The 69,917-nt window shown below is 49.2% G+C and overlaps 1 protein-coding gene and 1 long non-coding RNA gene across 18 annotated transcripts; one reads left to right on the plus strand and one right to left on the minus strand.

The window, feature by feature from the left end:
* Nucleotides 1-1,672: 1,672 nt before the first annotated feature.
* Nucleotides 1,673-21,853, minus strand: LOC120364956 (uncharacterized). Of its 6 annotated transcripts, none has more exons than XR_012518558.1 (3): nucleotides 21,140-21,853; nucleotides 3,838-17,721; nucleotides 1,673-2,142 (listed from the first exon to the last, which is right to left on the minus strand). It is a non-coding gene; the product is annotated as an uncharacterized LOC120364956 (long non-coding RNA). The 6 variants fall into 6 exon arrangements; XR_012518560.1 differs by having other exon boundaries at nucleotides 3,838-5,136; nucleotides 8,163-21,853; XR_012518557.1 differs by having other exon boundaries at nucleotides 3,838-5,857; nucleotides 8,163-21,853.
* Nucleotides 21,814-53,105, plus strand: DDX11 (DEAD/H-box helicase 11). Of its 12 annotated transcripts, none has more exons than XM_074403133.1 (27): nucleotides 22,191-22,286; nucleotides 24,111-24,170; nucleotides 26,686-26,833; nucleotides 31,980-32,228; nucleotides 32,748-32,834; nucleotides 33,130-33,287; nucleotides 36,079-36,124; nucleotides 37,241-37,348; nucleotides 37,604-37,691; nucleotides 38,398-38,603; nucleotides 40,224-40,376; nucleotides 41,713-41,759; nucleotides 42,094-42,173; nucleotides 43,147-43,191; nucleotides 43,312-43,379; nucleotides 44,222-44,260; nucleotides 44,520-44,628; nucleotides 44,742-44,864; nucleotides 45,367-45,479; nucleotides 48,670-48,742; nucleotides 49,042-49,145; nucleotides 49,812-49,961; nucleotides 50,218-50,286; nucleotides 50,402-50,502; nucleotides 50,912-50,996; nucleotides 51,295-51,373; nucleotides 51,666-53,105. In XM_074403133.1, the coding sequence occupies exons 2-27, from the start codon at nucleotides 24,142-24,144 to the stop codon at nucleotides 52,673-52,675; spliced, it is 3,567 nt and encodes a 1,188-aa protein (XP_074259234.1). In that variant the 5' UTR covers nucleotides 22,191-22,286; nucleotides 24,111-24,141; the 3' UTR covers nucleotides 52,676-53,105. The 12 variants fall into 12 exon arrangements, with proteins under 12 accessions (XP_074259236.1, XP_074259234.1, XP_074259237.1 ...); XM_074403134.1 differs by lacking the exon at nucleotides 22,191-22,286 and adding an exon at nucleotides 22,295-22,409; XM_074403141.1 differs by lacking the exon at nucleotides 22,191-22,286 and having other exon boundaries at nucleotides 22,685-24,170; nucleotides 51,666-51,820; nucleotides 51,897-52,011.
* The last annotated feature ends 16,812 nt before the right edge of the window (nucleotides 53,106-69,917 follow it).

Here is a 69,917-nt window from a genome sequence, read left to right on the forward strand (position 1 = left end):
GCCCTAAAACCTTTTGTGTTTCACCAAATTATCTTTCCCTCCTTACAACCCCTGGCAACCATCATTGATCTTTTTACTGTCTCCACAGTTTTGCCTTTTCTAGATATTGTATGGTTTGAATACTTGAATACAGCCAGAACTGAAAGAAGTCACTGATATTTAGTGGAAAAGAGGAATAAAATAATATTTGACAGATAAACAGAGGCTATTTCATTTAAAACCTTGTACACTGTGGTAAAGCCTTCATTGCTATCTGATGTGCAATGGAAAGCTACTAAAGAAGAGATCTAAGCAAATGGAAAGAAAGTTTTAAAGCTCTGTTTTAGAACATTGATTTTGGAAGTATAAAAGATAGGTATTACTGATTAATGTAAAGTCTGTGAGCCAGGGAGAAATAAGCATAATACACAATTCTGGGACCTGCACCGTAGGATTCTGGTAGATGTGACTGCCAATAATGAAATGACTGAGTGGCCAGGTACGGAGTGAGATTGACCGTGACAGGGAGCAGCTAGGAATGACAAATGACATTTGAAATGTTTACGTTTGTTATGTTTGAGATATTTATGAAATAGAGCATTGGTTTTCTATTGCTGCAATAACAAATTATCTCATACTTTGTGGCTCACAACAGCATACATTCATTCTTTTATTTTAACAATTACATATAAGTAAACACTTTAGGTACATGTAGAAAAATAATTTTCTGAAATATATCTGTTTAATAACATACTAATGAATATTTGATCTTATAATTAAATCAAGGTTATAATATGTTATTGCCAAGAAAACTTTACAAATATATCTTCAGAAATGATACTCTAAATGATTCGCTTGGGGAGGAGATCAGGGGTGTATTTGTTTCACACTAAGCTTATCTGGAAAGAGAAAATACAGTTTTAAAATGGAAGTTAAGAATACATAGGTTCTTATTGGAAAAAAAAACAACCATGAATTCTGGTCAGGTTTTACTCAACAATAGTTGCCAAGGAAAATAAACATGTTTACGTTTATATAACTTGAGTTCTTATTTTTTCACAGTTCCCAGAGATATTATTCAGAAACATGTACCAGAACTAAAGTATCAACACATTAGAATACTCCTTATCTAACGAAGTATTTTCTTTAGTCATTCAGTGATTGATGGGATCGGCTTTCTCTGCTTGGGTTGTCCTGAAGGTAGAATGTGAGGTAAGGGCTTGGATGCAGATAATTCATTTCATTTCAGAGGGGAGCCCGGGAAACATGAGTGAGAGAGCGGGGAGACTGAGACAAAAATGGAAAAGAGCTAATTTCTGGATTTGTTGAGGAGGCTGCTTCCTGAAAAACTGGGAGATGGATTTCAAGGGGACTTCATGAGAAGCATTTGGAATGCCTCCCACTATTCTTCTTTTTTTTTTTTAAATTTCCCTTTTGATTTATTATTTGACTTATTGTTCAGGAGTGTGTTATTTAATTTCCACATATTTGTAGAATTTCATTTTTCTTTCTTTTTTTATTGCATTTTAGGTTTTGGGGTACATGTCATGAACATGCAAGATTGTTGCATAGGTACACACATGGCAGTGTGCTTTGCTGCCTTCCGTCCCCTCACCTGTATCTGTCATTTCTCCCCATGCTATCTCTTCCCACCTCCCCACCCCCCCGCCCCTCCCCCATTTCCCCCCAACGGACCCCAGTGTGTAGTGCTCCCCTCCCTGTGTCCATGTGTTCTCATTGTTCAACACCCGCCTATGAGTGAGAATATACGGTGTTTGATTTTCTGCTCTTGTGTCAGTTTGCTGAGAATGATGGTTTCCAGGTTCATCCAAGTCCCTACAAAGGACGTGAACTCATCGTTTTTGATGGCTGCGTAATATTCCATGGTGTATATGTACCACATTTTCCCTATCCAGTCTATCATCGCTTCGGCCTCCCACTATTCTTGACTTAAAGGCAGAGGTAGGAGCATTTATCTACTGGCTCTGGTCTCAGCCGGTTGAAGATTTTGGGAAGTGCAGGCTTAACGCTTCTGGGAACAAACTTGACATATAGCCCAGTTACAAAGTATCTTCTTTTACATCTCATTTTTCTTATCCTAGAATGAGGTTTCAAAAGACATCTGACCACAGGGTGTGCTATATTCTGCAAGTGCAAATTCATCTGAAAGATAGTAATGGTTATTAGGAAGTTTTACAACATTGGTCAAGAAGAAAATATCTTTATTTCTTATCTGTTTATTCCCCTAAATCTACGCTACTATAATAGTTTCTTTACTTAACAACTTCCAAATATACTGTATTTTTATTCTTCTGAATTACATCACATTGCATCCATACCTATATGATTATTAAGAGTTTCAGGTATGATGTTTTGTATATGACACATATTAAAACTTAACAGAGGTTAGGGCTTTCTCTTCTAGAATAAAGTGTCTATATAGCTGGAGGAATAGTGAAGACTTAGTTCAATCATCCAGGTTTTTGTAAAGAAGTAAAGATGTACTTAACAAACATGAAGGTACTCAAAGTTTGTAAATCACTGTTGATTTACACTAAACACTTAATAGTTTGTATCATTATTGATCCACTCCCTTTTTTTTGGCTGAATATTTATCAGGATAGTATGTATAAAACAGGTTATTTTTTTCTCTAAAAGTCTGTGAGTCATTTATTGGCTGAGATAATCTGACTTGAAAATAATTATCTTGTCCTTTTAATTTTTTGGTAAACTTATTAGACCTATATTTTAATGTATTCATAGACATAATTTTTATCTAAGAAAAGTACAGAGTTCAGATAAGCTTCAATTTCGCAACAGAAGACTTCATTTAGAGATCTTATTCTTCTACTTGTTCGGTGTTATCAGTAAGAATTTACCTTCCTGAGTCTTGGTTGAAACAATAACAAACACAGTAAGAACCTGGTTGTAAACAACAACAACAACAACAGCAACAACAACAACCAGAAACCCAAAGTTACCGGACTGAGTAGCTCTGATTATAAATTTTTTATTTAAAAATTTCACTGTGCTGAGCAATATATAGATAGGTGATAGCTAACTAGATAAATACATGCCCAGACTAGCCTGTTGAAGGATGAGAGGCAAGGATAAGTTGATTCAGCTGGCAGTCAGCCAGCCTCCAATCAAGAGCCAGTCCAAAGCTAGACATAGGAATGAGGCCTCCTAAATCACCCAGCTGGCAACTCACCAGGTGAATTACAGGTGCAATTCAAAGAGGGAAGAGCTGAATCAGCCTGATCAGTCAGCCTAACCCAAACGGTTTGGCTGACCCATAGAACTGTGAGGAATAATAAATGGTTGTGGCTTTAAAAAATATATTTCATAAGAATATTTTCACTAACACATCTCTGTCATCTCTAATAGTATATGTCTCTTTCTCTATTCAAATAAACATGTAATTTCTATATCCTGTAATTCACACTAATACATAAACTGTATGCAAACCTTCATAGCCATTAACTTTATTTTGCCTAAATCTATACTCAGCCAGATAGCCTACTTCACATTTATTTTCCAATAATTTTAATGAATATTTTAGTGAAAAGACTGCTTGAGAAAAATCATGCCAGTAATGTCCACATAGCTAGAAAAAACCCTCAAATTTTGCTCTTGAAATTCTGATGCTTTTTGTATTAGGTAGCATGAAAAGTTGCAAAACATCAAATAAGAGAAAAAGATTTTAAAAATAGGAACTATAACACCAATAGAGAAAATGAAGATTGGTTTAACTATGTAGGTTGGTGCAGAAGTAATTGTGGTTTTTTACTTGAATGTAATGGCAAAACCCGCAATTACTTAATGATAAAAATCACAATTGCTAAATACAATTCTTACCAGTTTCATAACAATCATAGAGCTGAACAGACACCGGCTTGATATTGGAAATGAGTGCATCCTGTTTGACAGAGAATGAGAATTGAATTTCTTTTTTAGTAACCTGAGAATAAATTAACATTGTTATGCATGTTTAGATGTATTCCCTCAATTTCTCTCCATTTCAAATATTCAGAATTATTTTAGCAACACTATTTTGATACTTACGCCCTTAGGAAAACTTTTTTAAACACCAGAAACAAAGACAAAAGTAAAACCACATTGTGCATCAAGCATATACATCAACACACAAACCAAGTTATGACAGTAAACTTACATTCTACGGGTAGAAAAAGACATGGGTGGTTTTGATTTTTTTTTTTTTTTTTTGAGACGGAGTTTTGCTCTTGTCACCCAGGCTGGAGTGCAATGGCGCGATCTCGGCTCACCACAGCCTCCGCCTCCTGGGTTCAGGCAATTCTCCTGCCTCAGCCTCCTGAGTAGCTGGGATTACAGGCACATGCCACCATGCCTAGCTAATTTTTTGTATTTTTAGTAGAGATGGGGTTTCACCATGTTGACCAGGATGGTCTCGATCTCTCGACCTCGTGATCCACCCGCCTCGGCCTCCCAAAGTGCTGGGATTACAAGCCTGAGCCACTGCGCCCGGCCGGTGGTTTTGATTTCTACTCGCTGTACTTTGCCATCTTCCTCAAGCTAAAAGAAAGAAGAGTGTGCTGAAAATTCAGGGAATTTCGAATACAAACATCTAGTTATCCAAAGATAAAATATTTGATTTCAACTTGGTAGTTTTCCTGTATCTTTATAAAACTTGCAATGTTTTTATAAACCTTCAACAACAAACATTAATTTTGGAGATTTATTCATTCAACATGTGTGAGGCATCTGTCTGTATATTAGTTTCTAATTTTAAATAAATAGAATAACAGAATGAATATAATAATAACTAAACATTAACTCATCTACCTGTTTTTTAATGATTCACTGTTTTGACAGTATAAGAATATAAATTATTTTGAGAACCTCATCATTTTACTTTCAGATACACATAAGATTCGAATTTACTCCTTAAGAATAGAAATTTACTCCTTAAGAATAGTATTCCTTTTTAAAAAAATAAACTTGTGGCCAATGTCTAGCATAGAACAGGCCCCAACACATTTAATCTATTCTGAAGTTATTTCAGCTGACAACATTTAAATCTTTACCTTCTTAACTGACGGTCTGTCGGGTACAAATCCTGAAAGCATCTTCACATCAATGATTGCCATGTTGGAAGAGTTGTGCTTTCCATAATAACTTTATTTTTTAAAAAGCACAAAATTTAAAATTCAGATAAACTTTGATCATTACTTAGAAAACAAATTAAAAATAAAACAAATTTTCATGCAAAAAAGTTTATTTTATCATACCCTTTATAGAGGTTATTGTTCTGAGATCGAAATAACCCAATTATAAACTGAAGTGAGTGGAGCTCAGAAATGACACAACATACATCTTAATGCGTTCCTAAGTGGACCCAGAGAATTCAACCTGGGTCTGATAGCCTTATTTTAGAATTTGATGTTTCAAAATTTAAGAGATTTCAAAACGTTGATTTGCAAACTAGAAACTAAGAAAATGTACCTCTTGAGGAGGAATTTATAGAACTTTTTTCCTTTGCAACTTCCTTCTCTTCCATATTTTTACAAAGCCAGATTTTTGCACCTACTATAATCTTATAAAATTTAGGTAATTTAAACAAGATAAAATATATTTTCTAAGAGGATCAAGGCAGGACAATCTTTCACATACAATAATTGGGATGTGGTTTCACTCTGAGGCAGAGAAAGACACTAGGCTACCTGAATTAGAGGAAGGGGGATATCTATGATCACCAAAAAAAGAGTAGTTACCTGGCTGAAACAGCAAGGTCAAATTTTGCATCAAATAATCCTCTGCAGAAAACATTGGCTGTATATACAGAAAGGGAAAATCCAGATGCCTTCTTAGGGAGCAGGATGTTGTATCTCAGAGTAGACTTGAATAAATATAGAATATGTTATTTATTAACTAAAGGATTCATTTTAAAATTATTACCTCCACATTAACATTTCAACTTGAAAGTTAATTTTTACCTCTCTGCTTCTTTTTTTCTATACAATTAGTAACACTAGCAACTTTAGTTGACATATTGAACATATACTCTGTAATTACTTTTAAATGCTTTTTAAATAATGTTTCCAACAACCCCTTGAGGTAGATACTATTTTTAACATCCATTTTATAGATGAGGGGAATGAGGGACAGAGAGATGAGTAACTTGTCCAAATTTATACAGCTATTGAGTAGTAGAGTTAGAATATATCTATGCTATGTTTGGATAATAATTTCAATAATCTGATTTCAGCCTTAAGCAACTGATAAAATTACTATAATGTCAGAACTTCAGGAATTAAGGCAAATATCATGAATACAATGAATAAGCTAAAAGAGAAATTATAGAATCTAAATCTAAAATAATATGACTTGATAATAGACTTGGTTAAAGACTTAACTTGACCTAATAATCCCACTTCAAGAAATATTTCCAGAAGATATACCTGTTCAAGTAGGAAGTAATATATGCACATTATTAATTTCAATTCTATATATACTAGTCAAAGAAGGGAACTACTGTAACTGTCCAGAAACATTTAATATATTGAGTATACTCTGGTATATTGGACTACACAGTATGGAAATGCCAGCTAATAAAGGTAGAAGGTGTGATAGAATTAGAAAATCACCACTTTGTAGTCCTTAATGAAATAGTTGATCAGGTAAAGGTCATCAATGCATGTTAAGACTTTTAGGTAAAAATTGATGATGAACTCAACATTCGCATGGTCCCAATGTAATATTTTAAATGTTAATTGCTGGTGCAAAGAAGAAAAAAGCAGCAACATTAATGGGAAAGTATGGCTATCACCACCTTTAACCCAGGGATCAAACTTAACATCACTAATCATGATGTGCCTCTGGATGTGATACAGTATATCTAGAGATCTAACTTTTCGTTACAGAAAACACAGAATGAGACACCAAATTTAATGGAGAAGAATCTGATAAAATCAGGATTATGGAAATTCTATACTACAACTGGCCTGATCTCTTCAAAAAATTTATGTCACAAAAAATATAAAAAACTTGATAGATCTGTTAGGTTAAAAGAGACTTAAGAACCATAACCAATAACTGCAAAATACGGTCCTCGATTAAATCCTGGCTTGAAAACCGTAAAGTATATTTGGGGATAGAGGTTTGATAATTAAATCATATCATAAAACAAACTATTGTATTTATTTATTTGTTTAGAGACAGACTCACTCTGTCGCCCAGGTTGGAGTGCAGTGAAGTGGCATCATCTCAGCTCACTGCAACCTCCGTCTCCCGGGTTCAAGCAATTCTCCTGCCTTAGCCTACCGAGTAGCTGAGATTACAGGCACGTATCACCACGCCCAGCTAAATTTTGTATTTTTAGTAGAGATGGGGATTCACCATGTTGGCCAGGCTCTCGGGCCTCAGCCCGCAAGGAGGATCCTTGGGAGACTGTAGGTGCCAGCGTTCTCAGGGGGTCCGAGGCAGGGGCTCCGGAGTGTGAAGCTGCAGTGAGCCATGGTCCTGCCACTGGACTGTAACCTGAGCACAGCAAGAGCCTGTCTAGGGGGGAAAAAAAAGAGTGCCTAGCAGTGAGGGCATTCTCCCAGAACGGGAGTTGAGAATTCCTGCCTCTGCTTTCCCACAGCTTTGAGAGTGTGCCGTGCTCAACCTGGGCTCAGGGACTCCAATCCTGCCCTTGCAGAGCTCACTCAACACTGGCGCAGTGAAGACACCAGGTAGTGCCCCCCTAAGGAGACACCTCCTCTGCAAACGAAATAACGGCACCGTGGTTCGCTAAAAACCATGGTGGCACAGTTCTCCAGCCTGAGAGTTGCCGTGGTGGGTGAGGTACGCGAGGCCAGAGCTCCCACCCCTTATACTGCTAGGGCCTCGGCCACACCAAAAAAAGACACATCTGCCCTATGTGTTCAAAGCCTTTAAGAGAGCCCCAGCTGCTGTCCTGTTGCGTGTCCGATTTCCTGGCTAAAGGGTTTCAATTCTGTCTGGTGAGGTTTTTTTTTTTTTTTTTTTTTTTCTCTCTTGCTCAATCCTTAGTCAAGGGGGTAAGAAAAGGCAGGTGCTCAGGGCATTTGTCCTCTTCCGATGGGTTCCTCACTGTGCTCCCCTCCAGGCCAAGCCAGCTCTCCCCTGCACCCTGCCCCGCAAGGTCAGCTTCCGCTCCTTCCCGCGCCTTTCACCCTCACCTGTGGGTAGTTCAGAAGGATGGTCCCGGTCGTTTTGGGAAGAAAAGGCTGTTGGGGAATTGGGGGATGATCAGGCTGCACGACAAATCGCTCCTGATGCTGATCGTGTGCTCGCCGGTCCCGCCCTTCCACCTGGGAGAGGAGTTGTGCTTGTGGTTTCGGAGTTTCTGGGAATTGCTTGAAATTCTATAGAAAACAGTGTGGCCGGTGGATATGCCGGTGTGTCATGAGTGGTGCAAAGTTAGAAATAACAAAGTCCACGCACGCTTGTGTCTTGCCACAATGTCAGGCTTTTATTGACTTGATTTCAATCGCAAAAGCCACAAGCTCCATGGAATTCTCAAGCAGGCAATTCTCCTTAGTACTTCGTACTTCCCATTCACTCCGGAGTCAGGGCTGTGCACACACAAGCTTAGGACACTTCACGTCAGTCAGTACTGCAAACCGTATATATTAGCATGCTTAATTAATATATCAATGTTAGAGGTTAAACATTCCCCAACAAAGTCACATTAATATCAAGAGGAAAAAAGATAGGAGAAAGCGTAAATGAACCAGTCCAGGGAGAGTAAAGGTGACAAAAGGAGTCCTGGTCTGGGCTGGGAGCTTTGCGGGTCTTGCAAGGAAGCGCCTTTGAGGATGCAGGGCTTTAGGCAGCAAACGCCAAGTTTTCAACATGAGTGATTGCAAAATGGTGTCAGTGAAGATGGTTTTGAGCTGCTGAAGGCCTAATCTTTTATAATAGGAGTCCACTGGCAAGAACTGATAGTGGAAGGGTATGCTTGTTTGTGTTTTATCTGGTTGAACAAGCCTTTTTGTTTTTTTTATGAAACAAAACATCTTTGTTGACACAGTGTCCTGTGACATGCTAAGATGGGGTTAGTTATAATGTGTTAGGTTAGTTTTCTATTTATTTATTTGAGACAGAGTCTTGCTCTGTTGTCCAGGCTGGAGTGCAATGGCACAATCTCAAGTTTACTGCATCCTACGCCTCCTGGGTTCAAGTGATTCTCCCACCTCACCTCCCAAGTAGCTGGAATTACAGGCGACTGCCACCATGCCGGATAATTTTTGTGTTTTTAGTAGAGGCAGGGTTTCACCATGTTGGCCAGGCTGGTCTCAAACTCCTGACCTTGTGATCCACCTGCCTAGGCCTCCTCAAGTACTGGGATTATAGGCATGAGCCACTGCACCCAGCCATTAGGTTATTTTTCTTAGGAGGGGGATCTATAGCTTTCATTAGATTCTCAGAGGGGTCCGTGATCCAGAAAAATGTCATAAACACTTCATTTTGTGGCTCCATTTTCTAAATGAACCATCCCCGGAGAGATCGTAGTTTGGGGCATCAAGAACGTTGGGGCTGGAAGAACTGCAGGCAACGGGAGGCTGCCATTTCCCGCTCAGGGGTGGTGCGTGGTGTGGCAGCCCTGGAGTACTAGGATGTGGTCATTGGAAACGTGGTTTAAGCGTGGTTTAAACGAGGAAGGAAAGCACACTTACTGAGAACCTAGCTAGGGGCCAGGAGTTGGGCGAAACAGTTTGTATTTGTCTTCCTGCTTCAGCTTCAGAGTTTCCCTGTGAGGTGGGACTTCTTATCCCCATTTTACATATGTGAACTCAGGCTCAGACAACTTAAGGGACTTCCCCTGTGTCATGCAGCTGGCAAAGAGACAGAGCTAGAGATAGACCTGGGACCATGTGGTCAAAGGAATGTGCTGTGTCCAGGGCATCATGCAGCCCTGTCCCATCTGTTGTGTCACTGAGGGGTGTGGTGGGGGGCCCTGGCACAGACACGTCACCTGACCTCTGGGAGGTTCGTGTCTTATATGTTGAAAATGGAAATGCAGTTCCCCTCCTTCACCCCACTTTCTGGCCGCTTGTTAGAGAGCAATTAAGAGCCAGGAGGACCAAGCCAAATTAGTTTAGTAGGCTCAACCCCACCTCCTGCTGACCCTCCAATCCTGGGAGAGGGATCTGAGGTGAAGGCCCTGGGCCAGGTCTCCTGGGACAGAGGCCAGAGAGCAGGCTGCTTCCACTGCTTCCTCTGTGCACACTGGGGTGGTGGCCAGGCAGCTTGCTCTGGTGCAAGTGTTTAAAGCCCACCTCAAGCTTTGTGAGTATCAGGTTCTGTGATCAAGGTGGCAAAGGGAAAGGGTTCGCGTTGATTCACTGGAGGGAGGAGGAGGGGGGCAGAGCAGAAGTGAGGACAGACCCAGCTCTGAAAGGCTCCCCCTTCACTCCGTCCTGTCTGCAGACTCTCTTCACCTCTGGATTTCTGCCCGTCATGCCCAAGCTAGAAGACCCCTTCCCTGGCCCCCATCCTCCACTTCCAACCTGAAGCCACCAAAGGTGCATTAATTCATCTGGTGCTTTTGGTGAGGGGCTGGAAGCCCCTCTTTAAACTCGGTTTCCCACTTGAGAAATGCCAACATGGCACTCTCGTCCACCCTCTCTTCCATGGCCCCTGTTCCTCCCCTGTCCTCAAGGGCTGGCCATGAAGGGCTTCCTTTGTGGCTGATTTCTCTTCATTTCCAGACCCGCACACTCCTTCCTCCAAAGCGCATTCACGTAAGGTGGCCTTTCATTAACGTCGGTAATTCATTCCCTTCAAACTTTAAATACTGCCCCTCTGGAGTGAGTGATTCTGACTTAGACGGGAGCCGTGGCCTGGCCTCTTTTGCTCCCTGTGGTGCTAACACCCTGGCAATGGGCTTCATGTGGGCCTGTGCCTGAGCCGACAGCAGCCACCTTGAGGGACTCAGTCCTGCAAGTCCAATCACAAGGTCCCTCCCAGGGAGTTAGAAGCAGCGGTTTCAAGAGAGAGCAAAACAAAAGCCAGAAGACACGTGGGGGCTGGCATTAAGCTGTTGGAGACTGAAGAGATAGTGGGGCTAGGAGCAGAGACAGAGCCAAGTCCCACGGCCATCGGTGTTTGACCCCAGGCCCCTTTGAGCCCCATGGTGCTCCAGTTCTCTAGAGGTTGAGCTAGGCTGACGCCCACATCATCATGCCTGACCTTACCACAAGCCCCGCGCCCTGAGGTGACCCGAGCACATCACTGCTTCTCGAGACCTGAAAGAGTTCGAGGTAAATGCGCCATGGGGAACACACGAGGTGCCTCACATTGAGCGCTGTCGACGAGGCTGCACCCCAGGCTAGAGTCATTTTCAATCACCAGAGCAGGGCAGGCGTGGGAAACCCAGACCTAGGCATGAGCTAAGAAACAGACACAGCGGGCAGGAGAACAAGGGGTCCACAGTCAGCCCACCTCAGGGCACAGACCACTGTGGGCTGCAGATGTGTGGATGGAACAGACAGAGAGCCAGCCAGCGTGGCTGGGCCCCGACACCCAGCCGACGTTCAGGGGCTCAGCTCCAGGCCACGTGGGGGGCGTCCAGCAACAAATTCCAGCTTAGGTAGAAGGCATTTGAAGTCAGGCATGGAAAAATACTGAGGCACTCTGGGTAGGTCATTGGTGCGTGCGAATAAACTCGTTGACCCTGAAAACGAGACAGGGAGTGGAGTATGTAGTGTGATAAGGAACACTGAAAACAGCCTCCTGAGAATGCAGTTTGAGTGTGTACAGGGTCACACGCGCCTCACTAACCCACCTCAAACGGCCATCTAGTGGATGTTTGTAGTTAGTACAAGCCCTTTCAACAAACCCTTGGAAGAGGATGCTCGGGCGGACTCTTCTCAGAAGAGCGACTTCCAGCCCTGCTCAGTTGGAATTGTCTGAGTACTTAATTCTCGGCCTTCACTGCAAGCTATAAGCTCTGCAGACCGGCCAGAACAAGGCCTGGGGATGTCCGCTACAGCCCACAGTCAAATTTTTCTTTTCTTTTTTTTTTTTTTTTGAGACGGAGTTTTGCTCTTGTTACCCAGGCTGGAGTGCAATGGCGCGATCTCGGCTCACCGCAACCTCCGCCTCCTGGGTTCAGGCAATTCTCCTGCCTCAGCCTCCTGAGTAGCTGGGATTACAGGCACGCGCCACCATGCCCAGCTAATGTTTTGTATTTTTAGTAGAGACGGGGTTTCACCATGTTGACCAGGATGGTCTCGATCTCTTGACCTCGTGATCCACCTGCCTCGGCCTCCCAAAGTGCTGGGATGACAGGCTTGAGCCACCGCACCCGGCCCACAGTCAAGTTTTAAAAGTTTCTTTAGTGCTCTTATCTTGATGGTGTGCTCCCTTAGTTTTTGTTTGAAATATTATCTTACTGTCATTCTTGAAAGATCACTGTTGACTCAATTCTAGAGTGACAATTATTTTCCCCTGGCACTTTGAAAGTATCATATAGTATGGTTTTCTGGCTTCCTTTGTTGCTGTTAAGAAGTTTGGGGTCATTCTAATTTTGTTCCTTTGTAGGTGATCTTTCTCTAGGTGGTTTAAATTTTTGTTTTTTTATTTATTTACATTTATTTTAAGTTCATTGGCATATGTGCAAGCTTGTTATATAGGTAAACATGTGTCACGGGGGTTTGTTGTACAGGTTATTTCATCACCCAGGTACTAAGCCTAGTACCCAATAATTATTCTTCCTGGTCCTCTTTCTCCTCCCACCCACCACTTTCTGATAGGCCCCTGTGTGTGTTATTCTGCTCTATGTGTCCATGTGTTCTCGGCATTTAGCTTCCACTTACAAGTGAGATCAAGCAGTATCTGGTTTTCCGTTCCTGTGTTAATTTGCTAAGTATTATCGACTAGCTCCATCCACGTCCCTGAAAAATACATGATCTTGTTTTTTTTTTAGGGCTGCAAAGATTTTCACTTGTGCTCTACAGAAGTATAGAAAATGGTGTCACAATCTCCCATGTGCTCATTCCCCAGCTACACTGTCTCCCTACCAGGATTATGGTGAATCAAGTCTCAGACTTCTTATTGTTTCATCTATAACAATTTTGGCGCAGATTTCTAAAATCACATTCTTTTAAAATGGAAACATTTAAAAAAAAGTTATAGTGGACAAATTATAGGGTAAAATGCAAGCTAGGCACAAATTTCTAAGGTAAAAGAGACTCCGAGATTGTTTAGAATAGAGAGGGCCTGAGCAACTCATCCAGACACCAGAGATTGCCAGTTCACTCTCATTTACCCATCCTAACTTCTGACCCTACCCATTTCAGGGGCTGAGCCGTTTGTCTGAGGTCACATAGAGAATGACTGGGAAAACCAGTAAGAGAATCTCCAGTTCCGGGCTCTTTCCACAGCCCATGTTCCCTACCGAGTATTGTTCCTTCATCTTCCCAAAGTCCTGAGAAAGAAAAGAGGTAGGGAGTGGGAGTTGTGGCTATGTAGAAAGAGGAGCTGATACTTCCAATGTGTATCAGAAGCAAAATCTGAACTCACCTTTCGTGGCCTTCCTTAGCACCAATAGCCAAACACCAATACCTGTGTTTTATAAAGAGTGCACTTCTGCCGACTCCCGCCCTTGTGGTTTAATTTCTTAATTATTGAAAACCTCCTGTGTGCCAGGTGCTTCGCTAAGCCCTGGAGACACCGCACTGAATTAAGCTGATGTCCCTGGCCTCGTGCAACTTACACTCTAGCCAAGGAGAGGGAGCAGGCCGTCAACAAGGACGTCCATGTGAGGGAAGCACCATGGAGAAAATAAAGCAAGAGGAGAGGCTGAGCAGTGTATGAGGGTGAGGTGACAGAGATGTCCTCTCCAACAAGGAGGCATTTCACCCGAGGCCTGTGTTAACCTAAAGGACTCAAGAAGGTCAGAATCTACCTTAAACAGAGATGACTCAAGCACAAAGGTTGAAGACAGGCCTGCCCAGGAAGCCCAGATTCCACAGAATGGAAGTCTGTGTTCCCCAGTGAAGTTTGGGATCCTTTACACAGAGGAAGCTTGGGAAAGCCTAATAGAATTTCAGCATCTTCCTATGCAAGGCTTAATGCATTGTTTAAATGATCCAGTAAGTCGAGGTGGTCTTTTTCTTTTCTTTTTTTTTTTTTTGAGATGGAGTTTCGCTCTTGTTACCCAGGCTGGAGTGCAATGGTGCGATCTCGGCTCACCACAACCTCCGCCTCCTGGGTTCAGGCAATTCTCCTGCCTCAGCCTCCTGAGTAGCTGGGATTACAGGCATGCGCCACCACGCCCAGCTAATTTTTTTGTATTTTTAGTAGAGACGGGGTTTCACCATGTTGACCAGGATGGTCTCGATCTCTTGACCTCGTGATCCACCCGCCTCAGCCTCCCAAAGTGCTGGGATTACAGGCTTGAGCCACCACGCCCGGCTGAGGTGGTCTTTTTCTTTGGGGAAAGGTAGATTTAACCTTCCTCACTGTAGATGTAACAGTTTTGGCATATCAGGTGTCATCTGGTCTGAATTAGGTACAGGACAGTAAAGGAGGCAGTTAATCTATAACAAAGATGTGGGTTTGGTAGTGGGGAAAGCCTGGTCTCCTGTCTCTCCTAGTCATTCACAGAAGGGGAACAATGGGAAAGAGAGTTTCTCTCTCAGAATTGGAAACAGATGGTGTGACTCAGTCTCAGGGTTTAACATCCCTCTGGGTGTAATAAACTTGGAGGGTCCTGAAACAATATTTTCTTTGACACCTGAAGGAAGTAAGGAAGAGAACTCTATGGTTCTCTAATGGAAGAGCCCTTGGCATGTTCAAGGATCAAGAAGCCAGTATGATGATCACGGAGAGAGCAAAAAGCAGTGCAGAAGATGAGATGGGAGAAGAGCAGTGGGGCCAGAGTTCTCTTGGGTCTTCCAGGCACGGTCAAGATTGAGGGTTTTGAGTGGGATGGGAGCTCCGGGAAGCCCCTGTTAACTCCTCTAAGCAGGAAGGGAGGGGTGAAGGGTGCTTGTGATAGGGTGTGAGGGTATTCATTTCATTCTCAGACCAAACAGAAATGGGTTACACATTATTTGTTCCTGTTTTCCATGTGGCAGTTTCCTCCCTTGGATGCAGACAAAACAGAAAGAACGTTTGCTTCTGTAGATCATCTTCAGAATGCCCCTGTGCTTACAGATCCATGTGCACACTGGAATGTCCCAACGCGCGCGTCCAGGGTGTTGTCGTTGCCTTTTTTGTTGCAAACACTTGTCCTTGAGGTGTTCGCCTTCTGACTCAAACCTAATCAGGGAATTGAATACCATGCCGGTTGGGAGATCATATTTTGCATAAGCTGTTTTTGAGAGAATGGTGAATGACTAATTCCTCTGAGGGAATGCCTAGCTGACCTCAGTCTTCATTTCCTGTATATGTCTCTACGAGGTCTTTGACCAGAGAGTCGAGTATTGAACTAAACGGTATTTCAGGGTCCTTTCTCTCCTCCAGGTCAGCGGCGAAATGGAAAAGCAGGGGCTTCAGATCAGTTTCCGCACCGGCTCTATGAGTCAGAAGCCTGGGGACATGGGCGTGTGACTTAATGTCTGGGACTTTCCTCATCTGTGTCTATCAATATTAGGGTTTTTTAAAGGACTGCGAGGACAGGTATCAAATATTAGCAGTGTTATCTCTGGGGTGAGTGATTTTTCTTTTCCTTAAAAAAATGTGTGATTTAATTACTTCCTACAGTGAAACAAATACTGCTTTTATAGTGGAAACATGATTCTAAGCAAAGCTGTGCAATGCTGACATGCTGACATGGCATGGGGCGGGAAGAAGGGGGGTGGGGAGGCGGTGTTTAGGGTTCAGAGTCTGAGTTGGCCTCATTCTGGTTTCAGCTCTGGAAGGAGTCAAGCACAAGATCCCAGAGCCCATCCCATCCCTCATGGATGGCACAGTGAGGGCTCAGGAAGATGCCCCCTCACAGCCTGCCCCAGTTCCAGGCTCAGTCACCTGAGTGGCTTCCTTCAGAAGGCCTCTTGTGCCACATGCACACCCAGAAAGAAGTATATCTTCAATGGAACAAGAAATAACATGAATGAAATATAAGTAAAATGTAAAGAATAAAAAATGCACTGCCACACTGGTGGGGCAGGAGGGTGAAAGTCGAGCCCCTCACAATAGGTAATGTCTATAAAAGGACAACCGAGGCCAGGGCCAAAGTCCACCTGCAGAAGGCAGAACTGTCTCAACACCAGTCACCGTGAACCTTTAGAACTGAGGCTGTGGCTTCTTCCAGTCGCTTGCCCAGATGTCAGCGAGACCACTCCACAGCAGATGGGGGGAGCTGCGTGTCACTAAAGCCCCAGCCACCAGGACAAGCTGCACCCCAGGCAGACTGCAGTCTGCAACCCAGTTTCTGCCCTTGTGCAAAGAACAGAGGAACCCATTCAAGTTCATAGCGGCAGGTGGCACTTGAAAAGGTAGGGGTCAACTAGCAGGGCAGAAGTGAGCAGGGGAAGTCTTCCTGGGGGAATGGGAGAGCCCAGCAGAGTTTAGAAGGAGGGAGGGGCACTATCGGGACAATCCTCTGAGTCTCTCTTTCCTCCTCAGGCAATGTTCAGGAAGACCCTGCAGTCTCTGTAGGATCACGGGAGCACCCAGAACGGAGACAACACACAGATCCAGGCCACTCTAAGCTCTGCCTCCATTTGCACAGGGCACATTCAGTGTGTGTGTGTGTGTGTGTGTGTGTGTGTGTGTGTGTGTGTGTTCTCTTCTTAATAAAGCCAGCAATCATTGGACTAGATAGGGCCCACTCTAATCCACTGTGAGCTCCCCTTTCCTTAGTAACATCTGCACAGACCCTATTTTCAAACAAGGTCACATTCCAGGTTCTGGATGGACACGAATTTTTTCAATCCAGTATGTCTGGGAACAGAGCAGTCAAGGGCAGAAGAAATCAACCTGAGGATGAGGGTTGGATGCAGAGTTTTGAGAGAAGGGCGATCAGAGCTAGGGTCTAAGCAACACTGGTCTGCTTTCTTGGAGGAGAATTTTCCCTTTTTCCTTCTGCCCTTCAGCCAGGGCTGCGGCCACCTCCTCTCTCATAGCTGCCTTTTAAAAGCCCAATGGATGCCACAACCTTCTAATGCATCTAGATCTGCAGCTAAAATATTCCAAAAATTCCAGCAAGCACAAAATAATCTCAGGCCCAGATTTGCCACCAGTGCCCTCTTCTGGGCAGCTTTATTTTTAGTAGTATCATGAAACACTTGTTTAATTGTCAAGATATGGATGTGTGCACTGTCACCAGAAAATGTATTTATGTCTGTTGGTTACAGTCTAAAAAGTTTAAGAAACCATGATTAGATGTTTTCCTGGTCAGGAAAGGTCAAACTAAAAAGGGCTCTGTGTGTGTGTGTGTGTGTGTGTGTGTGTGTATGTGTGTGTTTGTGTTAAAGACAGCGAGATGGGGGCTCCCATTCTACTAAGGAGATGACAGAGCCTGTGCAGGTGTTTTCTCTGTGATCTCCTCTCCTCCTACAAATCATACCCAGAAGAAGGATCTTGAAGACTTGCCCCTGCCTCCCCAGACCCATCTCCACACCCAGGCCAGCCTGGGCAGAGGGCAGCAGAGCTCACATCTCTGTGGACAGCAGGCTGGGCTCACTGCAGGCCTCTGCGTCATTGTTCATCTTCACTTCATAGGTCTCATTCTGAGGCCTCTCCTGACACACCATGGCTATCTGGCTGTCCCGGGAAAAGCATCTACAATATTCAAGATAAAGAAAATCATGCATTCTTCTTTGTCTTCACTGCTAGTGATCTCAGAGCTAAATATTGTACATTGATTTAGTTTTCTTTGGCCAGCATTTGCAATTCTTTTGTTCTCATTCCTTCTTGCTGGTTTTAAGTACATGTTCTAATAAAGTCTGACTGCTTGCATCCACATTCTTCACTCCACCATTCAACTAGCTGAATGACCTTGGCATATCACTTAAGCCTTCTGAGTCTCTGCTTTTCTCATTAATAAAATAAAGATAATAATAGGACCTATGTTCTAGAATTCTCATGAGATAAATGAGATAATCCTGGTAACAAAGGCCTTAGCACCTTACATGTCCTTGTGGAAGCTTAACCAATGGTAGCTATTACCAATATGAATTGGGTTTGGTTTCAGTATTCGTCTGCTTTTATAATAAATTTCCTTAGATCCTCTTTTAGAAAGAGAGCATGTAGGAGGTACAACTTTGTTTTCAACAAGCAATTCTCCAGGTAACTAAGAGTGAGAACTCAGTCACTCCTGCCATAATGCCCTTCATAAGGGATGTAGCCCCACGGTCCAAACATCACCCACCAGATGTCACCTCCAACACTGGAAATCAGTTTTCAACATGGGACTTAGTGGGGCCAAACAAACCACATCCAAACTGTAGCACCTAGGTATTGGGAAAAGTTCATGAAATGTGCCTGTGCTATAAGAGAAAACATCATAGAGACCAGATTATTCCTGTCCCCAAGACCCCACATGCCTCACTCTCGAACAGTACAAGATGTACCCTAATAATATTTGCTTCTCTCAACCCTAGTTTCTTAGATTATGATGTCTATCTTGATATACTTCAGCTCATTAAGCCACACCATAGTGGGTGTGGGACCTACTGTTTTTTCACATGATATAGGTTGAAATACTTAGTCAAAGTAAATTTTCAGTGGTGCTTCAAAATGGGGGACTAGAACTCAGGAAGGTGATAAAAGCTGGATATATGGATTTGATCGCCCCTGGAAAACAACAAAAACATGTTTGTGGTGGTCCTGGTGTAAAGAAACCTGCGCTGACAGTGTGTAAGAATACAGCTTGGACAGTTACATACAGTACACGATACTTGATAAGGATTATAAATGACTGTTACTGGTTTGTGTTTACAATACCTTTATTGTTATTTTAGAGGGTACTCTTTCTAGTTTTGGTTTGTTTTCGAGACAGAGTCTCATTCAGCCCAGGCTGTACTGCAGTGGCATAATCATAGCTCAGTAAAGGGGTGAACTCCTGGACTCACGCCATCCTCTCACCTCAGCCTAGCAAGTAGCTGGACAGCAGATGTACCACCACACCCAATAAATTATTTTTATTTTTTTATAGAGGTAGGTTCTTGCTGTTGTCTAAGCTGGTCTTAAACTCCTGGCTATTGTGATCCTTTTGCCTTATCCTCCCAAAGTGCAGAGATTACAGGTGTAAGCCACATGTCCAGCCTCTGCTTTCTAAAAACAAAGCTTACTGAAAAGCAGATTCAGGCAAGATCCTTCAGGAGGTATCCCAGAAGAAAGTGTTGTTATCGTAAGTCATGCAGCTTCATGCAAGTTACTGCCTCTGAAGACCTTCCAATGGGACAACATGTGGAAGACAGTGATATTGATGATCCTGACCCTGTGTAGGCCTGAACTAATGTGTTTGTGTCCTAATTCTTAACAGAAAAATTTAAAAACTGAAACAAAGTTTTTTAAATAGAAAAGAGCTTATATAATAAACTGCACAATTGTGTTTTAAATTGTTATTATGAGTCAAAAAGTTTTAAAAGTTAAAAGGTTTACAAAATTAAAAAGGTACGAAAACTAAGGTTAATTTATTGAAGAAAACAAGATTTTAACAAATTTAATGTAGCCTAAATGTCCACTGTTTATTATGAGGTCCACAGTAGTGTGCATTAATGTCCTAGGCTTTCACATGCACGCAACAGTCACTCCCTGACTCACCCAGAGCAACTTCCAGTCCTGCAAGCTCCATTCATGGTAAGTGCTTGTGTGTGGAAAAACCAACACAAATGTACTTTCCCTCTGCTCTCACACCACAACCACCCTCAACATGGATGACTTCCATGACCACATATAGGGGAATTTCTCCCCACACACTAAGCAAGCAAGCAGTTTTGGAAGGGACATCAGCTAGGTGTCCTCCAGTTCAATTTTGACACGGTCTGCCTGGAGATAGCATCAGATCCCACAGCTTGTGGGCTTAGGCTCCAAGACTCCTCTCCTTCCCACGATAGCAAGTTTAGGCCTCCAGAACATCTGACCGACCAGCTTCAAGTGGGGCTAGCAGTTGAGTAAACCCTTCTCTGGGTTGGATTAATTTGCTAGAGTGCTCACGTAACTCAGGGAAACATTTGTTTACTGTTTTTTTACAAAGGGTATTTTACGTGATACAAATAAACAGCTAGATGAGGACATAGGGGGAGTCTGGAGGGTTCCCTAGCCCAGGGTCTTCTGTGGGGTTGGGGGTGTGCCCCCATCCTGGCCCTGGGATGAGTTTTGTCAGCCTCCTATCAGCCTCCACACGTTCAGCTTTCCAGAAGCTCTCTGAGCCCTGTCCTTTTGAGCCTTCGATGGAAGTCATCATTGGGTAGGCATGATTGACAACCATACACAAATGCAACTGGACCAGAAAGGATGATCTAACACTAGTTGACTGAGATGGGGAAACCCGGCAAGGCCCATCTAGATTCTTCTTGGCCTCTCTGTGCAGCATTCCCTCCTCCTGAGGATGGGGCAGGAACCTCTCTGGAATGAAGATCTTATGATGTGCAATCAAATTAGAGTCCTGCCTCGGGCAGGTGAGCAGAGCAGGAGAAAGTCAGAGAAAGTCTGTTTTCTGAGCCTAAAGTGTCCCAGCACTATAACAAGGCTATAATGAGGGCTATAGAACTTATGAGCCAGGAACCTTGGACAGAGAGAAATACTAGAATGCCATGGTGCCCTTTAGAGGTATACCACTTTTATCTTTCAAACCATATGTTTACTGTAGCTTTTCTGTGTTGAGACCTTTAGAGACACAAGTACCATCATGTTGCAGTTATCTGCAGTATTCAGTATAGTCACATGCTGCACAGGTCTGTAGCTTAGAAAACGTAAACCAAAGAAAAATGACCAAGGTGAGTCCCGATCACTTTTCAGTAGGTTTATTTGCTGAGGTTGAGGACAGGCCCAGGAAAGAACACAGATCTACATGAAACATTGTGTTTCATGCTTTTTCCAAAGACGGTCTTGGGACCCCAGTATTTAAAGGGAAAAGGCCAGGTATTGGGGAAAGAAGATACATTTTTTAAAGGGACTGGCTCCTCTCCCCAAAAGCCTTTCCTCCAAGTCCCGGTAACTCTCCCTGACCCTGCTGGGAAGGCGCACCAGTTACCTGTCATTCCAGGAAAGCTCCCAGCATAAGATGCTCCCATTGATCATCTCCCGGAACCAGACTTTCCGAAAAGTTCTTAAGAACCTGCTAGTCCAATCCCTCCCTGAAAAAAGGAGAAGCAAAGTCCAGGGAGGCGAGGCGATGCGCTGTCCTCCTAATCAGCAGGTGAGCTGCCGGCAGGGCTGGGGTTTCGTCTTCTGGGCTCTCTGCAAGGACGTGCCTGGCACGGGGCAGAAACGATTTCATACACTCGTCATCTGGACGGCCTTTCGCTGACACCATTTCTCCGCGTGGAGGAGCCGCCGGGGCGCGCAGGGCAGGTGTCGTCCGTCTCAGAGGTAAAATGACCTCCAGGGGCCGACTAGAGCCGGAACCAAAACAGGTCTTCCGTCACCGGGACAGCGCCCGTCCCCGGCAGCTACAACCGTCAGGCGCTTCGTACACCTGGCGCTAAGCGGCGGGGATTAATCACACAACCCGCAGCTGCCGGAAAGCAGCGGGAGGAGGCACCGAGCCCTGGGGTTGAGGTCCGAGTTCCCGAACACAGCCAGCGGTCGCCCGCCAGACCCAGCACTTCCGGCGCCACTCTCCACCCGTGACGCCGCTGCGCAAGCGCAAAGGCGCGGAGAGCGCGCAAACCACGCCCCTCCAGAGTCCGGCACGTGCTCGCGAGCGGTGCGGAGTGCGCGTGCGCAGCGCCCGGGGCGGTTCCGGCTGGCGTTTGCTGAGCAGAGCCGCCAGTTTCAAATTCAGCGGCGTCTGCCGTGATTCCCGAGACTTGGCCTCAGCGAAGCAATTCTGCCGGCGAAGAAGGTGAGTGCAGTGCTGCGTGGCGGCAGGGCTGAGGAACAGGAGCAGCGGGACAAGGAAGGGCGGACTCTGGTCGGAGTCTCTCCCAGCGCGGGACCCTTGTATGCAAAGGGGCACGGCCAGTCCAGGGCGGGAAAAGGTCCCGGAAGTGGAGGGCGGGGCCAGCGTGATGGACGGGCGGGAACCCCTGTGCGGAGACCGGACGGGCCCACGAGGGTGGTTCCTGCGGCGGAACCGCAGAGTCGGCCTTAAAAGCAGCTCTGCGTCTGCGTCTGACATTTGACCCAGCTGTGCTGAGGTTGTCATCGATTATCTTATTAGATAAGACATTGCAACAGTGAGTGAGCACGCTGACCCACCTTTCTCTTAGGAATGGCGAAACTCAGCCCCAGAGATACTAACTTGAGCAAGGATACAGCTGGGATCCCAAACTTGGCTGGCTGAGCCCAGAGCCAATAAAGTTAAGGCCAGCACGGTTCTAGCTTCCCCTAGGGCGGGAATCGAGGAGGGAGGAGCAAGGTCCAGTACAGAGGCCAGGGATGAGAGCGGTTGACCAGATTGTTGACGGAAGTGTCATAAAAGTGGACTTGAATTGTTAATAAGGAGCTGGTTGGGTTTCACGCAGGGTGCGAGCTCAGGATGCAGACGGGAGGGGAGACGGGGCCAGAGGAAGGTGGGGATGTGGGTATTAGGAGCTGGGCCAGCCTCCAGCTGATGGAGCATTGCAGCACTGCAGCGTGTGGCCCTGGCTTAAAGGCAGGGCAGAAAAGCTTTTTTTCTGTGGTGCTTTCTAGGTGTGTGAAGTTAAAGCATTTTAGGGCCATAGTTGTTTCGGCAGCTCTGGCTGCCATAACAAAATACCATAAACTGGGTGGCTTAGACACAGAAATGTGTTTTCTCACAGCCCCAGAGGCTTGCGACGTCTAAAATCCATGTGGGGAGGACACAGTTGAGCCTGTAGCGATAGTCTGTACTGAGTAATGAGTGATAATTGGGGGCTGAAGAAAAGGAACACTTTGAGAACTAATAGGTTCCTGAAGTGCTTTCACAACTCTTACCTCGTTTTATGAGCGTGAGATTTGCTGTCCTGATGTGTGCCTGTGTGAAGGTTGTCCGCTACACAGCCAACCTGAAGAGGGCTGAACCAGTCACTGCAGAAGTTTTTAATAGCGCTTAGTGAATCCGTTATTCTCAGGTTTATCTAAACCTCTGTGATTTAGTCTGTGCTGCTTCTGGAATAACGAGATCTATAATTACCACTGTCGGGGGAGTGAAATAATACTTTTCTTCCATATTGTTTAGTGTTGTCATTCTAGAGTTTGGTAACCAAGTCTGTTTTTTATCCCACTTACCCTGGCGGGAGGAAAAGTTAGGAAATACAAAGTTACAGGTGGCTTGGGGGTCTGGCAGATGTTCAAATCCTGGGTTCAAACACTTGCTGAGTGACCTTTGGGCAAGTCACTTAAGTTTACTGAGTCTCAGTTTCTTTCTTTATAAAGTAGAGCTAATGAAAGTACTGGCCACACAGGGTTGTTGTGGGGTTATGTGAAAACGGTTTTTGACACCATTTAAGAACTGGCCCTTTAACTAGGTAGGTATTCAAGTCATGGAACCTTCTTTACCCAGCCTTGGAACAGAAACCTTTACTTAGAGCCCCAGTGTCTGACTGGCTATTCATTCATTCATCAGATCAGATTTTTGTTGAATACCTATGAGGTGTTGAAGCACCTAGTTCTGAGTCCTGGAGCCAAAAAACAAAACAGACAAGGTTTCTCCATTTATGGAATTTATGTTCCAGCGAGGAAGAATAAATAGGTTCAGATGGTGCTAAGAGCTCTGAATAAATTAAATACAGAGTAATGTGATTTTTAAAAAGTGACTTAGAGCAAGCTAGCGGGTGAGAGGTGGGGGTGGTGGTTGACCACTATCCAGTGGCCACGCCAGAGAGGCTTCTTTGAGGAGGTGAGCTGGGGCCTGGATATTGAGGACTCCTCCTTCCCCAGGCCAGCGGGAGCAGCAAGTGTAAGGCCCGAGCTGAGTAGATGAGGCTGGGAACCTGACTGGTCTCAGGCTGACCAATGCTCTGTCTCGAGAGGAGCTGCTGGCCAGCTTTTCTCTTGTGATTCAGAACGAGGAGACATGAAGACTTTTTATTTGGCAGTGGGAGCTGAAGCTGAAAGATCCAGGGGCTGATGAGGCCACGTGCAAGCGAAAGTTTGGGGTAAGCAGAAACCAAGTGCACTGAGGGAGTGAGATTGTGGCTGTGTCCGGCACCTGGCTGAGCAGGAGAGTGAAGCCCGTGGGTGTGTGTTTGCTGGTGTTGTTCCTGGAGCTGTCTTGAAGTCTGAGCTACCTTGCAGCTCTAGTCTGCTTCTGTTTTTGGCTTTCCCGGATAGTTTCAATTCTTGTGCTGGTTATCGCTTGCAACCAGATGGGCTTCACTGAAGCACAGTCATTTGGATCTGGATTGGAATCCCTGGTTTTTCACTTTTTAGCTATGACTTTGAGTGATTATTTAATTTCTATAAGCATCATTATCCAATAGCTGTATCCTTACAGTGTTGTACAGATTAAATGAGATAATGGTTAGAAGTAAAAGTTCTCGGTGCTGCAAAGTGTGACTAACACTCAGGCAAAAGTGTTCTTAGCAAGGCAATTGTCTTCTATACAAGAGCGCTTCCTGCATACAAGGCAGAGGCAAGGGAGAGCACTCAGAACAAAGGCAAGCAGGAGTTTTTATCCTTAATGCAGATCTTGTTCCTGTCTCTTCCTCTGTAGGCTGAGGTCAGACTGCACCATGTAGGCTAATTCCGATTGGCTATTGTTGTCATCATCGAGGGAGGCAAAGGTCGGCTTTTACAGGAGGGACAGGTACATAAGCGATCAGAAATGCTTAGGTGTGTTTAGTCACAGCAGAGATGAGGAAGGCTGATACACGAATAGGTAAGATTGCTTTTTAGAATAGAACAAAACTGGAAACTAGAAACCGAAACCCTTTGATGAAGGACTATTTGTTTTTAACAACATAATAAAAGCAAAAGACCCTGTAGAGTGTTTAACACATAGCAGGTGTTCAAAATTTGTTAGCTACCTTTCTGCCCCTTTCCTTCATGTGTGAAAGCTTTTTCAGTACATACCTCCCTCTCAGGATTGAATTGTCATAGTATTTTTAAATTACCCTTGTAATAATTCCTCTACCTCTGTAGTCACGTTTTTCTTTTTTTTATTTTCTCTTATCCCTAGAATGTCTAACAAAACAGCCAAATACACCTCTGTAAAGACATGTAAAATAATACTATTTCTATGAGTTCTCTCTTACTGTGCAAATCCATAAACTACCACCAATGTGCAGTCATTTTAATTGCCCCTGAACTATAACTAGGAGAGCATCGTGGCAACTACCTTTCCCCTCGTAAATACAGTGACACTATCACTAGGCTTATTGTGACCAAAGTTATAAAGATGGGCTCTCAGTCTACTAATATTAATAAAAACGGGTTTTGGACTTATTAACATTTGTGCTTAGAAGTGACAGACCTGGGCTGGGCGCGGTGACTCACACTTGTAATCCCAGCACTTTGGGAGGCCAAGGCAGGTGGATCACAAGGTCAAGCGATGAGACCATCCTGGTCAACATGGTGAAACCCCGTCTCTAGTAAAAATACAAAAAATTTGTTGGGCGTGGTGGCGCATGCCTGTAATCCCAGCTACTCAGGAGGCTGAGGCAGGAGAACTGCCTGAACCCAGGAGGCGGAGGTTGCGGTGAGCCGAGATCGCGCCATTGCACTCCAGCCTGGGCAATGAGCGAAATTCTGTCTCAAAAAAAAAAAAAAAAAGAGAAGAGACAGACCTGTCAAGTAGTAGCTTGGAGAAGTGACTTCCAGAGAGAGAGGTGTGGGAACCAGGATGGAAGAGTCAGGGCTCCTGATGGTGATTCAAGGAAGAAAGGAGAGGAAACGCTATCTCAGACATAATTAGAGAAAAAAAAAAAAAAAAAAGAAGACGATATCAACACGAGGCCGTTTTCTTAGACTTTAGCCTAGCAAGGAAAGGGAAATGCTTGGTCTCAGTACTGGGAAGCCATTCCAGCCAGAGCTCTGTGGCTGTGAAGAGAGCTCTCCTGTCTGGAGCCAAACAGAAGCTCATATGCCTTGAGGCCAGAAAAATTGTTAGGAGGTGGCTCTGGTCGAATCTGGAAATGGGAGCTAAGATTAACTAAGAAGCAAACTAAAGACACCTGTGAGATAGGGATACGTGTGAACTTGCGCCATCCAAACAGGCTGTGTTTGTGATTCTCTGCCTGTGCTTCATGATTTTCCAGCTCTTTACAATGGGTGAAAGCAAAGTAGCTTCGGCTTGTGAATGTGCATTGGGAGAAGAAGCTGCAAAAGTCATTATAAGCAACACCCTTGATCCCTTCTCTTTGAGAAGAGAGCTCTAAGCCTTTCGTAGAGGCATTAGAAAGGTATCCGAGCAGCAGTGAAATGGCAGGGGAGATTCCGTTTAGGGGCGTTCCTGGTCTGCCTTCTGTTAGAGCCATTAAATGTCGCTACACGGATTGCATGGTTCTGGTATGGCCTCATGTGGACCTGCGAGGGATGGAGACATTATGGTCTCGCTTCCAAGAAAAATATACAACCAAGGAAAAATTTAGTGAAAAGTGTGGAGACTGCTTTTAGTGACTGCTCCAGATTTGGATGGTGAGAGAGCTACCATATTTTCTTTCTTTTTCCTAGGTCCATGGCTAATGAAACGCAGAAGGTTGGCGGCATCCATTTTCCTTTTCCCTTCACGCCTTATTCCATCCAGAAAGACTTCATGGCAGAGCTGTACCGGGTTTTGGAGGCTGGCAAGATTGGGATATTCGAGAGTCCAACTGGCACTGTGAGTATGAAAGTGAGGGACAGCGATGAAGACAGCTTCAGGGCGGCCGTGCCAGCTCTTCCTGTTTGCCTGTCTAGAGATTTTCATGGTTTGAAGTCGGCAGAGTAGTCTCAGTTTATCTTTCCGGGTAATAGTTTCTTCCTCTATTAAAGTCTTAAACATAGCTCCATGGTCTGAGAAAAATTAGGCTAAAGTCATCAGTGCATTCCTATTACGATAGATCAGACGGCTTTATTATCATCTCTTTTCCTTCCCTTCCCCCATCCTACAAATGTAATTCCAGGGTTTAGTCTCTGCTGAGTCAACGTGTGTGTTATGATTATGTGCTGAACATAATTTTGTCTTGAACAATATGTCTTAATATTTTGTTTTTCTAGAGTTAATATTGCTTTATTAAAGTTACTTAAGTTTTTAATATACCTATGCCAATTCCTCGCACGTCATCCAGTAGCCTCTCAGTATGATTTTCCATCCAGAAAATTACTGTCTTAGTTGGCCGGGACTGCCATAACAAAATAGCAGAGACTGGGTGACTTAACAGGAATTTATTTTCTCACCACTCCGGAGGCTGGAAAGTTGAAGATCAAGGTTCTGGCAGGATTCCGGTTCTGGGGAAGGGGTCTCTTCCTGGCTTGCAGACGACTGCCTTCTTGCTATGGAGCAAGAAAGAAAGAGGAGGAGAAAAACAGATCTTTGGTGTCTCTTTCTCTTTTATGAAGACAAGGCCTCCTCCCTTAGGACCTCCTTTACCCTTAAACACCAGATCTGTAGCACAGTCAGATAGTGGGGTTAGGATTTCAACATATGATTGTTTGTTAAGATGGGGAGTCTCCCTGTGTGACCCAGCTGGTCTCGAACTCCTAAGTGCAAGCAATCCTCCCCTCTCAGCCTCCCAAGTAGCTGGAGGCTGGCAGGATTCGAGATTACAGGTGCACACCACCACACCCAGCTTCTTTTGTCTCGTTTTTGTTCCCAACTTTTTTTTAACATGCATTTTGGTGGGGACACAACTCAGTCCACAGCAGTGACTATTCCATTTTACCTGGGAGCCTTCCTGGAATCCTCCATCCCTGTTTGAATTTGTTGCTCCTCAGACTGACTTGACAGATTTCAGCATGAGTGTTGGTGGGGACAGACAGCCACACCCACAGCACAGCTGGGTATATGTCCGTTTGGAGGCTTTCTTCAAACATCCGGTGGTCCTGGGCTGCCTGTGTATGCTAAAGAACAGGGCACAGAAAGACTGAGTCTGCAGGGCAGGCTGGCTGTGGCTGCCAGGCTGGGCTCCTTTGTTGGGGGCCTCTAGTGGCCAGCACATCCGTGAGATTTTCCCTAGAGACTTGGGTTTCTCCAGGGCAGGCGCCTCTGAGCTCTGGCCCAGCAGGTACAGGGGCTGAAGCCTGACAGCCAGTCTTCCTGGAAGTGGTCTGGGGAAGGGGCTCCAGGTGGAGAGTCTCCCTCAGTGCCTGCTTTCAGCCTGGCTCTCCTCCTCCACCTCCATCTTTCTTCCTCACTCTGCCTGTTGCCTCCAGAGCTCTCCTAGCTCAGCTTCCGCAGAGAACCCACTTCCTGTCTTCTGCAAGGAGCAGGATCAGGGACTGCAACCTGGGGATCTAATTGTTCTTGAAAAGAATTTCAATCTGTCCCTTTGTTTTCAGTGGCCTGCTGTGTTCCTACCAGTTCCTGAGTCTTTCTGAGAGTCAATGGGGGAGATCTTTGGGGACATGTGAGCTCTAGTGTCTCTGCCGAATCACTTCCGTTTCTCTGTTGTCTTTCCTTGTCTCCTGAACCATATTACTCCTTCCACTTTCCTTGTTTCTGTGGGTGTAAGCCTCCATATTACTTTGGTTAATTTTAATGTGCTTTGGAAAAGAACGCAGATGAGTGCGTGTTCGTTCCGCCTTGTTTATTTTAATTTTAGAGACAGGATGTCGCTCTGTTGCCCAGGGCAGAATGCAGTGGTAAGATCATGATTCACTGCAGCCTCGACCTTCTGGCCTCAAGTGATCCTCCCACCTCAGCCTCCCGAGCAGCTGGCACTACAGGTGTGCACCATCACACCTAGCTAATGTTTTAATTTGTAGAAATGAGATCTCACTGTGCTGCTCAGACTGGTCTTAAACTCGTGGGCTCCAGCGATCCTCTGCCTTGGCCTCCCAAAGTGCTGGGATGGTAGGTGTGAGCTCCTGCGCCTGACGCCTTTCACCTTGTTTTGCCTGACAACCCATCATCTCCCTTTCAAGTCTCTCCGTCTCAGTTTTCTGCCCTCCAGGCTTCCATGTCTTCTTTCTCTGCTCAGCCTTTAATTGTTGATGTTTCTCGTTCACTAGCCTCATCTTCTTGTGTGCACTCTCTGTGAATGTACCTTGTGACTTTATTACCTTTGACATTCTTCTGTCTTCTAAATCATCCCCTGAATCGAGTGTTTTCTCCTGTCCCAGGTGTCCTGTGGCCCACAGGAGTAGCCATGCTGTGGGACACCAAGTTGGGTTTTTGTTACACGTTGTGCATTCCATGCCTTTCCCTGTCTTGTATGCGCAGGTGCCCCAGCTTAGCTGCCTGAGTTGCTGTTTATCCTTAATAGTCATTTTTTAAGCTTCATACGAGTCTGTCAAGTTGAGTCACCATCACAACTTGGTGTGTGCTGTGCCTTGTATAATGCTCCACTTCTGGGAGTCCTCAAACCTGGATTCCATGCTTTGCAGGGAGCGATAATGCCCTCAAATTGTATGTCACATGTGGGCCTGTGAGCATTTCCTAGGGACTCTGCACCTTTGTGTCCTCAGCTTTGAGCCCCATGCTTGTGACAACCAGCAGGTGTTCAGAGTGAATGAATTTGCTTATCTTGGCATAAATCCTTTAACTGTGTTATCTGGGATGATACCCCAGGAAGGTGAGCCTTTGATGATGCATCCTTTTAACATTTTCCAATCTCAAAAGTTTGGTGGTCTTATTACAGGATAGAAAGCTGTGGACCTCAGTTATTCCTCAGGAACTTCCTCAGCTCACTTTCCAATGGAGAGCACTGGCTTTCTAACCATGGTGTCTCCCCGCTCCGTGACAGCCAAAGCTGACTGCTCCCAGTGTCACAGGCAGCACCAAAGAGCCGCCCTCTGGGTGCTGCTGGGGAGTTTTGCCTGAAACTCTTTGCCATATAGTGTCTCTCAAAAACAGGAAAATGGCACCTATGGGGCTTTTCTAAAAATATGGGATCCATCCATTTGTCAACAATGTCACTCTGTCCTATCCCAGGGCCTTTCAAAATTCTAATGAAAACTAATAGATCCCATATCCCAGAATAATACTATTAATACTCTTATTATTAATGATAGCAAAAAATTAGCTAAGTCCAACTGCTCACTTGTTACTTGCCAGGCAGCCCTCTAATGTCTGTTAACTCATGTCCGGCTTGCACCGGCTCTGTGAGGAGGGTGCTACTGTTGTCGCTCCCGTTTCGGGACTTTTGGAACCAAGCACAGTGAGGCCAGCCTGAGCCACAGAGCTGAGGGTGGGAGTGCAGCTGCAACCCTGGCGCCTGGCTGTGGCGTTTGAAGCTCTGACTCCTACGCCATGCTGTTGCCCCAACCCTAGTCAGATGAGACATTTCACTCCGCCCTGGATGCTCTGCGATCTCCTCTGGGTTCAGCAGGCTGAAGAGCCGACTGCCTGGAGCAGAAGGCACGGGCTCCTCCAGAGACTCCCCTGAGCCCAGTCCCCTTGTGGACACCTGGGCCACCACCTGGTGGCGCTGGCTGCAGGGTCCTCTCTGAGAGAACTGTATAGGTTCCCTGGGGCTGCCAGAGGAAAGCTTCACAAACTTGAGCTTAAACGATGGAAACTGATGTCCCACAGCGCTGGAGGCTGGAGTCTGAAGTCTGAGGTCTGAGATCAAGGAGTCAGCAGGCTTGGTCCCTTCACGTCTGGAGGGAAGGACCCCTTCAGGTTCCTTTCGTTGGCTTATAGGCGGCGTCTTCTCCTTGGGTCTGATCACATCGCCTGCCTCTGTGCATGTCTGCATCCACGTGTCCCCTTTCTAATAAGGATATTAGCCCTTGAGGCTGGGGCCCACCCTAGTAGTCTCAACTAATTACATTTGCAGTGGTCCTGTTTCCAGATAAGGCCACATTCTGAGACACTGGGTGTTAGGACTTCAGCACAGCAATTTGGGGGAATACAATTGAACCAGGCTTACGGAAAATTCTGGTCTTAAGAGTAGTGTTCTCCAGTCTGTGTGCGGATGCGCACACCTATCACCCCCAGCCACTTGGGAGGCTGAGACCAGAGAATCGTGTGAGCTCAAGAGTTCCAGACCAGCCTGGGCAGCATAGCAAGACCGCCTCTCTATAACAGACAAACAAAAAGAATGGTGTCCTCCAGAGTGATTAGTTTCCTTTTAAAAACAAAAACAAGGCCGATGGCACCCAGCTGTAATCCCAGCACTTTGGGAGGCCGAGGCAGGCGGATCACGAGGTCAAGGGATCAAGACCATCCTGGCCAACATGGTAAAACCCCGTCTCTACTAAAAATACAAAAATTAGCTGGGCATGGTGGCACGTGCCTGTAGTCCCAGCTACTTGGGAGGCCGAGGCAGGAGAATTGCTTGAGCCTGAGAGGTGGAGGTTGCAGTGAGCCGAGATCCCGCCACTGCACTCCAGCCTGGCGCCTGGTGACAGAGCGAGACTTTGTCTCAAAAATAAAATAAAAACAAAAACAAAAAACGTGAACACTGGCACTCGTAACTGATCATCCTGTATCCGCATGTGAGCTGCACAAAGGCTGAGCGGCCACTAGCTCTCTCTTGGCAAGTACATGGAATTTCTTGCTTGGCATTTTGGGGCCTTAATTCTTTTGGGCTTTTTTGTCTATTGTCTCACTTCCTTCTAATTATCTGCAATATTTACATATGAGCTGGATAATTAAAGAAGCACTTTCCTGCTTCTTGGGCCCAGTTTTCATTTCTTCCATTTTTCTGCTTTTCCTGGCTATTCTAGTGCTAATTTCCTTCCTTTCCTTCCCTAGGCTGGTCTTAGAGCATCCTCTCATCTGTACAGCCAGACCTTCGTTCAAGCTTTTATTAAAATGGGGAGAGGTCATTTGGAAGGCTCTGTTATTTCCCTATTCCTAAAGATCATTTTCCTTCCTGCAGGGAAAGTCCTTAAGTCTTATTTGTGGGGCCCTCTCCTGGCTCCGTGATTTTGAGCAGAAGAAGCGCGAAGAAGAGGCACGGCTCCTTGAAACTGGAACTGGCCCCTTACGTCATGAGAAAGACGCATCCCCGTGTCTGTCATCTTCCTGCGAAGTGGCCGCAGGCACCCCGAGGCCTGCTGGGGAACCAGCCTGGGTGACTGAGTTTATGCAGAAGAAAGAAGAGAGGGACCTGGTGGACCGACTGAAGGTGAGACCTGAGGTAACCAGAAGTGGGAGCGATGGAGGAAACAGGCTTCAGGGATTGTTTTGGGGTGATTCCGAGGCTCAGGTAGTGCGTGTTCCTCTGTCATTGCCATGCCTCTCAACTCTTCCATCAGCTCCTTGGGTCGATGCTGTCTTTTGTGAGCTGGATATCAGCAGGCCTTTTTCACGCGAGGAGCTGGTGGGTCCTGTTTATCACTTACCTGGGAAAGGACCTGATTGTTGCCATTGGCAACATGGTTCAGTCGCTGTCATGCAGTTAAGGCGCGGATCTGATGGAGAGCCTGTGGCTTTGGGAGGAGCGGGCAGCTTTCCTCAGTGAACAGCGAGGCTGGACTGCAGGGGTGAGGTCCGGGGAGGGGATGCGGCAGTCCTCGAGTGCCGGCCGGGGAAGGGGAGCTGCCCCCACGTGAGGAAGCACCAGGCTGAGCGGCCCAGACTCTTTAAGAGAGGCCTGGTTTGGGGCTTCCTGGTGAGTGTCCTTCGTGTCTGCCTTCCCCTTTAGGCGGAGCAGGCCAGGAGGAGGCAGCGAGAAGAACGCCTGCGGCAGCTGCAGCACAGGGCGCAGCTCAAGTATGCAGCCAAGCGCCTGGTGAGCTGCATCTCCTGCGCGGGGCGGGAGCGTGTCCAGGCAGGGTCCTGCTGCTTGGAGGCTCATGGGTGCATGGCCAGTGCGTCAGTCTCCCCTTCATGACCCTCCCCGGCTGTGTGCTCCCATGCAGGAGCTGGGCTGTGAGTGGCTGAGGCATGGATCCTAGGAGTAGACCCCTCTCCAGCCAGGCAGCCAGGCCATGTGAATGGGCGAGGTGTGCATGGTCCCCGGCACGTGAGCAGGTCCCGGTACTGAGACTTCTTCCTCTCTCCCCACGTCCACTACTCCTGTCCAGAGGCAGGAACAAGAAGAAACAGAGAATCTCCTCCGCCTCAGCAGAGAGATGCTGGAGACAGGCCCGGGGGCTGAGCGGCTGGAGCAGCTGGAGTCTGGGGAGGAGGAGCTGGTCCTTGCCGAATACGAGAGTGACGAGGAGAAAAAAGCAGCGAGCGGGTGAGACGGCGGCGATGCTACCCTGCCCCTGCCCCAGGCCAGGGGACACCCTTGAAGACAGCTCTTTCCCTTGTGCCACAGGTGCCATGAAGCACCTGGCAAGATGCATGGTGGCCTTTGCCCTCTGCTCTAAGCTGTGTCCTTCTTAGGGTCCATGAGTGCCAATGGCAGCGATGACAGTCACTGTCCTGTCCTGTGTCCACTCAGCTGTCCTCATGGCCACTCAGGCAGGGCAGGGACATTTGTGTCTCTGCTTTAGGCACAAGGAGGCTCCAGCCCCACGAGGGGAGACATCTTGGCGGAGGCCACAAGCCCCAGCAGTGGAGCTGGGCTTGACTTCAGCAAGCCTGACTCTAGATCTTAGGCTCTAACGCAGTGACTGCTCTGGGCAACCCGTGAGGTGCCACCCGTCAAGGCTGCCTTAGCCCAAGCTTTCCTTTTCCTCTGAGGCCTCTGTTGGTCCACACTCGGGGTTTCTACTTGATGAGCCATGAGCTGTGGGGTGACTTAGCCCGGAGTAGGCCACGCAGGCCATCTCTGGCCCACAGGATCCCTGGTGACAGTCCCGTTCCATTTACACTGGAACCTCACCGCCACCCCTGTGTGTCTGCTCTGGGCGTGGCACTAGCCAGATGCTGTGGACATAGAAGGGAAGAAGACATGGAGGGGACAGTTAATAGACATGAAAACCAACAGCACCCAGGTGAAATCAGCATGTTTGCCTCCAAGGAAAACAAAACTGGGTCATGCGGATGGTGTCGGGGGCTGCACCTGATGATGGGTCCCATGTGTCCCGTGACACCCTGGCCACCACATCTGTTGGAGGGTAACTGCAAGACCACAGACCCTCCGTGGATGTTGTGAAGGCTCATCCCTGGCCATCACAGTCCGTCTGCAGGGCTCCTTCTGACGCCACTTCCAGCAGCCCTCCCCCAGAAGCCAGCTTCCCCGCTGCCCTGGCCTTCCTCCAGCACGCCAGGCCTTCCTCTCTCCTGCCCGGGGATTTGCTCATGCAGCCTGCTCCGTCCAAACACCCTGGCGAATGTCTTTCTCTCCTTTAAGGCCTGGCTCAGGCGTTGCCTCGATGGCCTTGGGTGTCAGCCTTTCTGTTTCACTCACACACCCACTTGTGCTCCTGTGGTTGCCTCCTCTCCCTGGCTGAGCTCGACTGCTTCAGGGCAGGAACCACGTCTTTATGGTTTTATGTTCCCAGAACTGACCCAGTGTTTGGCACAGGGGTGTGCTCAGTATAATGAAATTGACCTGAATGAGCAGATGCTGGCTCGTTCCAGTCCGGTAGTGTGATTCCAGGCTGCCCTTGGGAATCTTGACCTCTGCCCCTGTCTAGGGCAGAGACCACCACACTGCTTTATGCCTCACTGGTGAGAGGGACTCATAAATGGTTTGTGCTCAGTGAACCCTTCCTGCCTGCTTCCAAGATCCTGTTTCTGCTCCCCTGCTTCCTCAGAGCCCGGAGGAACAAGGCAGAGAACTTGAATGGAGGTGGAGTGGTGAATATTAGAGGAACAAAGTGCTCCTTTGGGTCTGGGCAAGAGCCACAGATCCCTTAGATCAGCGTCCAAGGCTTCCCATGCGCTGACATTTCAAGAGATGTGTGAGCCATGGAGGACCTGAGTTCTGAATGGAAAATGTTTGCTCTTCCTTTCTTCAAATGCCCAGCTTCTCACTGAGCTCCTGCTGGCTTTGTCCAGCATGCGACATAGGATAGAATCCAAGCTTTTAAGACAGAGCTGCCTGCTTCTTAATGACCGTGAAGCCAAGCCTGTAATAACTGCTGTTCTGACAGCCAAAGGCAATTGTTTTCTGCCTTTTTAGAAAGGAATTTCGAGGTGAACCAAAGTGTTTTCTTTTTTCTCTGTTATTCCCATGGGTAGCCTGCACCTGTCAGATGGTAGATGGTTTTGTGTTTTCTGAAGAGGGTAGGCTAGTAAAGCTGGCTCAGCTTCAGGCCATGGGATGCAGGGTTGGCCTCCCTGCCAACCCCCAGTGCTGATGGGCTCTTCCTTCCTGCATTGCTGGAAAGGGCAGACTGAGACTGAAAAGAGAAGAGGTGTGACTGGTCATAAGTGACAGCATCTTCTGTTCACTCGGTCGGTCAGCTGTGGCTTCATCCAGGAGATGTGCGTGGGGTTCCTGCTGCATGCCAAGCTCTAGGTGAGGCCACAGGAATGCAGCAGAAACAAGGCCAACCTGGTCCTCCCTTGTGGACATGACAGTCTGAGGGGGGAGAGACGGAGGGGAAGTGATTTTGAATGAAGTAGGTGTTAAGAGCAGGTGCCATGAACATGTGTCAGAGCAGCCAGACCTACCAGGGAAGGTCAAAGAAGGCTTCCTAGAGGAGGTGACCTTTCTGCTGTGATCTTGGAGTTGTCTGGGAGCTGGTGAGGGGAGATAGCATTCCAGGTGCAGAACACCCAAAGGCCCAAGGTGATGAAGAGCAGATGTCCCCCCTGGTGCCTCAGAGGGGTCCTGCTTGCTGGAGGAAGGACAGAGAGAGGAGAACAGCCTGCCATGACTGCTGAGGCTTCCAACTCAAGACTTGGGTTGGGGGTGCTGAGCTCCTTCCTTCTACATTTCCCCATCCACAGACCTGAGTAGCCATGGGAAAGGGGTTGGCATTTACCTGGGGGAGTTTCTGAGCAAGCAGCACCTGCTTCCTTGGTGAAACCCGTTGCTGGGGATGTCCAGGGCTCAAGACCAGCGCTCAGCAGATGCTCAGTGTTTTTTGCTGAGGGAAGACGGTTTTGTGTTTTCTCTGTCTCACACACAGAGTGGATGAGGATGAGGATGACCTGGAGGAAGAACATGTAACTAAGGTAACATGAGGGTCCTCTGCTGGTGCTGCTGGGGCCTGCGGGCTGGGCTCTGCACCCCTGGGCAGGGGGCTGGAGTCACTCGGCTGCCTCACCCTCCTGTCCACAAAGGAGGAGCTTCTAGCACTTGGACTCTGTGGCTTCCCAGATGCAACCCTGGAGACCTCTCCTGGGTTTGGGGCTGTGGGGAGACCTCTCCTGGGAGTGGGACCATGGGGAGACCTCTCCTGGGTTCGGTGCCTGGGGAGACCTCTCCTGGGAGTGGGGCCGTGGGGAGACCTCTCCTGGGTTCGGCGCCTGGGGAGACCTCTCCTGGGTTCGGGGCCTGGGGTGCCCTCTCCTGGGTTTGGGGCCTGGGAGACCTCTCCTGGGAGCAGGGCCATGCTTGCCACCCCAGGGCATCGAGGAGCAGCTGTTCTGGGCTGAAGGCTGTGTGGTTTCTGCCCCGCTGTGTGGGGCCAGTGGGACGCAGAGTGCCCTGCGCCTTAGGTCTCTCATGGCGTGCTTCTCTTATCCGTGTTTCCATTTGCATGGAGGGCAGTGGGATGTGTGGTCTGACATTTTGCAAGTTTAAACATACTTGGTTTCATTGATTTATGACTTGTTTTTTGTCGGAAGTAGGTATTTTCTCTGTGTTACTCTGTTTTCCTCCCTTCACTCTTGTCTTAGAGGAGTAGAGAGAGGGTATTCTGCTCAGCCTTCCTTTTTCCCCTTTGGGGGATGGATGTGTGTGAAACAATCCCGCCCTGCTGACACCCCCCCTCCCCAAATGGGGACCTTTTGCCATGGTGAAGAGTCACCACTTGGAAGGCGGTCACCACTGTCCTAAGATTGGCCAACCCTCCAAAGTGGTTGATGAGAGGCTGGACGTGACTCGTGGAAGGAGCTGCCTCTGGGGCATTCCCTTGAATGTCTGGATCTGTGGGTGATTCAGGAACCCCTGGGTCCCTCAGTAGGTGCGACCTGATGTGTGACATTGCTGTCCTGCCTCAGCTTTGTGAATTTGGAGCCACCCCCTTCCCTCAGCCTCTCAGGCCCTGGCGTGCCTCGGTGTTAGAGAATAGAACGCTGTGGGGTGTTTCGGTTCCCTCTTTGAGCACCCTTCTTTTTCTCCGCCAGGTTTATTACTGTAGTCGGACACATTCCCAGCTGGCCCAGTTTGTGCATGAGGTGAAGAAGAGCCCCTTTGGCAAGGATGTCCGGCTGGTGTCCCTCGGCTCCCGGCAGGTAAACAGCAGTCAGTGTTTCCACCGGGGGCCATCCTGCTCCCTTCCCCACAGCTTGGTCCTCCTCGTCCAGGCCTGGGAGACGCTGGGTCTGCGACAGGTTGAGCAGTGCGAGGAGCAGCCCCCTCCCTGGCCTGGCCTGGCCAACTGATCACTGGAAGGCGAAGGAGAAGTGGGCAGGGCAGGTCCATGTGTGTTAGTGGGTGTCATTTAGCCAGCCTTGTCTCTTTGCCTCTTCCTTTCTCCTTTGTTGCAGAGCCTTTGTGTAAATGAAGATGTGAAAAGCCTGGGTTCTGTGCAGCTTATCAACGACCGCTGTGTGGACATGCAGAGAAGCAGGCACGGTAGCCACCGGGACCATGGCATAGCCGCAGGTGGTCTGGGGAGAGCGAGGCAGGGGTGGCAGTGACTGAACGCCGTAAACTGGCTTGCATAGAAAGAATGGCAGAGGAGGCCGGGCGCGGTGGCTCACGCCTGTAATCCCAGCACTTTGGGAGGCCGAGGCGGGTGGATCGCAAGGTCAAGAGATCGAGACCATCCTGGTCAACATGGTGAAACCCCGTCTCTACTAAAAATACAAAAATTAGCTGGGCATGGTGATGCACACCTGTAGTCTCAGCTACTTGGGAGGCTGAGGCAGGAGAATTGCTTGAACCCAGGAGGCGGAGGTTGCGGTGAGCCGAGATCGCGCCATTGCACTCCAGCCTGGGTAACGAGCGAAACTCCATCTCAAAAATAAAAAAGAATGGCAGAAGAGACTCCAGTTCCCCAGTTCCTTCCTAAGGCTCCTCTCCTTGGGAAAAAGTGTTCCTGCTTTCTGGGTCAGTGTCTGGCCCAAATCCGTGGCTCGGAGATCATTTTCCAGGCTCTTTCTGGAGAACAAAAGTAAAACCTTAGACTGTTCTGATGAGACGGGAGTCGGCAGTACTTGGGAGGGTCTTACAGACCCCACCCCGTGGAAGTGGGTCTCAGCATCACAGAACCCTCTCTCGGCCCGTGGACAGTTGCTGTCTCCTTTCTTTTCTCTCCTTGTGTGTGCGCCACCCTCAGAGAAGAAAGGAGCTGAGGAGGAGAAGCCAAAGAGAAGGAGGCAGGAGAAGCAGGCTGCCTGCCCCTTCTACAACCACGAGCAGATGGACCTCCTCCGGGATGAGGCCCTGGCAGAGGTGAAGGACATTGAGCAGCTGCTGGCCCTTGGGAAGGAGGCCCGGGCCTGTCCCTATTACGGAAGCCGCCTTGCTATCCCTGCAGCCCAGGTGAGGGCTCTGCAGTGCTGGAAAGCCACTCTTGGCTCTCACTGTGGCCTAGGCCATGAGGGGAGTCCTCATCACACTGTAATTTGGGGGATGCCACCCACCGTGGTCAGACTGATGGCACTTAACCCATTCTCTCCTGATGCGTGAGTTGGAGGAGGTGCGTGGGATTCCTTGGGGGAACCAGGTGGCAAGGCCAATTGGTGCTACTGGGGACAGTGTTTAGGAGCCAGGAAAGCATGTGCATTCCTAGTGAATGCAGGGGAGAGTATGCCAGGAGCTGAGAAGAGTGTGGTGTGTAAATCTATTTCCAAATGGCTTTGCAAGTGACGGTCCCAGCTTCCACACCTGTGATGTGATGGAACATGTCAGTAATGGAACCAATCAGTTTTCCCATTTTTCTTTTTTTTTTTTTTTAAATAGTACCCTTTTAACTGGGAAGTACTCCTAACATACACCTACCTGCAGCATGAGAGAATACTGTCTTCTCTGACACAACTTCTCTTAATTTGTAAACAGAGCTGCTCACGTAGCAGTTCAAAAATGGTATCTCGTTGTTATTTGGTGGGTACGATTTCACTGTGACCTTGCTCATTCCTTAATTTGAATGACTTTGGAAACAGGATATCACTTGTGGAAAATTCTGTTTAATCCAGAAAAAATTTAAGTAGATTTTAAAAGATTTGGGAAACCAAGTAACCATCTTGCACAGCAGCTAAATGCTCACCAGCATGGGGTCTGAGTGGTATGGGTGCTGGCAGAGAAATGGAGAAGGCTGCCAGCCCCTGTGATTCCCAGGCCTTCCCTCCGGGCTTTGCCTTCAGAGCAAGATTACTGCTGTAGGCATTTATGCACAGATATCATAACATGACCCAAAACCTTTACAATTTTTGCATTTTTTAAAGCACTTTGACCGTATCTTGACTTCATGTTAATAGTTTTCTGGTGAAATTCTATGCATGGGGACACTGGAGCCCAGAAGGGTTAAGTGACTTATATTTTCTCACCAAGAGTAGGTGATGGAGCCCTTCAGTTTCTGGTTTTTCATTTTTTTTGTATGACTATTCCTTTAACTGGAAACTTCGCTAACAAGAAACACCTGAAGATTTGCAGAGTTGCCTTTATTTTTGTTGCCCCAGCTCCACTCCTTAACCCTTGCTTGAGATAGGATGTATCAAGTCTGTTTTGCAGATGAGGAAACCAAGGGTCAGAGAGGTTAGACAACTCTTCTAGAGTCACACAGCTGGGAAGTAGCAGCTCCAGGAGCAGAAGCTGGGGCCGCTTCCTGGTACACCGGTGGTTTTCAGGGTGTTTTGTAGAAACCTGGGGGCCTCCGGGGCAACCTTGAGGACATGGACAAAGCTAAGCAGGGGTTACCCTCACCCAGCCTTGCCCCTGGTTCACTCAGGAGTCAGACCAGCCCAGTTTCCTGTCTTTCATGTATTTGACTTTTCTTGTAAAACTCGAGGAAAGCTTGTCCATTGCTACAAGCTATTTCTTGAATGTCTCTAAACACAGTCCAGAGAGGAAATAGAAGCACTCACATCAGGAGCTCAGTGTTGGGCAGGCCAGGCTGCTGCCAGGGAACCCCGCCCTGCTAACGTGGCCTCTTCTCCCTCCCAGCTGGTGGTGCTGCCCTATCAGATGCTGCTGCATGCGGCCACTCGAAAGGCTGCGGGCATCCGGCTGCAGGACCAGGTGGTGATCATCGACGAGGCACACAACCTGATCGACACCATCACAGGCATGCACAGCGTGGAGGTCAGCGGCTCCCAGGTGCGTGGGCCTCCCCTCCCCAGGCCAGGGCCTGCCGTGAGACAAAGGGATTTGAATGATTCCTCCAGACATCTGGACCAAGAATTTCCCCAGAGGTGGGGCTTGCTAGAGGGCGCACCGAGTCAAGGCAGTGACCTTATTGGAGGCTGACTGTGGCTTTCCAGCACATCCCAGAACTCTGGGGACCCCGCTCCAACAGAGCGACCGGTTTCCCTGTACCTGACTTGCCCTCATGCTCCTGAGTCCCTCCAGCCCTGGATGCCAGCAGCCAGTACTGTAAACTGGTTCAAGAGCAGCCTGACCAACACAGTGAAACCCCATCTACACTGAAAAATACAAAAATTAGCCGGATGTGGTGGTGCATGTCTGTAATCCCAGCTACTCCAGAGGCTGAAGCAGGAGAATCACTTGAACCCAGGAGGTGGAGGTTGCAGTGAGTCGAGATTGTGCCATTGCACTCCAGCCTGGGCAACAAGAGTGAAACTTCGTTTCAAAAAAAAAAAAAAAAAGATTGGTGCAGGCCTCTCCTGCACCATATACGGCACCATATATCTGGTCTTCATGCTGCCATGGGGGTGGTATTCCTATTTTACGTTGGGAACTTGGAGATTCAGAGATGGTCAAGCTGTGCCCTACATCATACAGCTCATGAGTGTGGAGTTGGGGTGTAGCAGCTCCAGGAGCAGAAGCTGGGGCCGCTTCCTGGTCCCTTTTCAGGGTGTTTTGCAGAAACCTGGGGGCCTCCGAGGCAACCTTGGTTTGTGACTGTGAAACGCCCACAGCATCCCACCAGCTCTACTGACCTGTCCCTGGGTTGAATTGAGGCTGCGATGTGATCGTGACCTTGAACCATCACTCTTCGTAGACTCCGGGTCTTTTCTGAACCTTGTGGGAAGCCAGCAGGGAGACTCAGTACTTGAGGGTTTCAGTCTCTTGACCAGGCGTCCCCAAACTATGGCCTCCCGCCGCACTTCAGGAAGGGGCACCTCTTTCATTGGTGGTCAGCGAGGGGAGCACAGTATGTGGCGGCCCTCCAACGGTCTGAGGGACAGTGAACTGGCCCCCTGTGTAAAAAGTCTGGGGACGCCTGCTTTTGCTTTTCTCTGACCCACAGTGGACACTGGAGGAAGACTTCCCTTCCTTTCCCTCTCAGAGCTCATTTCCCAGCAGCTTAAGGGCTGTGGAAACCCATACTTCTTGTCTGCACCCAGCCCCCCCCACCTCCTATTGGTGTCTTCCTGTGTGTCCAGGGCCAGCATCTTCCAGGCGAATCTAAGATGTCAGCAGCACAGCCCTCGGCTGCTTGCCTAGAGCCTGGTTTGTGTTCTTTCTGCAGCTCTGCCAGGCCCATTCCCAGCTGCTGCAGTACATGGAGAGATACAGGTGAGATGTGCCCCTCTGAGATAGTGTGAGTCTCTCAGCCTCGGTGGCCCCCTGCATCAGCCCCTTAGAGGCAGCACCTTGGTTTGGTCGCGGCAGGGTGGAGCCGCGTGCCGTTTGTGTCCCGGGCACATCATGGTGTGTGCTCCACACAGACATGGGAGGCTGGGGACTGACTGCTGGCTCTCAGGCCTGGGGCCATGGCCAGCCTGCTTTCTGGGAAAGGATTTGGATTGTGACCCAGTTTGAGAGGCACTGGGCAGCAAGGCCCCTGCTGGGGGTGGGCGGGGTGAGTTGCCGTCAGGGCACCACTGCTTAATGTCCATTGGCTTCTCAGGAAGCGTTTGAAGGCCAAGAACCTGATGTACCTGAAACAGATCCTGTATTTGCTGGAGAAATTTGTGGCCATGCTGGGAGGTAAGAGCCCCGTCCCCCTGCCAACCCCTGGCCCGCAAAACCTGCCAGGCTGCTACTTCCTTGGGTGCTAATTAGAACCACCTCAGTTCTCTGTGTTTTTAAGAACGGTCTTGATCATTGATTTAGAAAATTCTTGTTCTTTGTAGCTTAGTTGAGTTGTCTGACTTGAGCTTTTTTTAGACCCACGGGGTTGTTTGCCTGTGTTCTGAGGCCTTTTTATTTCAGGCCCCACTCTGCGGGGATAGTAAGGATACAGCATCTCATGAACACACAGTGTTTCTGTGGTAGGCGTAGTGCTGTGGGGTGTTCGAAGCACCTGCCTATGTGGTTTTGCGTGCCCTGTGAGAACCCAGTGCCCTGTGAGAACGCAGTGCTGGCATTTGAGTCCTCGTGACAGACGCATCAACTAGAGCCCAGAGCAAGGGGCTGCTTACAATTCACGAGCCCAGCAAGGGAGCCTGGGATCTTCTGGCTTCAGCTTCCAGCCCGCTTTGCATGACCCTGTCTCGTCCCCTTCTTTTATGATGGGGCAGCCCCTTGGAAGGCATCTGTGGAAGCGGAAGTTGCAGAAAGCCTGTGGGAGCTTCTGGCGGAAGCTGGTCTCGTGTTGTTGCTCTGAGCCGCCAGCTCTGCCTTGCCTCAGGCTCACCACGTGGCCTGGGCAGCTCCTCTCTGCTCCCGTGCCTTGCAGACGTTCGTCTGGCCACTGTGTCCTGGCCTCCTGGAGGAGGGGTGAAAAGCATGAACATACAGGGCTTTGGGTTCCATGTGCAAGCACATGAGTCAGACATGGGAGGCTCCTGGAACCCCCTGCCCTCTCAGTGGGTCCTTTGTGTGCTATAAAGAACGAAAAGCAAAACAAAGCCATTGAAGTATGGATGCTCTTGATGTGCCCTGTAGAGGTAAAGAAGATAGGGAAGGGTTAGGGGGTGCAGAGAACCACCATCCTGACTATTTCAATTCTCTTTCTTAGGGAACATTAAGCAAAACCCCAGTACACAGAGCCTCTCCCAGACAGGTAAGAGAATTGATGTCCGAGGTTCCAGAGCTGATCTGAGCCACTTCCGAGCTTAACCCTGGGACTGACAGCCGAGGCTCAGGGTGAAACTCCCGAGGCCCTTCCTGTGTTTGCCCTCAGGGACGGAGCTGAAGACCATCAACGACTTCCTCTTCCAGAGCCAGACCGACAACATCAACCTGTTCAAGGTAGAGGTTTCCACCTTTCCACCTTGCACATCCAATTTCCTTAAAACCGTCTGTGGATGGAGTACTACGTGAAGACTGTGGAAGGGAGAAAAAGCAAATTCCTTCTGTCCTCAAGCCATCTAAGGATCTAAAACATAGAGGTGTAGTTACTTAACCCTTAACGCACTGGGCCTGCAAGACAAAAGTCATCTTCCTCTAGGGTGAAGGCCACAGGGATGGGTGAGAAGGGCACCTTTCTTGGTGCCCTGTAGAACAGTTAGAGACTGTAGGTCCTGGCCGCCTCATTCCATCTTCCGGCACAGTCTCCCTCAGGCTGATGGACGGGATCAGGACATTGATGTGTTCTGCTGACCCCTTCCGCATCTTCCCAATTGGGCCTTGGGTCTGGTTGCAGCCTCAGACATCTGCTCACTCCAGGCCTGTATACCTGGCGCTTCTGGCCACTGCTGCCTGAACCCCATCCTTATGCTCAAGGCAGTAACAGTGACCGCCCCTGGGGACAGGGTCCTGCCTGTGTTCTAGGCGGCATGCCATGTGCTGTAGCTCTGAGCTAAGACATCTTCTCACCTCTGGCAAGCAAAGGAAACGGAGGCCCAGGGAGGTGACTTCAGGAGGGTCGCGTGCACAGGCTTCCTGAATAGGGCACTGCATTGTGGACAGGGGCAGTAGAGGAGGAGGTGGCCTCAGAGAGGGGATGACAGCATTGGTGGCAAGGAGGCTCCAGGTCCTCAGAAGGTATCACTATGTTGAGCTGCCTGGGTGGTGGAGGTGGGATTTTGTTTGTGTAGGTTACAGCTCATTCAGTTTGCACACGTGCCTACAGCTGGGCTTGGTTTTTGCAGGTGCAGCGGTACTGTGAGAAGAGCATGGTCAGCAGAAAGGTACGTGCTCCCATCTTGTGGTCCTGAACGGGACCCAGCGGTGCCCCAGTCCCCCTGCCCTTACCATGCTTTCCTCCGCTGCTCTCGAGGGTATTCCAGAGTCTCTTTTGTCTCTGCCCTCCTTGGTGCAGTGGGCCTTGCTGGGGTGGTGGGATGTGTGCTGCAGGCAGCTTCGGCCCGGGAGAGCCTCCGATCCACGCAGCCTGTCTCTCACGGCTGTTCCTTCTTCCTCTCCACTGCTCGATCTCATCCGCCCCAGCTCTTTGGCTTCACGGAACGGTACGGAGCAGTGCTGCCATCTCGGGAGCAGCCCAGATTGGCGGGGTTTCAGCAGTTCCTACAGAGCCTGCAGTCCCAGGCAACTGAAGGTGAGGCAGGAGGGTGGGCAGGCAGAGCTGCCTGCAGGCCTGGGCGAGGGCATCTGTTCCTTGTGTGTGGACCTGTCCGCAGGGCGGCCTCCTCCCCATTCTGCTCCGTGCAGCCCCTGCAGATGAGAGTCAGGCCAGCGCCCCACGACCAGCTTCCCCACTGATGCATATCGAAGGCTTCTTGGCAGCTCTCACTACGGCCAACCAGGATGGCAGGGTCCTCCTGAGCCGCCAAGGTAATTGGCTGCTTCTTGGCCAGGTGCTCCGTTCCCAGGACGGAGCCAAGCTGAGCCAGGGAGCTGCAGCATGAAAGGATTCTTTCCTTCCATCCTGGGAATTTCCTGGGTTAGGAAGAAGCAGTGCAGTGGGCACTGGCCTGCTGTGACTTGGGCAAGCAGTGGAGGAGGACGGGAGATAGAGGGGCTGGGATAGGGGTCCTCTTGGGCAGGGGTCCTAGGGAAGCTTGTATCGTGGGGTAGAGTGGACTTTGGTTTGGGTCATCTATAAGCTTTGTGATTTGGACTATTTTCTTTTTTAACTTCAGTTTCCTCGTATGAATGTGGAGAGGATTGTACGGTCCACCTCTGTGGGCTGGTCGTCCTAGAGATCAAGTGGTCTTAAGAGATGGCACTAGCAGTTGAGCCTCAGACCCGGACTCACCTGGGGATCCCCCTTTGCTGGGATGATAGAAGTGTCTGTTGGGCTTGCACTCACCTCTCCACTCATCTCTTTTTCCAGGCAGCCTCAGTCAGAGCAGCCTTAAGTTCCTGCTCCTGAATCCAGCTGTGCACTTTGCGCAGGTGGTGAAGGAATGCCGGGCAGTGGTCATTGCAGGGGGCACCATGCAGCCGGTAAGGACACCTTTCCCAGCTCCTCTGCCCCATGCGTTGGGATGGGATGGGGGCTGGGGAGAGATGCATCATCAGTCCTGTTCGCTCCTGGGGCCCCAAGCCAGAAGGGTCGGCTCAAGCAGGCCCAGCGGTGTCCACTGGGTGGCACTGCTATTCTTTCTCACTGCTGGGCCTTTTAGGACGGAGGGGCAGGGGCTACTCCTCTGTTGCTCTGTTCTGTAGCCCCAGGATCACACGTCTCCCAGAGGGAGCTGTTCAGTGGTTTCAAACTCTCAGGGAAACAAAATCATGATTCCACTTTTAAAAGGTTCATTTTGGTGTATATGATTACAATAGCCTCGTCGGCGTAATTTTCACTTACGTGCATACCTGTTTTAAAAACAAAAATGTAGCTCCCTCTCCGCACCGCTGCTGGAACTCGCTCTTTGCATACATTCACTCAGCAGCAGAGGAGTCTACTGAGAAGATACAGCCTGAGCCGCCAAGTAATCAGGTGCTTCTTGGCCAGGTGCTCAGTTCCCAGGAACCTGCCTCATTATCAGCAAGCATGCACGTATACCAGTACCCCAGCCATGCTGGATCCCAGTCACACAGATGCATAGCATGCATGTATTCCAGTACCCTAGCCGTGCTGGATTGCAGTCACACAGGTGCATAGCATTTCATGTATTCCAGTACCCCAGCCGTGCTGGATTCCAGTCACACAGATGCATAGCATTTCATGTATTCCAGTACCCCAGCGGTGCTGGATTGCAGTCACACAGATGCATAGCATGCATGTATTCCAGTACCCCACCTGTGCTGGATTCCAGTCACACAGATGCATAGCATTTCATGCATTCCAGTACCCCGGCTGTGCTGGATTGCAGTCACACAGATGCATAGCATGCCTGTATTCCAGTACCCCAGCCGTGCTGGATTGCAGTCACACAGGTGCACAGCATTTCATGTATTCCAGTACCTCAGCCGTGCTGGATTGCAGTCACACAGATGCATAGCATGCATGTATTCCAGTACCCCAGCCGTGCTGGATTGCAGTCACACAGATGCATAGCATTTCATGTATTCCAGTACCCCGGCCGTGCTGGATTGCAGTCACACAGATGCACAGCATTTCATGCAGCTGTTCCTCTTTCGTCAGGTGTGCAGGCTATTTACAGTTTTCGGTTTTGAGCATGACTGTGGTGAATACAACCACGTTTCTGCACAGCGTGATTCCTACCTAGCAAAGGGTCTACTGGATGAAAAGCGGCTGGGAGTCCTGAAGCAGTGCTTCCCAGCCCCCGCTGCCCTAGCTCTTGGCTTTTATATTTGTGTGTGCACAGATTCATAGTTATTCATTCGGCATATTAAAGTTGTTTATAGTCATTATTGTTTCTGACGCTCACATTGTCTCAAAGCTGATGTGAGAGCCCCTTCCTGCTAGCTCAGGTCCTCGCTGTGGCTCTGTCACTCTCGCCTCCAGCACCACAGAATGTCCTAGGCTCACCATGGGTGTCCTTGCCCCCACACTGGATTCATTTCTCCAGGCTGCCCTGGGTTCTTTTAACTGGGAATGAGATTTAGAAATCAAGCTGTGGGAGCCAGGGTGTTTGTAGTGTTCCTGGAGCGTTTTAGTAGACAGATGTAGGAAATGTTTTCCAAATGAATCAATATTGGTTCCGTACTGATGTTTTATTTATTTATTTATTTGAGGCGGAGTTTCACTGTCACCCAGGCCGTAGCGCAGTGGCCCTATTGCAGCTCAGTGCAACCTCTGCCTCCCAGATTTAAGCAATTCTCATGCCTCAGTCTCCCCAGTAGCTGGGATTACAGGCACGTGCCACCACGCCCAGCTAATTTCTGTATTTTAGTAGAGATGGGGTTTTACCATGTTGGCCAGGCTAGTCTCGAACTCGAGTGATCCATCTAACTTGGCCTCCCAAAGAGCTGGAATTACAGGCATGAGCCACTATGCTTGGCCCATACTGGTATTTCTAAGTATAAGTCATAGGATTTGTTTACATGACCCTATATTGTACCTCTTTTTCTCTTAAGCCTGAACATTTGTGGTACGTTAACATACGTATCTGCTTTATCCCATAATGTACTCAAAAGTTTCAAAATCATAATACCAGTATTACTTCTAACAATAAATCTGATTGAAATTGCCTTTCCTCTTTGCCTTCCACGTCTAACCCACTAAGGATGTCTGATCACCAGGCTGTAAAGTCACTTGAACCAGGCCTTTCTTGATGTGCTTCTGTTTTCAGTTTGAGAGAGAGCTAGGCTGTTTTTGTTTCATTTTCTTTACAATTTTAGAATTTGCTTTTTTCTTTTTTGACTTGTAGTTTTAAACTATGTAAATATTTGTGTGGTTCAGGAGTCAAATTTATGTGAAAGGATCTATTCAGGAAAGTCTCCCTCCCGTCCTCCCCAGCCTGTTCCCCACCCGGCCCAAAGGGGTGTCCTTTCATTTCTTCTTTTTCCCCAAAATAAGCAAATATGTGTCCGCATTTTCCCTTTCCTGTTTTATGTACATGGAAGGCATCTTAGTTGGTTGTCCCAGCCATCGCTCCTCTGGTGGGCTGTGTGGATCTCTTGTCAGGCAGATGTAGCGTTGCTCATTCAACTAGTACCCTCTGGATAGGCAGGCAGGAAAAGGCCCGGGGCATGGCTGTTGGGTGTCTGTGGGCTGTGTCTTCTCTGTAGACTCCTAAATATGGGATTCCTGGGTTAAAAAGTATAAATATGTTTAATTTGTTAACTACTGTGAAATTCCCCTTCGTAAGAATTGAATCATTCTATATCCCACCAGTAATGTCTAGGAATGCCTGTTTATCCACAGAGTGGTTACTTTTGGGTTTTTCCCAGCCTAGCAGGTGACTGCCTGGAGATTCTTAGTCAGTAGTTTGGGCTGGGGCCTAGCCACATGTATTTCTGAAAATTTTCACTGGTGGTTTTGCTGCATGCAGGCCAGCAAAATGCCTTTGCCAGATCTCCTCTGCTGTTGTGCACGTAGGTTAAACAAGACTGCCAGCACTGGGTGTCAGTCGCTGTTTTTGGTTTTGTTAATTTGTCATCAGCCTTTTCTTTGACCTTTTCTTTCTGTTTGTGTGTACCTGCTGCCTTTTAGCCCAACCTTCTCGCTTTTTTTCTGCTGGGCCGCTGGGAGGTCACGGGTCCCTGATACTGGGGTCTTGGTCTGCAGGTGTCTGACTTCCGGCAGCAGCTGCTGGCCTGTGCCGGGGTGGAACCTGAGCGCGTGGTGGAGTTTTCCTGTGGTGAGGAGCCATGCCCAGGGTGGGGTGGGCTAGAGGTCAAGTTCTGGCACATGTTTTCTGTGTGTAACCTCATACTGCGACCAGGCACAGGGGTGGAGGAGTCTTGCTCTTTGTGTGTTCACCCAGGCTCTCCTGCTTTGCTCCCTGCTGCCCAGTGTGACTGTGGCAATGGTGGGAGGGCGAGCACTGTCAGTCACTGCTCCCTAGCTGGAAGATGGGGTAGAGAAATGCCCTTCCTGCGCTGTGCCTTGCAACAGTCCTGCCTCTCCAGTTTTTGGGCCCTCCCTGGCTCTTAACAGGTCACGTGATCCCTCCAGACAACATCCTGCCCCTTGTCATCTGCAGCGGGATCTCCAACCAGCCGCTGGAATTCACGTTCCAGAAAAGAGAGCTGCCCCAGATGGTCAGTGCCAGCCAACTCGCCGCACCACAGCCCGGGCTCAGGCAGCAAAGGGTTTTCCGGGGCAGGGGCGCTCTGGCCCACCCTAAATGATTTCAGGCGTTAGGGAAATTGTATGGGGGCACCTGCTATAGAGCTGCACGGGATGAGCAGCATCGATCTAGATGCTTATGGAGGAAGGTCTGAGCTTCCCCACCCCTCACCCCTTAGGCTGCTAAATATGTATTTATAAAACCTCCAGGCATCCCCTGAGGATGCCACATGCAGAGGAAAGCTGCTGACTCCCTTTGGCTCTCTTGCCCTTTGGTTATATCTGCTCCTGCCGGTGGCAGGGATGTGGGGCTTGGGAGGCATCGCCTGAGCTGTGCAGTGCCTGATGGTCATTGTGGTGCCTGTCAGGACCCGGGAGTGAAGAAGGGAGGACAGTGCCAGGGCAATAGGAAGGCCCCCCCGAGACACTAGTGCTGTAACGTGTGTCAGAAAGGCTCCGTGGCAGCGGCTGGTGTGTTTGGTGAGAGGTGGCACCTACCACTGTGTGGTTCCCACCCAGGGGAGCCAAGTCCTCCCCGCTGGCTGTAGTCATGCTGTGGGTCTCCTCAGTTTTGAGCCTCAAGGTTAATGTGGGTGGCTGAGGGTTTGCTCCATGGGGGCTCCCTCTTTCTTCCTTAGATGGACGAGGCGGGTCGCATCCTCTGTAACCTGTGTGGTGTGGTTCCTGGAGGGGTGGTCTGTTTCTTCCCCTCCTACGAGTACCTACGCCAGGTCCACACCCACTGGGAGAAGGGTGGTCTGCTGGACCGCCTGGCAGCCAGGAAAAAGGTGAGTAGCCTGTCAGCCAGCCCTCCCACTCAAGAGGACTGTGCCTCTGAGTCCTCCTGGGAGCTCTTGTGCTCACTGAGTCAGGACAGGCTTCTGGCTCCCCATCCCCACTGCTCCCAGTCCCTGACTACAGAGGATTTTCCCAAAGCCCTGAGCTGCGAGGCTCTCCAGTCCCCTTCCAGAAAACACAAGGCCACGAGCAGACCCGAGACCTGGCGCCCTGAACCCGTCTCTGGGAGATGTTCTCTTTCTCCAGATATTCCAGGAGCCTAAGAGCACACACCAGGTGGAGCAGGTGCTGCTGGCCTATTCCAGGTGCATTCAGGTGCGAGCCTAATGCCGAGCTTGGATCTGAGACCCTGTGGGGGTGGCAGCTGGAAATGTTGTGGGTGACATCCAAGTTTCGACTCAGCAACTCTGGGTCTGCATGTCTTCCGCAGGGCTGTGGCCAGGAGAGAGGCCGGGTGACAGGGGCGCTGCTCCTCTCTGTGGTTGGAGGAAAGATGAGTGAAGGCATCAACTTCTCTGACAATCTAGGCCGGTAAGTAGTGCTTCTGTTGATCTCCTGGGCTGCTGTACTTGGCTGGCCCTCACTCCCAGCAGCCAGGCCCCTGCCTGGCATCTGCTGCTATCGGGGCCCACACCCGAGCTTCAGCTGCTCAGACCAGCCAGCTGGAGGGAGGGGCTCAGCAGCTCTGGGTTTGGCCCTGGGAGAGTAGGTGGAAAGTCAGGCCAGCCATTACTGTATCGGGACCCAATCCTTTGGCCTAGACAGGATCTCTCAGCTGAACAAGACTTCTTTAGGTTGTAGCTGCAGAGCAGGGAGGGGCAGAGCTTTGATAACAGATGGAGAGGGCTGAGGAAGGGGTAGAATAGAGCAGCTGGTGACAGGTGAGTGACGACATGGGAGGCCCTGACACCCACCCGCCCTGGGCTCCTGTCTCCCCCAGGTGTGTGGTGATGGTGGGCATGCCCTTCCCCAACATCAGGTCTCCAGAGCTGCAGGAGAAGATGGCCTACTTGGATCAGACCCTTGTGAGTGACTCCAGCGTTGCAGTGGGTGAGAAGAGTGGGTGGTGGGTGGGAGTGGCATCGCCACCAAGGCTGATACAGCCGGGCCTTCCCCTCTGTGCTGGTGTCTCCTGGCCCCTCCGGAGGCTTGCATGCCGCCCCCCCCACACACCCTCTTGATCTTCCCTGTGATGTCACCTGGACTCCTGCTGCTGGGTTTGGCCACAAAGCCTTCTGGTCTGGCTCCAAAGCCTGGCAGGGTCTTTTCCCAGGGAGAGCTGCAGGCAGGAAACAGTCCTGATGGGTCATCCTTCACCCCCAGCCCAGAGCCCCAGGCCAGGCGCCCCCAGGGAAGGCTCTGGTGGAGAACCTGTGCATGAAGGCCGTCAACCAGTCCATAGGTGAGCCTGGCTGCCTCTGACCGGGTGGGCGGATGGGGGCCGTCAACCAGTCCATAGGTGAGCCTGGCTGCCTCTGACCGGGTGGGCGGATGGGGGCCGTCAGCCGGTCCATAGGTGAGCCTGGCTGCCTCTGACTGGGTGGATGGATGGGGGCTTTGAAAGAGGAGAACAGGAAAGCGGGGTTGCCTGCTTGTCTCCTACACGAGTCTGAGGAAGGGGAGGGGGACGCCATGGGAATGTGCTGTGGGGGAGGCAGGTGTTACTCGGAGCCCCAGCCTCTGTTCCTACGCAGGCAGAGCCATCAGGCATCAGAGGGATTTTGCCAGCATAGTGCTCCTGGACCAGCGATACGCCCGGCCCCCTGTCCTGGCCAAGCTGCCGGCCTGGATCCGAGCCCGCGTGGAGGTCAAAGCTGCCTTTGGCCCTGCCATTGCTGCCGTGCAGAAGGTCAGTCCTGCCTTTTCCTTTCCCGAGAGCCTTCCTGTGCCGAGATCACATTTCTCACTGCCCTCTGTCTGCCTAGTTTCACCGGGAGAAGGCGGCCTCTTCCTGATGGGCAACCACACCACTGCCTGGCGCCGTGCCCTTCCTTTGCCCAGCCCGCTGGAGACGGTGTTTGTCATGGGCCTGGTCTGCAGGGATCCTGTTGCAAAGGTGAAACCCAGGAGAAAGGGTGGAGTCCAGAATGCTGCCAGGACCCAGGCACAGGCATTAGCTCCCACGGTAAAAAATGGGAGAATCCTGAAGAATCAGTGGGTCCTGGCTGTCCTTGGGGCCTTCCAGAGTAGCTCCCTCCTGGAACAGAATCTTTCTTTCCATCCTGCATGGCCAAGAGGCAGGCTTCCTGCCTGGTCTCTGCAGGAGACTGTGGCAACTGTGTGGCCGTCACTGGGGCATCTCCGTCCTGCCTACCTTCTTAGAGGTGAGATGGAGCAGGCCCATCTGCCTCTGCCCTTTCTAGCCAAAGTTAGCTGCCCTGGACAGCTCACTCTCTGGGCTCGATTTAAAATGATCCCGTGGCCACAGGGCTTCTGCCCAGGGGCTTGTCACCTTCCCCATCCTCCTGAGTTACTCTTGTGTGTGGTAGGTGGGAGTGGTGTCACCCCCAGGGCTGATACAGCCGCGTCTTCCCTGCTGTGCGGGCATCTCCTGACCCCTCCACAGAGGCTGGGATGCCCCCACCATACCTTTTCGATCTTCCCTGTGGTGTTATCTGGACCCCTGCTGCTGGATTTGGCCATGAAGCCTCCTGGTCTGGATCCAAAGCCTGGCAGGGTCTTTTCTAAGGGAAAAGACCTGTAGCCCTGCTCCTAACCGGCCCCACAGCCCTGCCTGGATTTGTATCTCCCTGGCTTGGCGCCAGTTGCTCCAAGTCAGTAGCACCTCCCTCCCCTTCAACCACTGGAGCAAACTCCAAGACACCTTCTACCCCAACACCAGGAATGATGCCAAGGGCCATTGGGCTCTCAGCATGACTATTTCTAGAGACCTCATGTTGTCACTGAGACCTTTTTTCCTGTGGGAAAATGTCCCTCCCACCTGCAACAGCTGCCCCTGCTGACCACTCATCTTCTGCCTCTGACCCCAGCGAGAGGGGCTGTGGCCTGCTGGGATCTTCTGCCGCCATTGTCTAGAGACCAACAGGGGCAGGAGGAAAGTCACTGATCCCAGGTGTTTGCACCCTGCACAGCTACAAGTCCTTAATTAAAAGTGCACTGTTGGTTTCTGCTCAGTTCTTCATGGATTGGCGCTGCTCTTTTCTCTGGAAGTCTCTTAGGGAATCGAAGAGTACACCGGTGCAGGGGCTGGGTGGAGCCATCCCGCGAAGCACAGGCAGCAGAAGCTCCCGCCCCGGACGCCAGCTTCCCGCTCCTTGAAGGTGGTCTCCACACGCACCTGGGATGTTTCCATCCCTGCCTTTCCAGGGCAGCGGGGCTGAGGAGCCCATTCTGGCTGTGTCTACGTCAGGGCCACGGCTAGAGTCTGAGTTTGGGGAAGGAAAGCATGGCGGAGCCCCCTGGGAATTCCAGTTGTCCTCTTCCTCTGCCTGTAGGGCTGCTGGGGTTGGCAGAGACGGTTTAGAGTCTGACACACGGGCTAAGCCTCTTGCCAGCCCCACACCAGCCCCAGAGATGAAAAGGCTGGAGGGAAGAGGCTGAGTGAGGGAGGTCGTTGGGGAACTCTGGTTCCCCCAGCCCCTGGAGACTTAAACCTGGGAAGAAAAAGGCAAAAGAGAATGAACAACGCCCCAGCCCGCGGCCGACAGCCGCCCTGCCTCCTGCCCTTGCATCGCAGGACCAGCGTGTTGAAGAGATCCCACATCAGCTCCCCAGCTGGGCTTGTGGCTCTCACTGCAGCAGGAAAGCCGCGGAGGGAGTGCAAGGAGCAGCCGCATTGGACCCCTGGCTCCCTGTTCCCGTCCCTGCGGTGTCCTTGCTATTAGACCCTTTTTCCTCCTTGGTTTAACGAGGAATGGGGGCCCCAGGGCCACACCTGTCCAGGCTCCCTCTATTTAGAGGTGAAAATTCCAGGGCTCTACACTTTGAAAATCACTATTTTATGAGCAAGTAGAACAAGAAATAAGAACTATTCAGAAAATTAAGCATTTCTGACCACTTAACCACACAGAAAATCCACCAGGGGTCCAGAAATGAGACCGAGGTGGCCTCGGAGCTGCTCCCACCTGAAGGAGATGCTGCTGCTCCCGCCCCGCCTGCCGCCTTGGGCTGCGGTGGCCGCGGCCTGGGCTGGGGAGGAGGGTGACCAGCACTGCAGCCGCCGGGGGAGATGAGGGGTGCTGTTAGCGTTCCATCTTCTAGGTCTGAAAAGGAAGTGGAAGAAAGTGTGGGGTGCCTAGGGAAGGAGGTATCTGAGCAGGGAGCCCAGCTCCCATCTTAGCGCCCAGCTCACTTGGGTTGAAAGGCTTCAGCCCGGTGCCGGGGTAGAGTGCATGATGCTGGGGCCTCAGATGCACGTTACGTGAGGTCTGCAATGCCAGGCAGCTCGGGCAGGTGGGATGGTACATCAATCTTGGGCACTTGGCTCAGATTTGGCATGTGGTTCTCTGAGATCTGCAGGATTAGGTGGGGATGTGTGAGAGGTGACAGGGACCCACAGGAGCAGCCAGCCAGGCCTCGTGTGCAGCGTGCACAACTGTGGTGGCATGAGGGGTTCAATAGAGCCTTTCCTGGAGAAGAGCCTGGCAGGGCCCCTGCACCTGCCCCCATCCCTGTGCCTCCTCCCCCGCTGCTCCAGCTGCTCTCTCTCATTGATGGACAAGGCAGCACCAAACAATTCCTCCTCTGTCTCTGCCCCCAGCATCATGTGGGTCTTTTGTTAGAGCACCAGCAAATCCAGGAAGACATTCTTGTACCTACAGGAATGACACGCAAGTCAGGCAAGCCAGCACCTGCTGTCCCAGGACCATGTTCCTGACCTATGTCTTCCCCATCATCGGGGACACTGCACTGAGGGGTCCAAGGCCGCTGAGCCAAGCTATCCTGGTCACCTCCTGGCTCCCACCTCTGTGCTGCATCTGAGTGTGATGTCCTGGGTCCTTGTTAAGCCAGGTCTCGCACGCATGTCCTGCGACCCTGTTTTCTGGCAATGCAGGATCTCTGTGGTGGTGAAGAGCAGTATGGAGACCCGGGGAGACCCCCAAGCCCCTCCACGCCATCCTCAGGCTCCAGCTTGGTGCTCACACACACCGGAAAGGACTTCAGCTTCTCCTGGGAGGGCCGGGTGGCTGAGGGATGGTGGATTTCGGAGTCAGATCAGCAGCTGGCCTAGAGGCTTCTGGGGAGGAGGGACTCCTGACCCAGATTCACTGCTGCTTCCCTCGCCTTTGTCATGACCGCAGAGAAGCAGACCCGGAACCTGGGCTCTTGCCTTCACTATTATGCTCTCCATTCTGAGATAATTAAGAATGATTTGCTAATTACGCACACGGCTGATCCAGTGCTGTGTAACCTTGGGGGTCACCAGATACTAATCACTAGAGAAAACGTGGGAGAAGGACGGACAGAGGAAGTGAGGACGGGGAGCAAGGAGGAAGCTCTGTCCACGTCTCTTCTGTGCAGGAGATTTCCAAGCAGAAGCACGTCTAAGTGGGTGGAGGTTCCAAGTTGGTCACGTCCCCACCAAAAAAGCCCACATGCTTGTCCATTGCCACAGGAGAGGGGCGGTGTCGGTATTCCCACCTTAGTCATCGATGACCCCCCCTTCCCTCATTCTTGTTCCCAGTCTGTCACCATGTCCTGTCGTCTCCTTTCTCACCCCTGCAAGTCCCCTGACTGCGGCCTCATCCCTGTCACCTCCTGACTACAGTTGGTGACGGAAGAAGAGGCTGCCCAGTGAAGGAGCAGGGACTCCAGGCCTGGCAATAACCAGGGATGCGGCTGGGTGGGGGTGACCTGGACCAGGAGAGAGACCTGAGTCAGGCGGTCACATGCTTCACGTTGGGGTCCCTCATGTGAGGCACAGCCTGGGCTCCAGAGAAGACGACGAAGCCTCATTTCAGGTTGCTAGTGGCCGAAGACAGAACCTGTGTACCCGACAACCCCGAGACCTTTCCCAAGAAACAGCAAACATTATTCACTCCAGTTAAACACTGAGTGAAAAGTCGCTGGAGCCCAAGGACTGTGCAAGGTCAGCGCCGCCAGGACAAGAAGCTGCAGCCCTCCTCCCTCGGCAGCCTCTCCCTGTTCCAGCCACCCTGGCTTCCTTTCAGGTCCTCCACCTCAAGGCTGTAGCTCCTGCACTTCCTTCTTTCTGAAATGTTCTTCCTGACTTACACACTCGCTCTCAAATTTTACTACAGATGCCATCATTTCCTCACATCCACCTTCCCTGACCCCTGAGACCAGGCCAGGCCTCCTATGACGAGCCTCACAGCACCTCGTCTCCCCTCCAGAGAGGCAGTAATAACCCACAGAACCCGGGGCCACAATCCCTGGCTTAGGCCATGTGGCCAAGTCTCTGTCTGTCTGTGCCTCAGTTTCCTCATCTATAACATGGAGATAACATCAGTGCCTGCTCATAAAATGTGGCAAGCGGCAAGTGAGTTAACACACTCAGATCAGTGGTGGAGCATGGTCCATCACACATGATTAGTGATTACAAAATAATGTAAATAGGCCTTATCACAACTGTAATTAAATAACTGATCATTAATTGGTTGGTTAGGTCTGTGTCTTCTGCAAGAATATTTACACCAGTTGGACAGGCATGCTGCCTTATCACCGGATCTATAGTAATTTGCACAGTGCCTTCCATGTGAGCACTGTTGGGGAAATATTTTCTGGCTGCAGGAAAGAGTGAAGGATTAGGTGCCCCTGTGTGAGGAAGAGCATGACCACAGGAAACCCGGAGGCGAAGTGGGGCGGAAGCAGGTGAGCCCTTGGGCTCTCAGGAGCAAAACCTTCCAAGATGGGCTCTCACTTTGGCCTCTCCTACCCAGGGAAGCCAGCTGGGCCCCCAGGACCAGGAATGCCCAAAGGGGCTGCTCCCAGAGGACGTGTTGCTGGGACTGGAGAGAGGACTTCCCAGTACAGGGGGCGGCCCTCTGATCAGGTGGGGCTGGGTGGCAGCAGAGCTTTGGTGGGAGGCCAGGATCTTATAGGAGACATGATTCTGCTGGGTGAATGAGGGAGGGAGAGGGCAGGACCAGGAACTGGGGACTTCCTAGGGACAATGGAGGGACTTTGTTGTCTGTAAGGTTTATGTGAACGCAAAAGGAAGTGTGCATATGTTCCAGGGCGTCTGTGTACACACACGCACGCACGCACACACACACGCACGCACACACACACGCTCCATCACATACCAAGCATGGTTGCGTGTTCTCAAAAACGTGCTGTGAGGCACCACCCCCAGTTCTAGAACCAGTCCAGGCGGCTCACCCTCCCTAGGGTTCACCCTCAACTCTGTAAGAGTTCTCTTCCTAATCTACTACTGACAGGCTCATACCACACCTCATCTTAAAGATTTCCTAGGAGCTGGATTGCAGACTTTTACCCTCACCCCTGGAGTTGCAATGGGAATCCTTCACCTCAGCCTAGGCAAAGAGCAGCTGCAGGTCATTGTCATGTGCGGACCCAAAGGAGGCCCTGCCTGCCCCTGCTGGCCAGCTGGGCTGAGGGGGCCTGGGGAAGGAGGGCGGCAGGGTTGGTCCCAGGCAGTCTTGCTGAGGCTTGCCAGCATTCCCCTGCCTCCTGGATTTCCCAGGATCCGTAAGCATGGCCTTTAGGAATTCTGGTGGAGGAATGAAGAGCCTGTAGCAGGGTGTCCTGAGCCCTGACCTACAGGAAGAAAGCTGGAAGCGAGACTGAGGACTTAGTTTCAGATGTTCCCTACGCAGCCTCTAGCTCTTGTGCCACAGTTCCTGGAATAGATTCTCCTCTCCTGATCACCACTTTCCTGTCCAGTGGCAAATTTCTCCAAGGCACTTTGCTTTTTGGGAAGGCTTCCAAGGACCCCTGGAGAAAAGAGGAAGGAACATTCTCTAAACTGTTAGACAGAAGATACAGCCAGCTTCTCTTGCAGTTTCTAACATATTTGAAAGAAGCTTGTGTCCAGAACTCCGCCAAGGAGCTCTGTGCTGTGCAGGCGAAGACAAGCACTTTCCCTGCTGGGAACCTTGGGCTGAAGTCATCACGGGTGTATTTGCACCATATTTTCTTTATCCAGTCTTCCATTGATGTGCGTTTGGGTTGATTCCATGAATCTGTGTGTTGAAGCACAGCATAGCCTTTCATATGCCTAAAAATATGGAAGTCAGTGTGAAGTTCAATGAATTATCCAAGGCAGGTGCACAGTAACCAGTACCCGGAAAAAACAGAACCCCGCCAGCCCTCCAGGAAGCCCCTCACGTTGTCACCCCAGGCCACTGCACTCTCTTCTCTGGTAGTAACAAATACTCTTACTTCTGAAGCAAGAATTTTAATATTTTAATTTTAATATTAGCTTAAAATTTTAATTAAATGAAATTGTATAGAATAGACTCTTTCAGGATAATTTATTATATTTGAAAGTCTCATGTATGTTTCTAAATGCAGCTATAGTTCACTTTTCTGTACAGCTTTCGTTATCTGTGTGTGTTTATGTATATGCAATATCTTATGGCATTATATATACATATATATATAAATATTTCATTTATTCTTATTATTGATACACATGTGAGTTGTTTCCAGTTTGGGAAAATGCCAAATAATGTTTTGTAGAAAACAGAAAAATAGTCTAAGGAGAAACTGCATTAACCCACAGCTCCAACACTGAGAATTTACCTCTGTTACCTCTTGTAGTTCTGGCCTTTTGTGGACGTTCTTTCTTCGGCGTGTTGAAGAGATGCAGGCATTTCTAATGGATCTATACCTAAGAGTCAAATTGTGGGGCTGTAGATTGTATCTGCCCATCTTTAGAAGATGTCATCAAAGGGCTTTTGAGAGTGGTTGTGGCAGTTCACACACACAGCAGCATATGAGAGTCCCAGTCGCTCAGCCCCTCCCCAACACTCGATACTGCTTTTTAAATAAAATGTCATCCGTTGCACAGCGGTATCACACTGTGGTTTTAATCTGTCTCTCCCTGATGACCAAGAAGGTGCAGGACTTTCTCTACACCTGCCGGCCGTCTGGTCACTCTTTGGGAAATGCCCGGATTGTTTACTCATTCTCCCCAGTGTGTGGCCTTTCTTCCTCATTGATGGGATTGGTCCCATATCCTAGATGTTAGCCTTTTGCTGCATAAGTGATAACTGTTTCTTCACACTCCGTTCTGGCCTTTTAATTTTATTGAAGGCATCTTTTGATGAAGAGAAGTTATTAATTGTAATTAAGTCCAATTTATCAAATTTGACTTTTGTTATTAGTGCACTTCGTGTTCTAAGAAAATCTCTACCTGTTTCAAGGTCATGAAAATATTCTCCTGTTATTGACTATAGGTATATGTTTTAAACTTTCACGTTTAGACTTAAAATTCCCCTGGGATTAACTTTTGTGCGCAGTGTGAGGTAGGACTCAAGTTTGATTGACTTCCCGTGTGGGTGCCCAGTTGCCTGGGCCGCTCACTGAGCAGCCTTTCCCTTCCCACTGCTCTGCGGTGCGCTCGGTCATATGCAGAATGTCGGGATCTGCGGATTTGAGCTGGACCCTCCATTCCTTCTCCTTCTTGTGCCTATGCTTGCACAACTAAACCACAAGACCTTGACTCCTGTAGCTTTGATCTAAGTCTTAATACCTCGCAGTATAAGTCCTCTAGCTTTGTTATGAATGCCTTGATGGTTCTTGACTCTTATTTCTACATAAAGTTTCAAACTGGTTAATCAGTTTTCAAGAGATATTGGCTGAGTTACTTTATTGTGGTTGCATGAACTTGTAGCTCAATTTGGAGAGAAGTGACATCTTTTTTCTTTTTTTGAGACAGAGTTTCGCTCTTGTTACCCAGGCTGGAGTGCAATGGCGCGATCTTGGCTCACCGCAACCTCCACCTCCTGGGTTCAGGCAATTCTCCTGCCTCAGCCTCCTGAGTAGCTGGGATTACAGGCACGTGCCACCATGCCCAGCTAATTTTTTGTATTTTTAGTAGAGATGGGGTTTCACCATGTTGACCAGGATGGTCTCGATCTCTTGACCTTGTGATCCACCCGCCTCAGCCTCCCAAAGTGCTGGGATTACAGGCATGAGCCACCACGCCCGGCGAGAGAAGTGACATCTTAATAATACATAGAAAATGAAACAAAGCAAACAAAACACCAAGAAAATCCATCCAAACCAGAACTAAACACCGCAATTAAAAAAAAAAAAGAAATGATAAACTAGGAATAAATATTTGCAACTCATATCACAAAGGGAGTCACATTCCCATTACAGAAAGAACTCCTAGAAATGGATAGAAAAGAAACAATTACACAGTAGAAAACTGGACAAAAGGCAATAACCCACAGATCACAGAAAAGGCGATCTCAGCAGCTCTAAGTTCAGTGGCATGTGCTGGGGCTCACTAATAACAGCCTGTCAGATTCGGAGTTTGACCACACACTGGGAAGCTGTGGATCAATAGGAAAATGGCTCCCTCTGGTCCAGGCCCACCAGGCCTAGTGCCCCGCAGCTCTGCCTGAATGCACCGCTGGTGCCCCTGAGTCCCGAGGGTGTGGGACACGAGCAGTCAGAGGCTGGAGGTGGAGGCTCCCGTGGGACCGGCCTCCAGAGCAGCACTGGCGGTGCCCTGCACGTGCCCGCTCACCTCTCACAGGGTCCCTGGCTTCCTGTGCTCCACATCTGCAGCCCAGGCCCTGTCGGGAGGCCTGCGCACCCATGTGTGACTGAGCCCAGCCACGCTGACCCCATGTCCTCAGTGAGCCTGCGCTTATTCAACTCTATTGTACAATTGGGAAACTGAGGCCCAGAAGGAGGGAGAGAGTGGCCCAGACCCCAGCAGGTGGACAGGGCCACAGTGTTAGGAAGGGCTCTGGCTTCCTAGGCCTTGACTCCACCTTCTCCCATTACATTTGCTTTGAAAATGGAAGCCGCTGAGATCCCGGGGACCCCTGCCCACTTCTCCACCCGGGGCCATCTTCCTTTCCACATCCCAAGTGAGCTCAGACACACACGACACACACAGGCATAGTGACTCCTCAGGTGGAGAGCATGGAGGCGGCAGTCACAGAAAGAGTGGACATCAGAAAAGTGACAGGAGAAGAAGAAAGAGGTTGGGGGCAGCTCTGTCACGGGGCAGTGACATCCACTCCTCTCGAAGCCACGTGCTCAGGAGCCCGAAGCATAGGCCGGAGGATCCACAAGGTTCCCAGGGCTGAGCCAGGGCTGGGGCCACACCCAGCACAACCATGAGAGGACGGGACTGGGTCCTGCAGCCCACGTCTGTGGACACCTGGAGCTAAGATGAGCCCACCTGCCCCGGGGTAGAGAAGGGGCTGCAGGACAGAAGTGTCCGTTTTCTCCTGTGTGAATTGGGGTGTTTTGCCTGACCCCAAGGCTTCCATGGTAAGTGCCTAAATGGCCCTGGTTCTCACTGGTGGCCGACTGTGCTGGGAGACTCTGGGAAAATGCTTTCTGCTTCCTGGAGGGTCCTTCAGAGCAAAACAAACAAACAAACAAACAAAACACTGAACCCCAGGTCTGAGGTCTGGGGACAAGACCAGGCCCAGCTGGGTTCCTGAGGTCCCCATTGGGAAGTGGCAGGAAATCACTGCCCTGGATGAAGTGAGGGTCCTCAAGAGTAAACTGTACACCCCAACAAATGGAGGAAGAGTGGTAAGGGAGGCTTCTGAGGTCCCTCTTACTGACCTTGGAGGCTGCAGATTCAGCTCCAGAACCTGCTGGGACCCTGGAAAGCCACTGTCCTAAGGACCTCCTAATGCACCTGCCTGTTCTCGTCTGTGATGCGTCAGCCTGGGGCTGCAGTGCTAGTGCTGGTCACCAGGGGGCAGCAGCCTCCCATGTCCCTGGTGTCCGCTGAGCTTCGCTGGAGCAGCTGGAGCTCGGGTAGCCTCTAGAGACAGGCACCTCCTGTTATTATCAATGATCCTCACGTTGTGAGGACAGCAGAAGCAGGAAGGGGGTTTAATCACTGTCCCCCCGCACCGACTCATTCACTTAGTGACTCTGCCCTGAGCACTCACCTTGTGCCAGGTGCCCTGGTGGGCTCAGCATTGCTGCTGAAAATGACCAAAAAGCCTGTCTTCACCCCAGGAGTCCACAGTCTCAGGAGAGCTGGACGAAACCATTAGAGCAAGTCCACATGAAATAAAAGATCAGGTGCTGTGATAGAAATACGGTGGATGATGAGAGGGCTGGGGAGTCACAGTGACATTTATGCCATGGCCGGAATGACAATAAGGGACCAACCAATGCTGCTCAAGTCAGGGACAGAGGGGTCAGAAAGAAGCCACCTGGGGCAGAGCCTCACAGGTAGACCTGAGTTTGGCAGAGGAGGTTAGAAAGGGGCCAGTGTGGCTCCAGGGGGAGGCTTGGGGGAGAGGAGCAGAGAGAGGGAGGAGTCTGGGGCCTGGGACGTGAGAGTAGAGACCTGTTTGTCTCTGACAACATTGTGCCTCCAAGCTTAGCAACTTTAAACAACAAATACTTAATATGTGACGATTTGTGTTGAGCAGAACCTGGGCGCAGCTTCGCCGATGTCTCTGCCTCAGGGCCTCTTCTGAGGCTGTGGCTGTAATCTCAGCTGAAGCTGGACTGGGAGAGGATCAGCTTCCAAGCTCACTCATGTGGGTATTGGCAGGACTCAGTGTGGACTGAGGGCTTAAATTCCTCCATGTCTCTTGGCCTGGGCACTCCCTCAGCCTCTGCCACGTGAGTCTGCACGTAGAGCACTTCATAACAGCAGAACTTGCTTCTGTAGTTTAAGGAATGCAGTTGACACACAGGGAGACAGACAGAGAGAGAGACTGAGAAGTTGAGGGAGGAAAAACAGAAGAGAGTGAAAGGAAGAAAAATGGCAGCTTTTGGGATAATAAAAGCGTAACAGTTGCAATAGACCGAATATCTCCCCCCTCCAAAATTCATATGGCAAAACCCTAACCCCCAATGTAATGGTATTAGGAGGTGGGAGGTAATGGGGTCCTGAGGGTGGGATTCTCATGACTGGGATTACTGGCTTTCTAAAATAAACCTCAAAAAGCCAAGCAAGCCATTGATGCCAGGCACTCTCTTTGCAGAGCTCCACGCAGGAGATGAACAAGGAACTGTTTGATGGGTTCAGTAACACCATCTTTTTGAACAAAGGCCCAGTGCACCATGCCACCAACCACGACCAGTGCTGGGCTGGGGTCAGGGCAGGCACAGAGGGGTTTCTACAGACAGCAAGAAGTCCAGGGTGGCCCATCACTCAGATCCTCAAATGGGGACTCCCTGGGCTCTGTCCTTGGGCTTTCCCACGTGAGTGACCCACAGTCCCCTCTCAGAGGAATCTGGCCTCCATTAGTCCTCAGTGGCAACCTGGTTAGGTGAAAAGTCCCTGTTCACCTCCTTGCAGAAAGATGAGTGTTGTTTTCATTTTACGCAAGGCCATGAGTATCTTCGCATGCTGCTGCTGTTTTTATTGTTTTGACTACCTACCCCAGGTGTCTCCTGTAGCAGGCCTTGCCAGATCCTCTTTAAACCTTGCAAGCTGTCAGTTTTACTGGGGAGGTTTCTTTTCTTTTCTTTCTTTCATTTTTTTTTTTTTACAAAGGGTTGGGGTGTCACACAAACACAGAGGGTTCAGCTCCTCTATGCATGTGTCTGCAATATGTCATCTCAGAGAAGTCACCCCGTAGCACCATCAGAGAAGAGCTGAGTCTTCGCCTGTCTTCATAACTTTCCACAAGGGAGGCCTCTCAATGCTGCTGAAACCCCACCGTATAAAATTCTATTTCCGCATCAGCTGTGTTGTAGGGAGCCTCCGATGCGCTTTGGAATGGGTGTAGCAGTTCGTTAGCGCTTCCATCACACAGCGCCACAGACCGAAGGGCCCTAACAACAGAAGTGTAGTTTCTCACACTTCTGAAGGCTTGACATTCAACGTGGAGCTGTGGGCCGGGGTGCTTGCCCTGAGGCCTGTCTGCACGGCTAGGTGATGGCCTTCTGCTATCTCTGTGTCACAGGGTCTTGCCCGGTGCTGCACGGTGTCCTTACTGCCTTTCTCTTATAAGGACTTCAGTCTTCTTGCATTAGGGCCCATTCCAACGAATGTAGTCTAAATCACCTCTCTACAGACGCTATGTCCAAATACAGTCCCTTTCTGAGGCACTGGTGTTAGACATGAACACGAGTTTCGAAGAGTGGACAAAATCCATTCTGTAACATATGCTAATGCCCTGCGGAAGACAGAGCCCCAGGAAAGGAGTCACTTGGTGAGGAATATGCATATGTAGCATTTTCATGGCTTAGTCAGATGACTTTCCAAAAGGACTGTGGTGGGTACATTGCCACCAGCAGTTCCTCAGGTAGCTTCTTCCCAGCATCCAGCTTCCCCTGGGTGTTAAGTCTTTTAATATGTTGTCAATCCGGTGTCTGTGTGACAAATAAAATCCCATTGATCTTAGTCTGTGTGACAAATAAAATCCCATTGATCGTTTCATTTCCAAACTGCTATGTGTGTGTCACCTTTCAGCTGTGTAGTCCCCACGTGGATTTTCTCCTCCCTGAGTCGTGGCTCAGATCCGTGGCTGTGACGGGCTTTCTCCCACCCAATGAATCTCCTGGTATTGGCACCTTTGCCAGGTCTGCAATGGCACTAGCTCTTTCTCAAGACTCCCTTTATGTTAAAGAACGAAACTCAGTGATTGGCTTAAAGTCCAAAAGTTCTACTAGTTTCTTGCTGTGTCACTGTCTCTACGATAGAGAAGGAAACGAGGCCTCCCCGGGTCCTTTTCCTCCGGGTCAGCGCAGACCAGGCCTCGGGAAGTTCAGAGGGAAAGTCGCACAGCAGTTCCTGTGGGCAGTTCTCAGTTCTGACCCGCGGGCCGTGGAGCTGCCTTCTTACATCCAAAAGCTTGTGTTTGCTCGTTTCTAAAATGAGGCTGTGGTTTTGAGGATTTGCTGGGATAACGCTCTTTTTACGGGCTATGAATACTGGTCCTTGGGTGGCTGGAAGAGAGGCCCAGGCACACTCATCTGGGAAGGTTCTGGTTGGTGTTCATTCAGGAAACACACATGTATTAAGCATTTACTTTGTGCAGGCACTTTTATAGATGACTTGCATACAAGATACCCACCCCTGGGCCTCAACTCCATCTATTCAGGGAGTCAGATCCTCACTGGAGACATCCAAAGCAGGGCATGTCCAGAGGGTGGGAGACGTGATGCCCTCCTGGCCTCCTGTAGGTATAGAAACTTCCTCCCAGATTCTGACCGGGGTGACAGAGCCCAGGACCAACTCTAAATTGGGTGGACGCTGGGTCCAGAAGAAGGTCTTCCTGTTACCCCCAAAGGATGAGGATGTTACCTGACCTCATGGCATCTGCTGCATCCTCTCCTCACCTGAGCCCTGCAGCAGGAAGCTGCAGAGAAGGAATGACCAGTGGGACCCCCGTCTCCAAACCCCATGCTCCTCCTGATCACAGACATAGGGGTTGCCACAGAGTTGGAGAGCAGGGCAGGCGACCCCAGCTCCTGGGCCTCTCGAAGGCTTCCCAGGAGCCAGGCTTGGTCCCAGCGTGTCTGGGAATTGCCCCTTTTCTCATAATCGGTGCAGGCTTTGCCTTGTTCATGGCAGGCTTCCTGGCAGAAGGGGTAGGCAGACAGGGGAAGGAGCATGCTGAGGGGGACTCCAGCAGCTTCTCCCGCTTCCAGAGCCTGCTTCTTCCTCCAGGGACTGAGGTATGGTTTCAGCTGAGCGTCTGGGCTAGGGTCCTCCGATATGCTGCCCAAAACAGGCTCTTTCTAGCCGTCAGGTGGGTGGAGGTGTGCAGACTCCATGGGGTAGCAGCTGTGCCCTGGGGTCTCCAGGCCTCCTTCCTGCCCAGACATCTATTCGTATTGATAAGATTTTGAATTTCTATAATGATTTTCAAATAGAGAATCTGACTTTTCAATGAAAACTTCCATGTCTTCTATATCGTTAGATAGCATTGCTAAGGCTATCCCGAAAATACCTCACAGTTTCATCTTCTTGCTGTGATTGTTTGTGTGATTGAATCACCATCTGATCAGTCAGGATTGTAAATCCTTCAGGCTTTTAGGGGTCTTTGATCTATATTTGGCATTTTTTGACTCTTAGGTTTATTGAGCAAGGAAGGATCCTGTAGATTCATTTCGAGTCAGATCTTACACTTTTTGCCATTGAGGATTTAGCATCAGACTTTCCAGAAACTGTGTGTGCCAGTTGATAGTCTGGGTGGCCAAAGCAGCGTCCCATAGACTGGGTGGCTTATAAGCAAGAGAAATGTATTTTTCCCACTTCTAGAGATGGTGAAGTTCAAGATCAAGTCTTCAGCAGCTTCAGTGTCTGTTGAGGCCTGGCTTCCTGGCTCATAGACAGTCATCTTTTTACTGTGTCCTCACATAGCAGAAGGGATGAGGGAACCCTCCGGGGACTTTCCTATAGAGACCTCCCCAGTCATGAGGTCTCCGGTTTCACAATCTAATCGCCTCCTCCCAAGGCCTCACCTCAAAACACCATCCTATAAGGGACTGGGTTCCCACATATGAATTTGAAGGGGACAAAAGCATTTGGTTCACAGCATCAGGTAACTCTGAGCCATTCGCACTCAAAATAATTCTGTAACCTGTGAATATTCACTGGTTTCCTCTTGATTTAAAAAAAAAATCTTGGCCGGGCACGGTGGCTCATGCCTGTAATCCAAGCACTGTGGAGGCCAAGGCAGGCGGATCACCTGAGGTCGGGAGTTCAAGACCAGCCTGACCAACATGGTGAAAACCTCGTCTTATTAAAAAAAAAAAAAAAAAAAAAAGACTTAGTCGTAGGTCTCGATTCAGCTGGGTCCAAAGTTTAACTTCTACAGTTGCCGGCACAACTTGTCCACAGGACAAAAGACACTTTAGAAGCAACTGGGCATTCGGAGTTTTAGGGAAGTTGTTGGGAGAGTTTGGGGTCTGGACGAGGAGAAGCAGAGGGAGGAGAGGGCAAAGGCAGAGCAGAAAAGGGATCAGAATGAAGAAAAGGAGGAAGGACCCCTGGATGTGAGGGTCCACTGGAGGACAAGGAAAGGGAGGGTTTCCTGAGAAGGTAAGTTTAGTTTGTTGTTGCCTAAGTTTACTGAGTCGTGCCCTTATATTTGGTCAGAGAACTATTTAATGGGTTTTTTTTCTCTTTTTAAAGATAGGGCTTCATTCTCTGTTGCAGGCTAGAGTGCAGTGGCACCACCATAGCTCACTGCAGCCTCCAACTTCTAGGCTCAAATGATCCTCTCACCTCAGCCTTCTGATTAGCTAAGACTACAGACACACGCACAACGGTGCTTTGATAATTTTTGGTTCTATATGTGTATCGTAAAGACAAGATCTTCCTGTGTCGTCCAGGCTGGTCTAAAACTCTCGGCCTCAAGTGATTTTTTTTTTGCCTTAGCCTCCCAAAGCACTGGCTTTCCAGGTGTGAGCCATTGTGCCTGATCTAATGAGACAATGTTTGATTCCAAATGTCATTTGGAAGCCTCTGCCTACCAACCAAAAAATACTACTCACTGGGCCTGAGCAATCTCATTTCCTTTCTTGCTGAGGCACCTCTCAACTGAGAAATTTTGTTTAAATCCAGCGTAGCCCAGAGTGGCCACAGAAGGCCAAGTCTTGATCAAGTGATGTCATTTAGAAAGACGAGCACGGGAATGAGCGTGGAGAGGAAAGCACACACAAGGAGCAGGGGTTTTTCCTGGAAGCGCAGGAAAAAAACTGTCCTGGGCCCTCAGCCTGACAGCTGCTCACCTCTGAAGACACAAAAATTTGTGTCTCCGGCAGGCAGAAAAAACAACCATGCACTCTCTGGATCACAATAAGAATGCACAGAAGGAAGGAGAAAGGGGAAATGAATCCAGTTTTATTGGTGACCCACAGCAGAATGTGGTCAAACAGATGCCTGACCAGTGAGAACCCCAAACTCACCAGCACGTGAGGCTGGCTCAGAAAACAGCCTTATAAGGCCTGCGACTATGTTCTACCCTCTGATTCCCCTCGTTATGACAGCGGTCCTTGATGACACAACACAAAACAGAATCATGAAGTCCAGTGAAGTCATAGCAGAAGCCCTGTTTACAACGCATGGTGCCATTAGAGAAGATACAACACCTTTGAATCAGTACTCCTGTATTTTGGCTCTAAGCAGCGAAAGAAGAGACAAACATACATCACCTCATGCAGGCAACCCCAAATGCCACAGCAACCAATCCCTCAGGGAGGCACAGGCCGGCTGCGGCAGGGGAGCGTGGGAAAGAGGACGCAAGGATGTTCAGATGAACCTGGAGACAGCCACGTGGTGGAAGAGAGCAGTGAAAAGCGCTGCAGAAGTTATGGAATGATGGCTTTTGTAGTTAGCTGTGCATTCTCAATAATATGGCACTGGAAATCTTGCTTCCAACCATTTCCCCACCCTTTCTATTTAGATATAAAATCTTCAAAAACAGAAGCGATGTTTATTTCAGCTGTATATTTTGGAAGTGGTTTGTGGAACATAACACATGTAAGTGATCACTAAGAGAATCAGAAAGCATTTATAAATTCCTATTTGCATATGGTAGCTCATGCTCTGATTCCTTTCTTCAAAAGCTTGCAATAAACCTGGAAAAGAATTGTATGGTACTATCTGTTGCTCTACTTTTAAATTCCCTTAAAAAGGTATTAAAATGTTGATTAGCCAGAATATGTAGGACTTGACCTATCCTGGGATCACGGTGTTTCTGAAGCTAAGGTTCCTTAACTTCAAAAAAAGCACCATAAAAGAATAAAAGAAGAAAAGCCGACAACTTGATATAATGTATGTTTTCATGTAATTGCAGTGTGAGTTGCCTGCTAAAATGGACAAAGAACCAGGAGCAGCTGCAGGCCACGCACCGCCACTGGGCTTCTTGTGACCTTACTGCCTCACCCTTGGGTCTTAAATCACCAAACCGTATGGCTCACACTGGGCTGACCCTGCCGATGATGTCATCACCATACGTTCTTCACTCATCACATGTCATGGATTGCAACGAAGGCATGATCGTGTTTAAAATAAAAACCCTTTATGAGAGTTCTCTTGTGCAATGCTCTCAGTGTTTAGGCACTGCTGGGTCAGTTTTCTCCTTCTTCACGTAATCTTGCATTTCTGCCTTAAGAACCCATTGTTTGGGTTATTTCTTACGGTGCTTATCACATTCAATCTCGTGTGAGAGCAGACTGCACACTCGCATCCTCTCCACTAGTTTGTAAGCTCTTGAAGCAAGGCTGAGTCACACTCATGCATAGCTCTCCTGAAGTGCCCAGTACTCTCCAAGTGAATAGAGGCACTTAATAAACATCAGTAGAATCCGATTTAATTTACTGGAAGTTTATTAAAATTCACTTTTTCCTCCTCCTGCTTCACTGCACAGAAAATTCAAGCCAGCTTGAGCTGAAGAGCATCCTCACCATCAAAACCAAAGAGGATTGTTCTTCAGCTTCTTGCTGTAGCTGTAGCGAGGTGACATGGTGGCATTCAGTGTTCCAGGCCTGCACTTGAAACCCTGACATTTCCTTTAACACCCTAGGTGACCCTGAGCAAATGTTTTCACATCAGTAAACCTCAGTTTCCCCATCTGTCAACTTACAGTACAGTTGTAAGGATTTTTAATAGAATGACATAGATACCAAGCACCCAGCATAGTCCCTGGATCACATTGAGCATATTTCTATCAAAGTTGCCGACCACGTCCTGTGGCTAGAAGGAAGCTTCCCTGTGATTACTTGAACCAAAACTTCACGATATGAAATAGTACTGTATAAAGATCGCACACCCAAATTGGAAACTCAACATTTAAAAAGAAAAGACTCTCACACTTTTTAATTGAGAGGAAGTTAAAGAATATTGACCATCACATTCAATTGGTTATAAATTGGCA

Source organism: Saimiri boliviensis, chromosome 7, assembly GCF_048565385.1.
Source record: "Saimiri boliviensis isolate mSaiBol1 chromosome 7, mSaiBol1.pri, whole genome shotgun sequence".
Taxonomy (NCBI): Eukaryota; Metazoa; Chordata; class Mammalia; order Primates; family Cebidae; genus Saimiri; species Saimiri boliviensis.

What these genes read in the sequence shown, in the direction of transcription:
- DDX11 (XM_074403133.1), top strand. Translation starts at nt 24,142, where the DNA reads ATGAGGCCACGTGCAAGCGAAAGTTTGGG. An exon ending in ACAACATCAACCTGTTCAAG is followed by an intron (nt 43,380 to 44,221) that starts GTAGAGGTTTCC and finishes TGGTTTTTGCAG; the next exon opens with GTGCAGCGGTACTGTGAGAA. An exon ending in CCTATTCCAGGTGCATTCAG is followed by an intron (nt 50,287 to 50,401) that starts GTGCGAGCCTAA and finishes TGTCTTCCGCAG; the next exon opens with GGCTGTGGCCAGGAGAGAGG.